The sequence below is a fragment of the Trichomycterus rosablanca genome, chromosome 15 (assembly GCF_030014385.1).
Source record: "Trichomycterus rosablanca isolate fTriRos1 chromosome 15, fTriRos1.hap1, whole genome shotgun sequence".
NCBI classification, from domain to species: domain Eukaryota; kingdom Metazoa; phylum Chordata; class Actinopteri; order Siluriformes; family Trichomycteridae; genus Trichomycterus; species Trichomycterus rosablanca.
Window position 1 is genome coordinate 17,027,630 of NC_086002.1, and position 72,089 is coordinate 17,099,718.

General features: G+C 39.4%; 1 protein-coding gene across 1 annotated transcript; it reads left to right on the top strand.

The window, feature by feature from the left end:
- Positions 1-19,601: 19,601 nt before the first annotated feature.
- Positions 19,602-40,473, top strand: brat1 (BRCA1-associated ATM activator 1). Its single transcript, XM_063010571.1, has 14 exons — positions 19,602-19,645; positions 22,736-22,910; positions 23,134-23,276; positions 23,469-23,616; positions 24,666-25,041; positions 28,886-29,005; positions 29,098-29,186; positions 32,109-32,218; positions 32,379-32,556; positions 32,930-33,003; positions 33,102-33,186; positions 37,420-37,518; positions 37,639-37,781; positions 39,135-40,473. Exons 2-14 carry the CDS (start codon positions 22,784-22,786, stop codon positions 39,879-39,881), a joined length of 2,439 nt encoding a protein of 812 aa, XP_062866641.1. The 5' UTR covers positions 19,602-19,645; positions 22,736-22,783; the 3' UTR covers positions 39,882-40,473.
- The last annotated feature ends 31,616 nt before the right edge of the window (positions 40,474-72,089 follow it).

Here is a 72,089-nt window from a genome sequence, read left to right on the forward strand (position 1 = left end):
CCCACCGTTCTGAGTCTGAGGTATTTAAGTATTCATAAGCAGTGTTGCAACTGAAACACAAACATATCCTCTAGTTTATAACTGCTAATCTATTTGGTTGTGTTTGTTTTACAGTCAATGTAGATTAGAAGATATTTTGTATGTGTGGTAGAAGGGTCAGAGATCCAGCAGTGGTTGTTCACCATTGCTGAGACCTGCCATTTAAATAATCTTGTAAGAGCAGATCATTCACATCCAGCTTCATTTTAATAAGATGAGAATTTGTGTGCAGTTGTAGATTTTGAGTTTATATTTAAATGTTGTTTTGCAGGGTTTCCCTTACTTTACCACCAGTGATGTTTGTTTCACTGGCATACAGGTGAGAGCTAGTTTATTGTGGCTTTAAACATTCTGATGAGTGCAAATGTGTCCAAATCTGTCTGATCCATTTTTTCCTTTTAGACTATCTCTGCAACGGTGACTGAATTTGTATCCTGCTGCCGCTTGGAGACCTTCATTAATGTTCTGCTGGAGGACAGTGTGGTAAATTCATTACACTGCCCAGATGTGATTACAGTACAGTGCTGCATTTTGTCTCTGGTTTGTTTATCGTCTTGATATTTGTTTTATTCTCAGAAAACCTTCCACAAGGTGATCAAGGACTACAGGCGGCTTTGGGCTGATGGACAAGAGGACGCTGCTCACTGGGTGAAGGAGTCCACCTGTTATACACCGGACCTGGAGTCCGAGACTGACTCTGAGTCAGAATTTGAGGTAATTCGACATGAACAGTGTTTACGATTATACTCGAGCATCGTTCACTTCAGTTCCAGGCTGTACAGCATTAGTCATCCATTCATCCATTTCTTGTGGTCACTACAGGGCAGTGAGGAGGGTCTTTCTCCTGAAGAGAGTGAGGTGCCCTTTGTCATTTTAGTAGTATTTTAAACATGGCTGACTAAGTTTCACAGAAAGATTCATTATGACTTTGTTCTTTAGCTGCCACCTCAAAGACTGCGGCATCACAGACATCGCCCAGAAGCTGCCTGCACTCCGTGAGGTCTTCACTGTGAGTACACCTTAAACCTCTCCCGTCTTTCTGATCACCAGATGTTACCACACTTACAGATTTCATTCTGTTCTGACATTGTGCTTCATCTCCTGTTCAGACCCTGTTGACCAGCATCCATCTTCAGAACGTATTATTTGTAAGCGGCAAAGAGCTGGTGATACACCTAGCAGCTCTAAACAAGCAGGTGACTGATTTCACCAGGTTACCTGAAGCAGTTACCTAACGGAACAAAGCAGTGTGTAGTAAGAATGTGATTCTTTTTGGTCAGGATGTGCTCGAGGTGCAGCTTTCATATGAGGCTCTGATTCGCTTCGTAAAAGAAGCAGCCAATAAGAGCTCAGTTGAGTTAGAGATGTTCGAGGTTCAGCTAAACTTTGAATTGTCCTTGTTAAAGCTACTGCATGTAACACTTGCTGGTATGTGTTCCACAACTGAACATTTCTCTTTTCAGCTGCACCTAAACTTACTTGATGTGCTGTATGAACTCCTCCTCTTCGGGTGGTTCATTTATGACTCTGCACCTGAGCTTGTAAGTGACCTATCAGCAGCTGTCATCTTGTCCTATGATAATTCTCCATTCCAGCAGCCATGAAGTAAAAGTTTCTTATTCTTCTTTCCCAAAGATGAATGGAGGATTTCTAGATCAACTTTTTAACCCCATCATGAGTTGGGACATCAAGATTTGGGAACCTGAAGCTCAGCGTTGCTTCACGGTTCTTCAAGTAAGTGTTCAACATTTAATTTCACCCCATATTACACATCGTGAAGGAGAGTTTTTATTCTCAGTGATATCATGTTGGAAATGTGTGTGTTTTTCGTTAACAGGATCAGCTGACTGAATTCCTTCAAGTGGTTTTCTCACAGCCACTAGCGCTTTATGAAGATCCTGAAGGCTTGGCTCATGTGGTGCTGGACCTCCTCAAGCTGCACGTCCAGCAGATGCTGAAGACCTTGAGGAAATTCTGAGCAACCTCTTCCTTTCTCCCTTCTTACACAGTACTTCACATATATATAATGTTTAGATTTAACAGGTTATTTTATTAGGAACACTTTCTTGTTTTTAGCTTCTTGTTGCTCAGGTTTCTCAAAGGTAAGTATGTAATTAATACATTTTTATAATGAACTAACATTCTTTCTTTTTACAGGTTTATCAGGTTTATCAGATCAGAGTATTTTACAGCTCAGTCATCATTACTACTAATAATACTTTTAATATTTTTAGTGTGATTAATATCATATTGTTTATGAATGATAGTATTTTGACTATATGAATGAATTATTAATAGATGTTTTGGGTTTAAAGCATTTTAGTATGTACAATTGTTTCTTAATTGTAATTTGTTTATTGTGTTTTTAATTCTTAGTTAAATAAATTGCTTTTAATCAATGTTTCTTGTGTCTCATTTTTATTGACAAAATTTACTGTTAAATGTTAATGTTAAAGCAACAAGTCCAAAAGTGTGTGTGTGTGTGTGTGTGTGTGTGCATCAGGATCTAATCTCAATATCAGACTCACTTAGACTTTATGGACAGCTATGGACAATTTTACCCATATTCTTGGCAATTCTTGTAATTTTTTTTAGTGGTTCTTGGATTGCACCAGACCATGTGATCAAAACCAGAAAAGTCCATCAAAATTACAAACAACAAACTGGAAAGGCTGGAATCCCCAAGGCTAAAACGCCCAATGTAGAAGGTATCTGTAACGGCACCCACAGCCATCCTGTCCCTGCACATGTCTGCAGACATCCCAAGTCTCCCGCATATACATAGCGGCTCCCTGATGCCCGCAAGTCAGATAAAATCTCCCAGAATCTAGAACGAGCGGCCAAGAGCGACACACACACACACATGCGCATGCAGGCGACACAGACTTTATTCCCCGATCAAGTATTAAATCCGTTATCTGATAGCGCACTGTGTAGGGAACATAAACCAATTGTCTAATATACTGTCTAGTGCACTAAGTAGGGAACATAATTACTTATGTAATACACTATCTAGTGCACTATGTAAGGAACACAAATCATCATCTAGGTATACTTTCTAGTGCACTATGTAGGGAACATGAATCCGTTATCTGATATACAATTTAGTGCACTGTGTAGGTAACATAAACCAATTGTCTAATTCACTATCTAGTGCACTACGTAGGGAACATAAATTCATATCTAAAATACTATCTTGTGGACTTGTTATTTGCTAAACAATTTAGTGCATCCTTTAACTAATACACTACCTAAAGCTTTATGTAAGAAACATAAGTCTATTATCTAGTACACTATCTAGTGCACTAAGTAAGGAACATAAAGTATTTTTTAATATACAATCTAGTGCACTATGTAGGGAACATAAATCTATTATCTTGCACACCATCTAGTGCACTATGTAGTACACATTAATGTTTTTGTGACGTGAACAGTTAGCTAAGTAGCTCAGTTAGCAGCTGTGTTTTCCCAGTCAGACCACTAGGTGCCTCTCCAATGACAGTTTTTCTTTACTTCTCCATCATAAGGAGGTGGGTTCACAAAAATAGCAAACCATGTCCCTGACATTACCTAAGGGGTTCACACACGTTTCAGGCCAGTCTGTGATTAAATCAGTGGATAGTTCTGGACAATTTAAGTGTAGACACGGCAGGTTCCCATCATATGCAGCATGAGTGGCATTGTTGGCATGGCAGTCTCAATCTTGCAGGCTTCTGCATCCTGCACCTTCATCAGAACTGGAAGGTAAGCACAGTCATGAGGGCTTTCACAGGACATCAGCACCAACCTCCCTCACCAAACCTGTCAACAAACCTGAGTGATCCCACGAGAAAGGCAACCCAACATTCCTGATTATGGCAAATCTCACTGACCGTGAACTCCCAAGCTCTGTGGCTTTGTCTATAGTTGGAGTGTACAGTTCTGGTGCTAGGGGTCAAAACCACAAGTAGTCAGATGTGCCAACTTATGGAGAAACAGTCTCAAAATCATCTTAAACAGCTCAAGAGCTCCAGTACAATTAGATTATAGAAACAGTATGGTTCATTTAGAACCTCTGGATGTCAGGCTGGCTATTCAGGGGTTTTTGGTCTGTTGGTTAAAATTACATTATAAGCTTTACAAAGCTGTAATTCATGGTGTGGCTGCCATTACGAAACCGTTACTAGTAAAGGTCATTGCATACAGTATTTTGTGTATTTAGTGAGAAAAATAAGTATTTGATACACTGCCAATTTTGCAAGTTTTCCAACCTACAAAGAATGGAGAGGCCTGTAATTTTTATCAGCTGTGAGAGACATAATCTAAAAAAAAATCCAGAAAATCACATTTTTGTTCTGTTTTATCAAAACAGAACATTTTCCTGCACAAATGTTCAACTGTTGATTATATTTTTAAACATTCCTTCAGTTTATTTCGGCCAGGATTCTGTAACTGTTTACCATAAATGACATTAAAGTGCATTTGTGCTTTTAGAAACTGTATACAAAACTACTCTATTATGATTAAAATTAATTTTTGTCTTGTCTTGAGGTGAAGATGCATTTTGCAGTGCCAAATTCTCTTTTTGTCCAAAGTGCTACAAAATGTCTCTGCAATGATCAAAAGTGCTACATCCAATACAGATACGAGTGCAATTCAGAAATTTCACAGAAAAGAAGTTAAATGTGCATATTCAGTTTCACACTGAAAGGGGAAGTGGTAGCTCAGCAGTTAAGGTAGTGGATCAGTATCATAAGGTTGTGTTAGGATAAATCTTTTGTTCAAAAGGTCCTGAAGAAAGCAGTCGAAGGAAGTCCAGAAAGTACTCTTTAAAACACTTTATTAAGTGTAAAAATAATCTGTGAATATATATCAGAGCTAAGCCGGCCGGCGCTCCTATTCTCCTGCAGTCTAGACACACCACGTAAGAGAGAGAGAGAGAGAATCTTTCTCTGCGCCAGTTTTTAAACTCAGCTAGGCTCCTCCTCCTTTACTGCTGGTGGAGCCAATGAAATGTGCTAAAGTGGCCCAGGCTCCGCCCTCTGCCAAGAGATTATGGCAGCCGGTCATTTTGAATAGACCATGTGGTCTGGATGTAATACTTCCCATATTAAATGTACGTTTTTATGTTCCGAAAAACCTAACCAACCCCCCTTGAAAGCATCTTAATGCTTTCACAATAACTTTTAACTATAGGTTAGGTGTTTCTAGATCCCAGGAGATAAGGATAGCCGTCAGCAACCCCCCAATTTAACCCCTTCTGACTACATGGCCACTGGGCTGAATTTTATACAATAAAACGTTTCTAAAAATAAAAAGGCTACCAGTTAAACTAAAGGAACCGTACCTATCGCAACAGCTCCTAACCCTGAAACAAACAAACAAACAAAAAATAATAAAAACAGGAAATCAAAATAAAGTAATTTAAAAAATAGGAAATCAAATACGAGAAAAATAAAATAAAAACAATGGGTGCGTGGCTTCTACAGGAAGTCCGTTCAGGTTGTCCTCCACCAGACAGAGCTGCAGATATTCAGAAGGGGCCCATAGCTCCTGTGTCTCTGCATGACTCCTAATGTCTTATGGATTCTCCCCTGTCGGTCTTACCTGTTTCCACAGCAGCACAAACATTTCCTAAAAATAGCAGAGTACCAAACATATATACCTTGTAAACAATCCTGAACTAACCCCTTGCGTTTTGTAGCTAAACTATGTGTGTTGCACTTAACTAGTGTTTTCAAAGATGGTCTATGTGTCTGCGAACTATATGTTTATGTTTTTTTTTTTTTCCTCCTAGTCTAACTAAATTCTCCCCCCTCGTCTTGTTCCGCTCCGTTGATTCCGCTGGACTCTTCTTCCACATAGTCGGTTTTGTCGGGCTTTTCTGCTGTGGGTTGTTCCCTGTAGGCAGGTCCAGTTAGTGCCACTTCTGTCCCTTGGAGTGGGTCTTCCAGTCCCCTCAGTGTCTGCCTCTGCCAGTCCTTCCAAGTCTCCTTCCTTCATCACGGTGTGTGATTAGTAGTGCTGGTCCTCTCTCCTCATCTTGTCTGGTCGGTTTTACCTTTAATTAAGCAGAGTTAGTAGCACTTATACTGCTCGAAGTGGGTCTTCCGGTCCACATTCAAGGGTATCCTCCTCATCATCATCTACCTGATATCTCGACAAATCAGCCAACACCATCTGGATAACTGGTGGATCCTGCCCCCCTCTGCTTCCTCTACTCACTATATCTATTACAAATCTTTCTATTAATACCCTGATGCACGGGATACCACAACAACAACATATCACTAAAATTACCAATCCTACGCATGCTGACATCACCAAATTTGCAATAACTCCCTTCCATGGCCCAAACATCCCTTCTAGCCACTTAACCCATTCATACACACATACAATCATACAACAAACAAACATATAAGCTACTTACCCAGCCCTCACCGCAGCCACCCCACTCCCAACATCGGGATACACAGCCACGGTGAGCTTAGACACCACTGCCGCAAGGCTTTCTGGGTAAAGCCCGTGCCAGACCCAGTGGCGACGCTACACTGTCCCCTCCCTAATGGTCAACCGTCCCGGTGACCCACTCACCAGCGTCCACTGGGTGGCTCTGTGTCTGGACCGCACCCCATTACACTGCCGAGTCGCTCTTCCACCCACTGCTGGACCGGGCACCCTGCCCCTACAGCCACCTGGGCTAGCGCACTCCGACAGACTGGGCATATTGGCTCACCAAACCATCAGAGCCACCCAAACACCACGATCCCACTTCTGACACCAATGTGGCGCCGGCGAGTAAGGAAGGTTAGCGTCAGGGCCGCAAGTGAGCTGCCTTTGGCAGTTCATTCAGTGTTTTAGCGACAGACACCCATTCATACACACATCCCTTCTGAAAAATGTCCCCTGTTTATCGGTTCTGGTTTGTTGCTCCTGAAACAGGTGTAATTGTCTTTATAAGCTTTGATGTTGGTTGGGGTTGGTTCCTGAGTTAGTGGGTGAGACATGGATAAATTCTCTATGTGTTAAATTAGACATTTTAGACCGCTTTAAACAACCTTTCGAGCAAAATCTGTAACACGTATTAAGACAAAGATAAACTGGTTTTAACGAGACACACCCTAGAACAGAAGATTCCTGCCTAGTCGAAGAATACGAGTATTCTTTTAACATTCACTGGCACAACTCACTCGGTTGTCCAAACACAACTCAGACAAAAGAACGTAAACCTCAGTACAACAACAGTGTCTACTGGAAACAAACAATTACTTCACCACGACCGACAATGGCCCTATGGAAACAAACATATACTTCAGGGCAATCGACAGTGATCCCCTGGAAACAAACAATTACTTCACCGCGACCGACAATGGCCCTATGGAAACAAACATATACTTCAGGGCAATCGACAGTGATCCCCTGGAAACAAACAATTACTTCACCGCGACCGACAATGGCCCTATGGAAACAAACATATACTTCACCGCAACCGACAATGGCCCTATGGAAACAAACAATTACTTCACCGCGACCGACAATGGCCCTATGGAAACAAACATATACTTCACCGCGACCGACAATGGCCCTATGGAAACAAACATATACTTCACCGCGACCGACAATGGCCCTATGGAAACAAACATATACTTCAGGGCAATCGACAGTGATCCCCTGGAAACAAACAATTACATCACAGCGACCGACAATGGTCCTATGGAAACAAACATATAGTTCATTACTTGTCTCTCATACTGCATTAACCCTTCCTGCTATATAAAATTCCCCTTCAAACAGTTCAAACTGATCAGAGCAGAAGGTGCATACACATTACATCTAACATTTTCTACACTTATTCTACTTCATCATCGTCGCATGCTAGAGAGCCTTCAAATTTTCTAAATCACATTTTTTCCAATACAAATCCCCAATCCACTATTTATTATTTACTCTGTCATACTTAAAATAACAACAGCTCTGCTATATCAACTTCCATCAGTCCTACAAACCCCTGACTTATATTATTTATTCATTCAGATTTTTACCCCAACTTTTGGTCACTGGTACTAACACACCTCCTGCTTCTAACAATACAGACTCCATTTCCCACAATCCAACAGACTCTCACATGACCATCTCCTGCTCCTAGTCAGCCAATCCCTCATGCTCATCATCACCAGCGCTTTGATCCACCTTGGCTTTCTTGAATCACATTAAACTCTACTTAAACAGTTCCATTTAGTTAACTCACTGCAAAGTACTACCAACCTTACTGTAAAATACATCCAAAACCTCTATAAGATGTTACCGAACCCCTCACTTTTTATTATGGAACTCAGATCTTCAGGTGGATGTCTATTAAAACACACTACTGTCCCACACGGTCTTGAGATTTCACTGCATAACGTCTCCATCCAGTCTCACATCAGCTTTCCCTTCCTCTTGTCTGATGATGTCATTACTTTGGCATTCTGTACCTCAGCACCCCATATGCCTCTTGAACACTGCTTTACTCAAACATCAGAATGCAACAACAGCCATGACACACCTCTGCAAGATCTGGTATTCATAATTTTTACATCATCTTTGGTACTGCATAAGTGTCCACCATCCTCAGCCAATACACAGTAGATTAAATATCAGACTTCTCTTTACTCATGCAGGGCCTGCAGTTTATGGCCTCAACCCCCCGCTGGGTTGCTGTGTGTCTGTGAAACCTATGACCTGGGTCTCCAGTCACCCCCCTTCATGTACTTCTCTCCTAACAAGTTATTTTCTTCTCACTATTCCCTCAATCTTTAAATTGCACTCATCTATGATCATGCATAGTATTGCCACAAGGTTTACTGCACCACATTGAACCAATCTAACTTCTTCAATAAACTATATAATATAAAATGAGTGAGTTGACCTGATCAATTAGCTAGAAAAGATTCATCGGATACAACACAAGCATCAAATATTAACAATTGTCAATTAACAATTTCCAAAAATATTACCAATTAAATTGAATCTTACCGGAGTCCGTGTAAGCAATTATATTTAATCTCCTGAGACCCGAGCTTTGATTTTTTCAATGCATTTTTCCTATTCCTTTTGTTTTTAACCTTATTAGTTGGGCGACACGGTGGCTCAGTGGGTAGTACCGTCGCACACTGTCACAGCAAGAAGGTCCCCCCTCCGCGGAGCCCGCATGTGGGTTTTCCCCGGGTGCTCCGGTTTCCTCCGACAGTCCAAAGACATGCCAGCGAGGCGAACCAGAGACACCGAACTGTCCATGTCTGTGCCCGATATAACCTGAATCCCGTGCAATGAGCAACCACCGCTCCTGTCATAAATGTAACCAAAGTGCAAAACATAACGTCAAAATCCCAATAAAGAAGCAAACAAACTTTATTAGTGTTCTAGTACTTTTGCTACCACTAGCTGGCAGACAAAAGTGTCCACTAATGGGGACAATCGATCGAAGTTTAGCAGGTCAAGGAATAAGGCATAACAAAACCAAAATTTAATGTCCTCATATGTGAGGTAAGACTGAAGATTACCTTCACCAGGCGTCCCTAAATCTGCATGCATATACGTACCTGAATCTGCATGCATATCCGTAGGTCTGCCAGTCCAGCTGCCCCAGCACAATGTATCACAGGATTTAATACACAAAGCGGCATTTTAAACATAAATTCTTATTCCTGCCATAATACTCCCCCCTTTTTTCAAATTTTACAATCAAATCTTGAAAATAAAATATTAAATAAACCTACTAAATGTGTTTATCCTGTTGGAAAGCACAGAATTTTAAAGTTAGTTCAATCAAAGTCTGGTGTTAGCTGGACCTGTAAACAAAAGTACACTGTAGTGTTTATACAATCATTAACTTGATACGTGAGATGTGTTCCTTTCAGTTATAGAACATAATTTGGCACTAACCGAGTTAGATAAGTATAACCCTCAAGATCACTTAGTATAACTACGGATATTTCTGTAGCAGACAAAGACAAAGAAAATTCTGCACAAATCCAGAAGGGATCAGAGTCCCTGTCTTGTACAGAAATAGTGGTACCTTCAGGCATTATTTCCAATTTAATTCAAGAGGCAAACAAATGATCACACCTCATAAGATTTATAGGGCTATGAAATCTCACTCTTTACAACTACACAATATTTTAGAAACAGTAACATGTTAGCTTTTACCTTTTACTTGTATTCAGCATTTGTATACAGAGAAAAAACACGACCTCACTCTCAAATGAACATAAGCTTTGACAATATATGATCTAATATATTACCATATGTTTTAATCAGAGGTGGAAAGAGTACCAAAAAAAAAAAACTGTATTCAAGTAAAAGTACTATTACCTTAATGAATCTTTGCTCAATTACGAGTAAAGTTACTACTTTGAAAATCCACTCAAGCAAAAAGTAGAAAGTAACTCATTTAAAATGTACTCACCGAGTAAACAGCAGGGGGTCTCCTCTGTGTAATGTAAACAGGAGTGGATACAAACCTCACAACAGTAGTATTTAATTCAAATGCAACAGTAGAAACGTTGTCCTGAACTCAAATGCAATAGAAGAAACATGTTGATACAACAATTAAAACAGTTAGGGATATGTAATGTGTCATTTCAAATGACATAAAACTTTTTCAAAGACACCCACTAGCTATGTGTCGTAAAATGATTCGAATCCATGAATCGGCTCTTCTAACCGAAACAAAGGAACCGACTCTTCCGGCAGTCGCCATGTAAACACGCGGCTCTTCAAAAGGAACCGAGACAAAAGACTCGACTCCCTGTCGCAACTCACTGAATTCGGGATTTCTTTAGCGTTTTTTATTTTTATTTTTATTTTGCTCGGTAACAGATGCTATTCAAAATGTAACAATTACTAATACAAAACATACTTAAGCAAAAGCAAAATTACAGTCTGTGAAATGTGCTTTAAAAACTACTGTGTTACAGTAACCAGTGCGATCAGAGCGGTAACACTAAGCACTGGATTCGTGTATGTATGTGTATTGATCGAATTTGTTTAAAATCATATCACCGCTATTGAAACATTCCCCACTTGCGACATATTGATGTCGAATTATTGCCCAGCATTACCCCACACATTAAAACAAAAAACAATATAACAATCTCTCAACAATACATGCAAAGCTCCTAACACGATTAACAAGCGTTGGGTTAGTCAAAAATTTTTTAATCTTATTCACTATAACAACTCTGATTAAGGAGATTTTCCTTAACTATTTGTGTGAAAATGTCCTATGTCACACATGGATGAATTCCACTCTTTCCTGGTTTAAGAACCTTAAAGTTCAAGAGCGCTATCTACCTTAAAACACACTTAATAAGGTACCATACATACTTCATCTTAACTCAGTTATCTTAAGATTATAAAAATAAAGTTGATTATAAAATTAACTGCAGTACTTACCCAATCCAGGCGTACAAAGATAGCCGATGGACAAGATACAAGCTGCTCACATGGAGCCAAAAAGGCGGATACACAGAAAACCACGCTCAGCCCTCCCAGAGCCAAAATGGTGGACAGACAGAAAACCACGCTCAGCTCTCCCAGAGCCAAAATGGTGGACAGACAGAAAACCACGCTGCGTTCTTCAAGAAACAAAATGGCGGATAGACGGGAGACCACGTTGCATTCCCAAGACAAAATGGCGGACAGACAGAAAGCCAAAATGGCGGACAGACAGAAAAACACGCTGCGTTCTCAAGGAACAAAATGGCGGATAGACGGAAGACCACGTTGCATTCCCAAGACAAAATGGCGGACAGACAAAAGGTTACATATAAATACGCACAGAAACACTGACAAACAAACTCCCGATGTACTGTTTTTTTCGAACCTGATTTAGAATTTAAAGTAGTCTAATTAACCGAACTCCGCTCCCGAAACAGTCAAGTCCGAATTTAGAATAATCTTAATGATCAAATCTAGTTTCCAGCACCAAAAGATTCTTTCAAGATTAAACGGTGCTCCGCTACCGTAACAGACAAGCCCGTATATAGGACAATCTCATAGATCGAATCCCGTTTCCAGCACCGGCAGATTCTTTCAAGATTTCCCACACGAATTTACGAATTCCGCTCCCATAACAGACAAATTCGTTATAATTTAGAACTATCAAATTAATTAAACCCCGCTCCCGTAACAGTCAGGCTAATTAAAATGTAGAACAATTCGAATTAGACGAGTCTCGCTCCCATAGCCGACAGACTCCCCTTTCCCTCCAATAGTGTTCCATACACAATGGCGCCCTTAACATTTATTTTAACCGGTTTGGTTCAAATTCAGATATCAGGAAACACACATTTTTTTAGCTCCAACATATATTCACAGTTTTAAACTATCTAATGATACTTTAGTAATTTAATCAGACACTTACGGAATCTGTGATTCACTTTCACACTCAGTACACTAAATAATAAATGCATCTAATATATATACAGAGAACGTCTGTTTACTTTAAGTAGGCGCGCCCTGTACTGAGTACAAAAGATATTTTCAGAATTCCTGGTCTTACCTCAGTCAGCTGAATTAATTCTGATGCAATCCTCAGACTTCTTGAACCATCCTCTGGCTACCATTTGTTAGGATAAATCTTTTGTTCAAAAGGTCCTGAAGAAAGCAGTCGAAGGAAGTCCAGAAAGTACTCTTTAAAACACTTTATTAAGTGTAAAAATAATCTGTGAATATATATCAGAGCTAAGCCGGCCGGCGCTCCTATTCTCCTGCAGTCTAGACACACCACGTAAGAGAGAGAGAGAGAGAATCTTTCTCTGCGCCAGTTTTTAAACTCAGCTAGGCTCCTCCTCCTTTACTGCTGGTGGAGCCAATGAAATGTGCTAAAGTGGCCCAGGCTCCGCCCTCTGCCAAGAGATTATGGCAGCCGGTCATTTTGAATAGACCATGTGGTCTGGATGTAATACTTCCCATATTAAATGTACGTTTTTATGTTCCGAAAAACCTAACAGTTGCCAGCTTAAGCCTAACTACCACCAAGTTGCCACTGTTGGGCCCCGAGCATTGCTACACCAGGTTACGTACTGTGACACAAGCACGTAAGTGCGAGCCCTCCCGGAAGTCATAGAGATTGCATTAGACTGCCTGAAATTTGAAAAAAAGAGCTTTAACATGAGAGTCAATGAGAGCGATCTGTTAAAAAAAAAAGCGCTTGTACTTCCTGAGACAGCTTAAGAAACTTAGACTGCCCCAAGCTCTGCTGGTTCAATTCTACACTGCGATAATCGAGTCCGTCATCACAGCTTCTATCACCGTCTGGTTTGGCTCGGCGTCTCTGCACACCAAACGTAAGCTACAGCGTACAGTGAGATGTGCAGAGAAAATCATCGGCTGTCGTCTTCCCACCCTAGAAGATCTACACTCCTCTAGGATGAAAAAGAGGGCAAGGAAGCTTATGGCAGACTCTTCTCACCCCGGTCACTCATTTTTTCAGAGGTTCTTATCTCAGCGGAGACAGAGAGTGAGAGCATTAAAGACTCGTACAAACCGCCACCTCCACAGCTTCTTTCCCCAGGCAATCAGCTTACTCAACAAGGACTACTCCCACATCCCTCCGTTTTAATAAATGCTCGTGGGTTTCACACAAGCTTCCCGCATTTTAATAGTTAATGCACATATGCACCTTATGTGTAAATAATCTCTATTGCACAATTTTTTATCACTACTATATTGTTTATTTTATTCTATGTATATATATACCATTGTTTATTGTTTATTATACGTTTAGATATAGTGTACCTTTTACTATTTAACTTGTATGTATGTTGACACCTGCACCTAAAGAAATTCCTTGTACATCTGCTACTTGGCGAATAAAAAGATTCTGATTCTGATTCTGATTCTGAAAAGGGGCGGTACTGTACGGAACACAACTCCATGCTGATTGGACAACGATATTCAGAGGCAAGACAGACTGTCCAGAACAGTCACAGCGAGTTTAACACTGGTTGAATGTGATAGAAAAATTTCTTCCCTTTCACCCTTTGGTGGTGCGTCGCCCGATCACCCTAATGAACGAGCCGCCCCTGCTTCTACATATACAGTGTATCACAAAAGTGAGTACACCCCTCACATTTCTGCAAATATTTCATTATATCTTTTCATGGGACAACACTATAGAAATAAAACTTGGATATAACTTAGAGTAGTCAGTGTACAACTTGTATAGCAGTGTAGATTTACTGTCTTCTGAAAATAACTCAGCCATTAATAACACACAGCCATTAATGTCTAAATTGCTGGCAACATAAGTGAGTACACCCCACAGTGAACATGTCCAAATTGTGCCCAAATGTGTCGTTGTCCCTCCCTGGTGTCATGTGTCAAGGTCCCAGGTGTAAATGGGGAGCAGGGCTGTTAAATTTGGTGTTTTGGGTACAATTCTCTCATAGTGGCCACTGGATATTCAACATGGCACCTCATGGCAAATAACTCTCTGAGGATGTGAGAAATAGAATTGTTGCCCTCCACAAAAATGGCCTGGGCTATAAGAAGATTGCTAACACCCTTAAACTGAGCTACAGCATGGTGGCCAAGGTCATACAGCGGTTTTCCAGGACAGGTTCCACTCGGAACAGGCTTCGCCAGGGTCGACCAAAGAAGTTGAGTCCACGTGTTCGGCGTCATATCCAGAGGTTGGCTTTAAAAAATAGACACATGAGTGCTGCCAGCATTGCTGCAGAGGTTGAAGACGTGGGAGGTCAGCCTGTCAGTGCTCAGACCATACGCCGCACACTGCATCAACTCGGTCTGCATGGTCGTCATCCCAGAAGGAAGCTGACGCACAAGAAAGCCAGCAAACAGTTTGCTGAAGACAAGCAGTCCAAGAACATGGATTACTGGAATGCCCTGTGGTCTGACGAGACCAAGATAAACTTGTTTGGCTCAGATGGTGTCCAGCATGTGTGGCGGCGCCCTGGTGAGAAGTACCAAGACAACTGTATCTTGCCTACAGTCAAGCATGGTGGTGGTAGCATCATGGTCTTGGGCTGCATGAGTGTTGCTGGCACTGGGGAGCTGCAGTTCATTGAGGGAAACATGAATTCCAACATGTACTGTGACATTCTGAAACAGAGCATGATCCCCTCCCTTCGAAAACTGACAACTGCCTTGCTGAGGAAGCTGAAGGTAAAGGTGATGGACTAAACCCAATTGAGCACCTGTGGCGCATCCTCAAGTGGAAGGTGGAGGAGTTCAAGGTGTCTAACATCCACCAGCTCCGTGATGTCATCATGGAGGAGTGGAAGAGGATTCCAGTAGCAACCTGTGCAGCTCTGGTGAATTCCATGCCCAGGAGGGTTAAGGCAGTGCTGGATAATAATGGTGGTCACACAAATATTGACACTTTGGGCACAATTTGGACATGTTCACTGTGGGGTGTACTCACTTATGTTGCCAGCAATTTAGACATTAATGGCTGTGTGTTGAGTTATTTTCAGAAGACAGTAAATCTACACTGCTATACAAGTTGTACACTGACTACTCTAACTTATATCCAAGTTTTATTTCTATAGTGTTGTCCCATGAAAAGATATAATAAAATATTTGCAGAAATGTGAGGGGTGTACTCACTTTTGTGATACACTGTATATAAATGCACAAATAAGCCGCTAGATACCTACAAACCCACATTTTTTAGGAATATTTGAACAACGTTTTCAGCTATTCTTTTTTTTTTTTGTTCAGTGATTTTAAAGTTATATCTGTGCATTAAGAGCTATGCCTATGTGTATGGGACTTCACACTTTTTGCAAAGCTAATCATGATACTCTGTCATTAACATCATTCAGAATGTAGGTTTTTGAATCATTACAGCTGCAAACATATACGCTTTAAAATACTTAGCTTCGTGAAAATGTATTGTGCAAAATATGAAAACTTTCCCTGTAAATCCCTTAAATCATGTGTAATGCATATATTTATTCACCAAAACAAAGCCAAGACAGACGTTTTTCAACTTCTTCAGAAATCTGACACATATTAATTTTCTTGAATAATTAAAAGATACATTTGTGATAGATATTTTACTGATTAGTGACTTGAATGTTCTCTCTGTTCATTTACAGCTACAACAATGCTTTTATTTTGGAAAAAAAAAAAAAAGGTGATGACACTCTAGTTGTCATGATTCAAAAAGTCCTTTTTAACCGGCTACTTACAGCTGCAAACACGCACCTTTAAATCCACTGCTGTTTTGAAAATTATTTCTTGTAAATGTATTGTGCAAAACATGAAACCAGTCCTTTAAGTAAATCCCATGGTATGCATATTTACCAAAACAAAGTCAATATAAGGAAAATGTATTTTAATATGTTTGCAGTTTGCCTTATGTCATTATTAGATTTTTATTGCCTAATAGATTCAGTGCCTTTTCATGGTGATTCAATAGACCATGCTACTTCTTAGAGACCCAGTGTTTGTGAAAAGGGCAAAGTGCAGTATATTTTAAATGCTATCTGTGTTTTAACAAATGACTCAGACATCAATCAAGAGTGTAATATAGCATATGAGTTCAAATTTAATTAACTCAAAATCAAAAACTGTAAAATGAATCGTAAATTCCTTATATCTGTTCATTTACAGCTACAACAATTCTTTTGCAACCCTACAATTTTTGTAAAGATAAACATCATGATACCTCCCCAGCTAACAATTTTTGGTTCCCAGAACGTTCCGGGAACGTTAGTTTTTGGTTCCCAGAACGTTCTGGGAACGGATCATTTTGGTTGCCCTTTGGTTCCCCAGGAAAGTTTTCTTTACGGAAATAGAACGTTCCCGTTTGGTCGTGCATTATAGTTGTGGGAACGTTCCCCTAACGTTCCCGTAACCTTAAAATTATTGAAACCTTAAGGGAACCTTGTACTAACCTTTAAATTATTGAAAACTTTAGACAACCTTGCAATAACACTCCGGTAACACCGGCAGCCCGTGTCGGCTCTGACTCTTTTTGAATGACTGCCCAGAATCGGGCCAAATACACTGGCCCAAATCCGGATGCCAGATCTCCGCTTACTCTCCCATAACTGGGCCGGAATAGCCCCCAAAACACTACGATATCATTTATTTACCGTTTTCTTCTCCTTTCACATCCTCATAGATGAAATAGTAGATTTATGCTACAGATTAACTACAGATTGTGCAGTAGAAAGTATTTTATTAAGATAATTGCAGCAAGTGGTATAATAATAATAATCAGAATATTATAAATAAGACCAATTACAAAAGTGAACCAAAATGACAGCTATATGAATACTATATATAGAAAACAACATATAATTGCATATAAGAATAATAATTATAAAAGTAAACTATATATATATTTACAATATAAAGAAGTACTGTTTGTTAGGATTTATTAGGATTTTAACCTCATGTTTTACACTTTGGTTACATTCATGACAGGAACGGTAGTTACTCATAACACAAGATTCATCAGTTCACAAGATTAATATCAAACACAGTCATGAACAATTTAGTGTCTTCAATTCACCTCACTTGCATGTCTTTGGACTGTGGGAGGAAACCGGAGCACCCGGATGAAACCTACGCGGACATGGGGAGAACATGCAAACAACACAGAAATGACCCAGACCGCCCCACCTGGGGATCGAACCCAGAACCTTCTTGCTGGATCTTGTGACCTTGGCTGATGATCTACACCGGCTGTTAGATGCTGCAGAGTAGTGTTCATAGATTTTACTCATGTATGAGAGGTGAATAAGCAAATGTGGCTCAGTGATGGTAGTGGACACTTGAATATCTACAAAAAATACAAGGGACAATCTTTGGGTTATAAAATTATATACGATCAGCCATAACATTAAAACCACCTCCTTGTATGTATACTCTTTTTTTTATCAGCTCCACTAACCATATAGTTTAATAACCATTTACTGACTTTCTCTATGGGATTAATAAAGTTATCTATCTATAGGTGCACTTTGTAGCTCTACAGTTCCACTGTCGTCCATCAGTTACTCTGCATACTTTGTTAGCCCCCTTTTACCTTATTCTTCAACAGTCAGGACCTCCACATGACCACCACAGAGTAGGTATTATTTAGGTGGTGGATCATTCTCAGCACTGCAGTGACACTGACGTGGTGGTGGTGTGTTACTGTGTGTTGTGCTTATATGACTGGATCAGACACAGCATCGCTGCTGGAGTTTTCAAATACCGTGTCCACTCACTGTCCACTCTTAAATTATACACACCTGCTTTGTTGGTCCACCTTGTGGATGTAGTCAGAGATTGTAGGTCGTCTGTTGCTTATTATTGTATTACTATTATTGTTGTTGTTGTTCTTGTTGCTTATTGTAGCTTTTAAGTTAACGTTATCCACAGTATTCAATGAACTTTAATTATTTAGCAGCTGTTGTCTAATGCTAGAAACTGTTAGCCTTTTAGCTAACGTTACCTGAAGTGTTTCAGTTCAGACTACCAGTTAACCTGAAACTCACTAGATAACATTACCTAACAGTTTCCATTTCCAAATTGCTCTCTATCTTAATCCAAAACTCATTAATAGACTTTCTGCTTACATTTTACTAAGTAAAAAGTTGTTAAGATTAAACGTTTACTTACCTCACACGAACGAACGAGTCCTCGTTTTCAACGGCTCGCGTCGCACTGTTGCTATGGTGACGCTCGTTCTGCCGCCGCTGAATCAGAGACTGGACGCTGGGCCACATCCGGACAACCAGCGTCGGCGCGCACGCGTTTCTACGAGCACCAGCCAAACCCAGCTGTGGTAACAACTGGGCCGGATCTGGCTACATTCATTCTGGTCGATTCTGACACTCGGCCGACTGTGCCGATAGAAAAGTGGGAACTGGGCCAGATGATTGTGCTAGCTGGGTTAACTTAGAAACCTTCCGGGAACGTTACTGGAACGATACTTTATACACATAAGAAATAAAACCTTATACAAGCTTTAACTAACGTTCTCTGTTAGTTCTCATAAAACCATAAGAGAACGTTAGGTTTCATAGTTTTATAGTTGGTACTAAGTAAAGGTTGATCTACATGGACCGTCTCAAGCAAAAGGCTGCTTTTTTGGTAAGTTCCTACTAAAAAACTTTAAAGATCATAAGAAAACCTTCCGGGAACGTTACTGGAACGTTACTTTAAACACATAAGAAAGAAAACCTTAAGGCAACTTTTAGATAACGTTCTCTGTTAGTTTTCATAAAACCATGAGAGAACGTTAGGTTTCATAGTTCCCGGAACGTTCCGGGAACAGCGCTGATTTTTTAACGAAAATAGAACGTTCCCATAACGTTATGGGATGGTTCCCTAAAAATAACCATAGGGGAACCAAAATCTAACGTTACGGGAACGTTCTGTGTTAGCTGGGTCTTCCTTGCCATCAGAAAGGCTTACGCTGAGGTAAGCGACATAATGCCTCTCGGTGGACGAAGCGCAAAACTCTTTATCATGTATTCTCCCCCAGTCCAGCCAGCGGCGGTAAAGCCCCAAATCGCTGGTTTGCCGAGCGCTATTAAATATAAAAGAGAAAGAAGAAAACAACAAGATGGTGAATAAGAAGTAACAGCGCAAAAACTGAGAGTGGGAAGCGAGCAAGGTAAAGTATAAATTTAGCCCATCTGTACGAGTAACGAAATTAATGTTATGGGAAGGAGAAGACGCTTTGTTGCACCAGCCGGTTCAATTCACACCATACGAAAGTGAAACGCTTTTGAATAAGATGCGACTTTGCCGCGCTTATTGTGTATTTATGCCTAGGGAAAAAGTGAGTATAAAATATATGAAGCATTCGTTTCGGTGTCTAATTATGAGATACTTCCTCCCGGGTGTATCTACGTGATCGCTCACACCATCAACAATAATAGAAGCATATAAGTAGCATAAATCTAAAGGCAGGTTTTAGTGAAGGCACCCATGTTTTCCCATCTTGTAACTGAAACAGCGTAATTAACGTAAAATATCAGTTTCCAATTTTATAGTATTTACAACATCGTCTCATTTGAGCTTTATAGTCGAAAAACTTGGATACATCCACTAAAGCCTGTCTTTAGATTAATGCTAGTTTATCATTGTTGATAGTGTGACCAACAAAGTTGATATGGCACTATATGTAGGAATGAAAGACCGTCCTAAGTTTCCTAGTAGGAATTCCCAGCATAACTGATGACAGTCGTTATAACAAGTATTGAAAGTAAGTGTTATATTACCAGGTTTTTACATGCATAAAGTATAGTAGCTTCCTGCCTTATCATATTTGCTAATATAAATTAAATATAATTTGTGTTAATGTATCATAGTATTTCTACACTGTTACAGTGTTGTATTATATACCTCAAGCTCATATTTGAGTAATAGTAACAATACCTTTTCTTAAAAAGACACTTGATAATTTAAGTAACCCATGCAAGTTTTTGGCAGATAGAAGGAAACCTAATTGACCACATGGTCACTCTTCCTAGAAAGTGACCAGAGTAAAGAGGCAGTAAAGTTGAGAATCGAACCCCGTTCCAATGTGGAATCCGCACTGCCAGCTGTGCCACCATGCCAAGCATTATAATCAATATTATTATTATCATTATTATTATTTTATATTACTGTTATTATTAATGTAAAAACAGTGGTAAACCTACTAATGAAAATGTCAAGTATACATGATCTGTTTGCCATACAGTAATGTGGTCTTAAACTTAAGTGTCCGTCTAACACCACACATTTGCACAGGATGATTCATCAAAGACTCAGCTTTTCCAAGCAATTATTGGTTGTGGCTCAACACTTTGCACCAAACTCAAAGAAAGAATTGTCAGTCAGGGGTGCGTTTCCCGATAACGATTGATCTTACGAACAACTTTAAGAATGATGTAACTTTAAGAACGCCAATTTTGCGAGTGTTTCCCATAAACCCTTTTAAGTCTCTGGAATTATGAACAAGGTTTAAGTAGTTCTTTGTTGACTCCGCCTCTGAAAAGGCACTACCAGTCGAAAAACTGAATAAAAATTTCTCATTATTATATCAGAAAAAGCAAATAATTCATTAAGAAAACATTTATTTAAACTAATATCCAATAGATCTTTAAATTACTGGTATAAAACATTACATTTGCAATTGCTATCTATTGCATATCAGGCCTATAAATTGGCACACAATTAACCTTTCATGCATTAATCCAGAAACATGGCAACTCTACAGCACAAACGGGGGCACAATTCAGGAAAGAGAGGGCTAAGACAAAAGGTCAGTTTATCTGCAACAGGCCTTATTGTGGAAGAGTAAGCAACACCGAGAATACTGGGTCCAACAGCGACTGAAGGGATATCTGGGGGAGTAGATGTATGTTTAAGTTTCCATCTACATCCCCTGTGCAATTGTCACCTTGCAGCAGTCTTGGGTCATCTCCTGGGCCATTCTCTGAACAGTCCAGTCAAATGGCTCCACTTGATCAACAGGACATCATGGCCATGGAGTTATAGCTAACCAATGCCATCTATTTCTTTGCCAGTTATACTGCCCTCTGAACAAGCATTTAATTTATTTTAGATGTGTACATCAACAAATGATCTCACGTTCTTCAAAACAATAAAATTATTTTTTCAAGTGAATAAAATGATTTAAACGTTGAAATACAACACTGCATATTTTTGTAGTCAAAATTGAAAGACCTGCATTATTTATATATTTATATCCTATATACTAAAGATGGGACGATCGATCGGCTACGAATCGGTATCGGCCGATTTTTAATCAAAATATGCTATCGGCGATCAGCGATATTTCCTAAAAGTAGCCGATCCGATCGTGTGATATATAAAGACCATGTTAAGTTAACAGCTCAGTGTATTGATCCAGACTTTGAGCTACGAAGCACCAACCATCACATCACCATTCATCAACAATCGTACAGAAACCATCGTGAAAGCTCATACGATGTAATTTTGCTGATTGTAATATTTACTTTAAAAAGATAATTCAACTCAGTTCAACTCAGATTAACTCACATCTGAGTCGATTCTATCAGCATGTTATATAAACTCCTGGTTCACTTTGGTAAATCGTAAGCGGTTCTTACTTGTGATGTAGATGAGAACAGAAGACGTTACAGAGCCAATCCGAGGCAAAAGTTTATTCATTACCAAATTCGTTAGTTCAGGATCATCTGCTGAACTTTTAGAAAACTTTTAGCTCCTTAGACGGAACGAGCCTGACTCGGTTACAGATCTGTGGTAATAGCAGTTTAATTAAGCTTTTTAATGTAAGAGAGTCACACAAAATGTTCTGTAGTAGCTGGTGTTTATTTAAAACCACGACATTTAATTAATAACAGTAAACACGGAGAGATAACTGAGAAGAGAAACTTACGCTTCACATAAAAACGAATCAACTCATGAATCAATGAATCACTTATAGCAATACTGTGAACAAAGCGTGTCTTCTAAAGGCACACACGCACACGCGCTGCTCCGGTTTATCTTTACTGTGAGGCTCTTTTTAAGTTTATTTACTGCTAATCCCCCCCCCAGCTGATCGGAATCGGCTATCGGCCGATGTCCCTGAAAGGAGATCGGAATCGGTGCCAAAAACCCCGATCGGTCCATCTCTACTATATACTACAGTATATACTGTATATAGTTTAGCTTTCTAGATTTTTTTTTTGTAATTGATATTTGATATATTTTTTTATATTTACAGTTACTACAGCAGTCAGATAACCCACTTGTTGATGTTCTACATGGTGCCATGGACAGTGACTGCCTAAGCTTGCTTCCATCTGTCTGTGAAGTTCTGACAAATCCTAATTTTGTGCTACATGATGATGTCTCTCTTGATAAACTTCTTGATTGGTTTAAAGAAATGTTGAGCCAGAGTAAGTAAATAGTCCTACATAGTTTTCTTGGTTCATCATGGCTTGTTGTAGAAGCCCTTAAGTGCTTACTTATGGGAAGGATTGCTGTTTTCTTGCTTTTTTTAACCACCACTGTATCACATTCATGTTGACTATGGTAAAGTATACATTTAATAAAATTAAATCATTATTTATACATACTCTGCTATTATTTTGTGTTTTAATGCACTTTTGTTCTTCTCAGATGATGGGCAGCATCAGCCATGTCTCTTGCACTTCCTACACAGTGTGACAAAATCTCAAGCAATAGATCCTACTGTCTTTTCATTCTCACTCAAACTTGCTGGGCTTTTGGCAGGTAAAGAGCACAGTTATACTTTGCTAAAGGTAAGATTTTTATTTATTATTAAAAAGTAAACCTTTACTTAAAATTGCAAACATCTCTACAGATTAATTTAAGCTAATACATAATGCATGTTCGACTCAACCCTTTAAAATCATTACCTGATCGTGTATATTAAATATGTAAAAAGTTTTATAGTAAAAATGTAGTTGTAGTGACTCTTTGTGTTGAAACAGGAGAAAGGATTATTGACGTGTATATTTAAGCCTGATACTTGGTGTAAACTCGAGCTTTGGAAAAATGCTTCAGTGCGCCATGGGTGGTTACAGGGACTGTTTAATTTGCTGCAGCACCAACAAGCTGTGGACTTCTTCTTTAAGAATGGTAAATGTGGAAATTTTTTCATTTACATTTATTGTACGTACTTGCCCTTTTTTGTTCAAAATTGTGAACAAAACCGAAAATGAATGCTGACGACATGAAATTTTACATAAATATGTTCTAACAGGTTCCTCCTTCCTAAAATTAGATCATGGTCTGTCTAACCGTTTTTATTTTATATCTGCTACGCTCTGTATATACACTAAATTGACAAAAGTATTGAACCATCTACACAACACCTACAGGACCTTTTATGACATCTTCTAAATCTATAGCCATTAATATGGCTATACATCTTTATGTACCTTGCTTTGTGCACTGGGGCACAGTCATGCTAGAACAGAAAAGGGCCTTTACCAAACTGTTTCCACCAAGTTAGAAGTATACAATTTTCCAAACTTTTTTATAGGCATTAAGATTTCCCTTCACTGGAACTAACAGGCAGAGGTAACGTTTCCTGGTATTTGCAAAACCCAGACTCATCCATCAGACTGCCAGATAGAGAATTGTAATTCAGCATTCCAAAGAACATGTTTCTACTGCTTCAGACTCCAGTGGCAATGTGCTTTACACCACTCCATCTGAAGCTTGGCATTGTGCTTGGTGAATTGATGTGGTTCCTAAATGCTTCCACAATGATTGACAGTTCCTGCAGGTTCACTGTTCTGTTTCAACTTTTACCATGTTTTGTAATTTTTTAATATGTATGTTAATAATTTTTTGAGCTTGGATTGTGGTTGTGTTATACATCTGAACAAGTTTATATGTTTACATGACAATCAAGTGCTCAGGTGGCACAGTGGTAAATCACGTTAGCCTACTACTGCTGAGATCTGTGGTTTAAACAGCCCACAATCGGAGGTGCACTTCTCAGTGCATTTTTACTATATTAATAAGAAGGGTTGCATCAGGAAGGGCATCTGGCATAAAACTGTGCCAACTGTGTATGTGGACTAAAATGACCTGCTCTGGTAACCCCTAAATACGAGAGCAGCTGAAAGAAACAAACAAACTTTTCCTCTCTTTTCTCTCCTTTTATGTGTTTTCTGCAGGGCTCATCAGGTTGGTTCTTCATCTGCAACATGACAAAAGCCTTTTTATTGCCTCTTTGACCTGTCAGGTTGTGGCACAAATTTTAAACTTCACAGTTCCCCCAGTTTTGAGCAACAGTGTTGAGAGTTCTGTCAGTAGTGAATTTGGCTTAGTTACAACTGAATTTGTTAACCATCTTACTCCATCATTAAGCTCAGAGGAACCAACTGTTGTCCTCCAAGCCTTAAAGTCTCTAGCCCTAGTTCTCAGTAAGTGTAAAGAACCTCCAAAGAGAATGCTTTGGAAACATGTTGTGGAACCTTTGGAGGTACTGGCAAATGGAAAGGATGACTCATTAACACAGTCCATTATGGCAGTTCTTCAAGCTGCTGCAGGGTAAGTTTATTTGATACAATATAACATTTCAAACAAAATACAGTTTTAGGCATTATGGGTTTATGTATGTCTAAGCATTTTCACTACACACTTTATTTAAAGAGGTATTTTACATGGTGTACTTAATAGTCAGAGGTGCCCATAATGTTGACCACAGCTGTATGTGCTACTCACTTGTTTTAACTGGATATAGCCTTTCTGTTTTGAATAGCTACTGCCTAGTAGTCTTGGTCATAGAATTAAAAGTGTTGTAAATGCTCTATGAGGTGGGTGAAGTGTGATTTTTGAGGGTGCTTTAAATCTCTTTTTAACCCCAGGAGAGTTCATACTCTTAAATCTTTTTATAACTGAAAATTATAGAAAACATTTTCCAAAGTTTTCCAGCTTCATTGTACTTTGTAAATAAAAATACATTTTAAATGGAATGTGTGCAGCACATTCAAAGTTGGCATGGGCAAAATCATAGTGAAAAGTTTATAGAAGTTATACTGTTTCAAAACATTCCACAATAACCAGGTAAATTGGAATAAGGGGTAAGCAGATGAGGAATTAGCAGATGAGGGATAAAAGGATAAATAAATTGGGTTGACTGAGTATAAATGGAGGATTCACCAATTACTTAGTCAGTGCAAGCAATTATTGACAGTTTTCTCAAGTTTTGTTTAATCAGTTTAAAAGGGAAAATTTTTCAATGGAAGATTGCAAATAATTTTAGGTCTTTCACCAGGCCGGGAAGCACTGTTAAATGTGTGAGAAACTTAAGAGAGTCTTAAAGCTGTGGCACATTGGCTTGGAAGTACTTCAGTCTGCTGCTGCATCAAGAAATGCAAACTGACGCCACTCAGGTGGCGCAGCGGTAAAAAGACACGCTGCAACCAGAGCTGGATTTCTGAGTACATCGTTTCGAATCCAGCTCTGCCTCCCTGGTTTGAGGCTGGGCGGCTGTATGAGCAACGATTGGCTGGTTGCTCAGTTGGGGGGGTGGGACAAAGAACCGGATGTGGGTCTCTCTCTGTCAGAATGCGATTACGACCTCTGCCGGCTGATTAGAGGCGCCTGCACAAGAGATGAGGAAGAGTGCCCTTAGGGTGTGTCTCTCCGCATGCAACGCTGGGTGGAGCCAAACTCATCAATGTGGGGGTGGCAAAAATGCATCCGGCTGCTGCTCATGTTTCGGAGGGGATATGGGTTAGCTTCGATCTCCTCTGTCAGGGCAGGGTTCGGCATAGACAGTGAGGAAGCACGATGCAAATTGAACAATTGGATGTGCTAAAGGGGGAGAAAAAGGGGGAAAAAATTATTTTAAGAAAAAAAAAAAAAAGAAATGCAAACTGAAACTTTTATGTAGCCAAATATTACATTTATACAGAGAAACACTGCAAAGTGAGACCTGATCATCTCAGATGAACCAAAAGACAGTGGAAACATTTCAGCCTGTTTTTGACTGTTATAAGCACAAGGTGTAAAAGCCAACATTTCACATGGCATAGATACAGTGTATCACAAAAGTGAGTACACCCCTCACATTTCTGCAGATATTTAAGTATATCTTTTCATGGGACAACACTGACAAAATGACACTGACACAATGAAAAGTAGTCTGTGTGCAGCTTATATAACAGTGTACATTTATTCTTCCCTCAAAATAACTCAATATACAGCCATTAATGTCTAAACCACCGGCAACAAAAGTGAGTACACCCCTAAGAGACTACACCCCTAAATGTCCAAATTGAGCACCGCTTGTCATTTTCCCTCCAAAATGTCATGCGACTCGTTAGTGTTACTAGGTCTCAGGTGTGCATAGGGAGCAGGTGTGTTCAATTTAGTAGTACAGCTCTCACACTCTCTCATACTGGTCACTGAAAGTTCCAACATGGCACCTCATGGCAAAGAACTCTCTGAAATTCTTAAAAGACGAATTGTTGCGCTACATGAAGATGGCCAAGGCTACAAGAAGATTGCCAACACCCTGAAACTGAGCTGCAGCACAGTGGCCAAGATCATCCAGCGTTTTAAAAGAGCAGGGTCCACTCAGAACAGACCTCGCGTTGGTCGTCCAAAGAAGCTGAGTGCACATGCTCAGCGTCACATCCCACTGCTGTCTTTGAAAGATAGGCGCAGGAGTGCTGTCAGCATTGCTGCAGAGATTGAAAAGGTGGGGGGTCAGCCTGTCAGTGCTCAGACCATACGCTGCACACTACATCAAATTGGCTTGCATGGCTGTCACCCCAGAAGGAAGCCTCTTCTGAAGTCTCTACACAAGAAAGCCCGCAAACAGTTTGCTGAAGACATGTCAACAAAGGACATGGATTACTGGAACCATGTCCTATGGTCTGATGAGACTAAGATTAATTTGTTTGGTTCAGATGGTCTCAAGCATGTGTGGCGGCAATCAGGTGAGGAGTACAAAGATAAGTGTGTCATGCTTACAGTCAAGCATGGTGGTGGGAATGCCATGGTCTGGGGCTGCATGAGTGCAGCAGGTGTTGGGGAGTTACATTTCATTGAGGGACACATGAACTCCAATATGTACTGTGAAATACTGAAGCAGAGCATGATCCCCTCCCTCCGGAAACTGGGTCGCAGGGCAGTGTTCCAGCATGATAATGACCCCAAACACACCTCTAAGACGACCACTGCTTTATTGAAGAGGCTGAGGGTAAAGGTGATGGACTGGCCAAGCATGTCTCCAGACCTAAACCCAATAGAACATCTTTGGGGCATCCTCAAGCGGAAGGTGGAGGAGCGCAAAGTCTCGAATATCCGCCAGCTCCGTGATGTCGTCATGGAGGAGTGGAAAAGCATTCTAGTGGCAACCTGTGAAGCTCTGGTAAACTCCATGCCCAGGAGAGTTAAGGCAGTTCTGGGAAATAATGGTGGCCCCACAAAATATTGACACTTCAGGAACTTTCACTAAGGGGTGTACTCACTTTTGTTGCTGGTGGTTTAGACATTAATGGCTGTATATTGAGTTATTTTGAGGGAAGAATAAATTTACACTGTTATATAAGCAGCACACAGACTACTTTTCATTGTGTCAAAGTGTCATTTTGTCAGTGTTGTCCCATGAAAAGATATACTTAAATATCTGCAGAAATGTGAGGGGTGTACTCACTTTTGTGATACACTGTAGATAGATAACTTTATTAATCCCATAGGGAAAGTCAGTTATTACAGCAGCTCTAGGTACATTAAAGCAAAAAGTATTAAAGTACAAAGAATTAAAGTACACAAGTAATGTTGTACACTCTATGTAATTGAATAAATAGAATAATAATAAAAAAAAACGTAGTATGTCATATAAAAAAACTTATGGGGGTGCATCAGTGCCCACGGCATGGGCAACTTGTGTGAAGGTGCCATTGACACTGAGGTGTATATTAGGATTTTACAAAGACACATGCTGCCATCAAGGTGATGTCTTTTTCCAGGAATTGATGTCTCTTCCCTGCATGTTTTTTTCCTGCATGATGATGCAAGGCCTTATTTTGTGTGCAAAAATGCAACAATTAGTGTCCTCAGTTCCCAAAGCATTAAAAAGTTTATTTCATAGGAAAGGTGATTGACACAGTGCATTCTGTCCAACTTTTTGGAGTGTGTTGCAGGCATTAAATGACAAATGTGTTCATATTTACAAAATACATGTAGTTAAATGAATTTTTTTTTTAGTTTGTTTGTTTGTTAGATGAAGATTCAAGAGAATTAACGATCTTTTCATTACATTTTACAAAATGTCCCAACTTTTCTAAAACATGGTGTTTGTACACCATAAAATTTTTACCATTAAAATGAAATACAATTAAGTTATTAATGTAAATAATTTATCTTCTTTGTTTTACAGGAGTCCAATTTTAATGCAACAAGAATATAGGGTGGAGACTATAATGGACATCTTGTTATATGCAAGAAATGTGAAAAAATCTGTGCATTGTGCCAGACTAATCTTGCTAATGGAGAACTGGTATTTTAAAAAGCAATAATATGTCATATTTATCACTCACATAAAAGCACATGATAAATGCCACAAATGTAAATGTAATCCTTTTTTTTTAGCCCTGAAGTTTTAAAAACGAAAGCAATTGATGTCATCATCCTTCCTCTCATGTGTGCCACTGAATCCCCTATGCAGCTTCATGTTACAGGTCTTCTTATATTCTAATAAATGTCTTAGGAGTTATCGGTAATAAGTGTAAAACCCCAAATCAGAAAAAGTTAGGGCTGTATGGAAAATGCAAATTAAAAAAATGCAGAATTTCTTACTTTGACTACAATATCACTGCAGATAGTATAACCCCAAGACATGTAATGTCAAAGACGAAAAGGACCACACAGACTGTTGTCAGCAAAAAGTCCAAAAGCCAGGGTCTATCATGGTATGGAGTTGTGTCAGTACCCTTGGCAAAGATTATTTACACTTCTGTGATGGTAGCATTAATTCAGAAAAGTACATTGAGATTTTAGAGCAACATATGCTTCCTTTAAGATGCTGCACAAATTACAAAGGCATGGCTGTGTAAGAAGAGGGTACGGTTACTAGACTTGCCTATACCTGCAGTTCAGACCTGTCCTCAATAGAGACAGTTTGGAGAATTTCAAAATGAAAAATTTTACAATGACAACCATGTACTGTTGCACACCTTAAGACAAGTATGCAGTAAGTATTTGACAAAATAACTCAAGACACACCATTACTGTGTGCCAATCCTCAGTGCCAATGTCTTTTAAATGTTGTGAGAAGGAATGAGAACATTACAAAGTGGTAAATGCTTTACCGTCCAAACCATTTTTGTAATGTGTTGCAGTTCTGAAATGCTAGAATGAATGTATATTAACCAAGAAACTAAAGTTGACCAGACAAAACATGAAATAGTGTGGATTCACACTGTCTGCGATTAAATAGAAGTGTAGGAAACACTGCATTTTTCTAATTTGTATTTTTTTTTCTTTTTTTTTTTTCTTTTTTTTTTTTTTTACAACTTTTTCTGTTTTGAGGTTTTAACTTGGTATGCCTCACACTTACAAACATACATACACTGCCTCGCCAAAAAAAAAGGTCACACAATCTAATAGTTTCCACAAGCTTTTGCAATGTCACAACATTTATTTCTGTCCAGAGTTGCATTAATTTTTCCCCAAGATCTTGTATTGATGATGGAAGATTTGGACCACTGCGCAAAGTCTTCTCCAGCACATCCCAAAGATTCTTAATGGGGTTCAGGTCTGGACTCTGTGGTGGCCAATCCATGTGTGAAAATGATGTCTCATGCTCCCTGAACCACTCTTTCACAATTTGAGCCCGATGAATCCTGACATTGTCATCTTGGAATATGCCCGTGCCATCAGGGAAGAAAAAATCCATTGATGGAATAACCTGGTCGTTCAGTATATTCAGGTAGTCAGCTGACCTCATTCTTTGGGCACATAACATTGCTGAACCTAGATCTGACCAACTGCAGCAACCCCAGATCAACATGCCCCCACAGGCTTGTACGGTAGGCACTAGGCATGATGGGTGCATCACTTCAGCCGCCTCTCTTACCCTGATGCGCCCATCACTCTGGAATGGTAAATCTGGACTTATCAGACCACATGACCTCCTTCCATTGCTCCAGAGTTCAATCTTTATGCTCCCTAGCAAATTGAAGCCGTTTTTGCCGGTTAGCCTCACTGACAAGTGGTTTTCTTAAGGCTACACAGCTGTTTAGTCCCAATCCCTTGAGTTTCCTTCGCATTGTGTGTGTGGAAATGCTCTTACTTTCACTATTAAACATTTCCCTGAGTTCTACTGTAGTTTTTCTACCATTTGATTTCACCAAACATTTAAATGATCGCCGATCACGATCATTCAAGATTTTTTTCCGACACATTCCTTCCTCGAAGATGATGTTTCCCCATGGTCCTTCCACTTTTTAATAATGCGTTGGACAGTTCTTAACTTGATTTTAGTAGTTTCAGCAATCTCTTTTGATGTTTTCTCTGCTTGATGCATGCCAATAATTTGACCCTTCTGAAACAGATTAACATCTTTGCCACGACCACAGGATGTGTCTTTCGACATGGTTGTTTAACAAATGAGAAGCTACTCACTGCATCAGTTAGGGTTAAATAACTTGTTGCCAGCTGAAACAATCACCCATGCAGTAATTATCCAATTACCTATTTGCTTAGTTAAATTTAGGTGGTGGCTTTTTTTGGCCAGGCAGTGTACTTACATTGTGTTAGCTTTATGTAATATTAGTAGATAACACTGTCCAGAGTAAAGAGAAAACTAATATATGTAAATAAATTCTAATCCCTTGAGTAAAAGCACAACATATTTTAGAAACCAAATATACCATACTTTATACCATAATAAGTATTATGGTATAAAGTGTTCTTTTTTTCAATACTTTGTAAAAGGCCTCTTTGGCAACAGTTACAGTTGCAAGTCATCTTGGGTAAGTAGCTACAAAGGTTGCCTTTTGTAAAGAATCTCCCTGCCAATTATGCCCCCTAGATGGCGCCCAGTCGACTGGTGGAACCAAGGAGTTCAGAATCTAGGCGCTCGTGTGCTAGTGGAATATCCCGCTGTGCCACCTGGGCGCCTTGCCAAGCTTATTTAATAAAAAATTTATTAAAGACTCTGTGGTAAGTCTTTAAATCCTTGACTTGCCGCAATTTGGTAGCAGAGATCTACTGACAGTTTCTTGAACTGATAGTGTCTGTTTTTTCTTACAATGTAGTTCAAATTGTGGGCCCTTATAGCAGAGATTGGCACTTAAGTTAGTGACTCAAATATAATTTGCATAAATTACTTCGACCTGGACTTCAATTCAACAAGTACAATAAAAAAATAATAAGAGTCTTTTTATAATCATCCAGGCAGCAGTTTCTGATGTGGCTGGTGGGACCCAGTTACATTTATTAGTATGTCACATAAATATAACCATAGTGTGACTGGCCTTTTAAAAGTAAACTTAAAAGTTCCACCCAGAACTCAAGGATACCCAAAATGTACTTTTATTAACGTACTTTTTAGCTTTTGTTTCGTTTTCCTAACAATTATTTTTTTCTTTTTAATACAGAGAAACTACTTGAGCATAAAGCACACTTGGCGAACCAGCTTGTCCAGAAAGCAACTTGTGTCTTTTTGCTCATTCAAAGTCTGACCGGCATAGAAGAACTGATACGCATGGTAGGATGATGATGATGATGATAGAAGAAATTTCTGTCATGACAAAGCGGTCTAATATAGGAGCACTGCACATTAAAGACTATACCATTTTTTAAGCATGTAAGATAGAACATCAAGGAAATTATATGTTTACCATTCTAAAACATGTTTTCTTTTTAAGAAATCATTAGGCAACACTTACATTCAACTGATTTCTGCTTCTGTGATATTGCTTCTGAAAATATGCATTCATCACCCCTTCGCTTTACATCCAACCACATCCTTTCCTCATCTTACTGGATGTTGCAATGTTCAAAAGTGCAGTCTGGATGTATTAGCCAGTCTTCCTGGTTATGAAGGTAATAAAATTAAAATTTATAACGTACTCTATTTTATTGCTTCTTACTGAACTAGGTACACTTTAAGTACATGCATGCAGTTTGATAAGTAATGGTTGTCAAGTTAAGTTAGTATTAATGTGATCAGCATACCTAAAACCAAATGAACAGTAATGAGCTCTAATTAATGATGGAAATGTAGTACCATCAATTTGAAAAACTGAAAAAATTTTTGAATAACATGCATGCATGTCTGACATTGGAAGCAGTTAAGACAATGTCTTACTTGCTGTCTTTAGTTTCTAAAGTAAAATTTTGATGCAGAGATTGAGTAATAAATACATAAGGAGAACAACTAAAATGCTTTGGAAATGTGATTTTTTTTCTTCTTTAGAGAGCATCAACTTTTTCCAGGAGGCTTTCGCTGTTCTTTTGCAATATCTGCAATGTCCTGATTTACATGCTACGGTATGTGGGCACTTAGTTAAACAATGCATGCTGCTTTGTAAGTCCCTAAATAAGAGTTTATTGTTTAACTTGTCTTTGACTTTAAACTTATATTCTAGGTTTTAAAGAAAGCACATCAGGCCGCTCTTAAATGGCTCAGCATTTGTTTGCCTTCACCTGCTTTGTGGAAGACAATCAAACATGGTAAGTACCTCTGTGTAAAACTTGTCTGCTTACATGTATTATCACAACCTAATTAAGAAAAGCATATTGGTGGAAGTCCTCTGGTCTTATGTTCTTCTGTAAGGGGAGGGAAGGTACAGTTGATTTAAGTCTACAAACCTCTGTTAACATGCCAGGTTTTTGTGATGCAAAAAAACAAGATGAATCATTTCAGATTTTGTTGGGGAAAAACAAAAAATGAGGTTGCATAAGTGTGCATACCCTCTTATAATTGGGGATGCGACTGTGTTCTGCATTAACTAGTCACAGTCAAACTCAAGTCTTTTTCTTACAAAGAAAAATATCCAAGCTCTGCTACATTTTGCAAAGACCTTGTCTGCCAAAAGCATGTGGAAAAATGTGTTCTAGTTGGATGAGACCAATGTTGAACATTTTGGCTATAATTCCAAAAGGTATGTTTGGTGCAAAAACAACCTTGCGCATCACCAAAAGTTCACTATACTCACAGTGAAGGATGGTGGTGTCAACATTATGCTAAAAAGCTGAAGATGAAGTGGAATTTTACCTTTTAGCATGGCAATGACCCGAAGTATACTTACTTCTCCAGATGATGATCAAAGGTTAACAATGGTCTAGCCAGAGCCCAGACCTAAATACAGTTAAAAAATCTGACAGATTTAACACACTTTTGCAAGAAACAGTGGGCAAAGATTGTCAAGTCAAGATGTGACATGCTCATGACTCCTACCCAAAAAATCAGAAAAAAGTACTTCAACAAAGTACTAGTTTAAGGGTGTGCATATTTATGTAGACACACTCTTTTTGTATTTTATTTTTTACTCGCTAAATGATTTCAGTTTGTTTTTCAATTTAATTGTACAAGTTGCATTAAATGTGAAAAAGTTCTGAATATTGAATGACTTCCTACAGCATCATAACTTGGCTATTTCCTTTAAGAAAAAGCGGAATGGTTGCCTCAGTGATAGAGCAGTTTAACTGTGTTCTGTATTTACTTGGGTTGTCTGTCTTATTTCAGATCATTAAACAAAATTGTGTGTGTGACATCTGCGTAAATAGAAATCAGAAGGCTCTGTAAAGAAAACATTTTTTAAGGTGCGAGTTAAATCCAGCAACTATTTTGAATTATATGGCCTCATGCCCTGTTTTTAGAAACCTAAAGAGGAGATCCTGGGAACTTTTGGCTCTGATGGTGGTCACGAACATGGTCATACTCTATAATTACAAAAAAAGCAATGATGTATTTGCCTATGCCTGTTCATTGTTCTTTTTTTTATATTGTAAACCAATCCAGAGGACCAGCAAATTAACAATTTTTTTTATTTCATAAATCATTCTTATTCATTAATCATTAAATTGCCAATTAACCTTTATTAATCACCTTTATTTTGCAGTTTAGTGGGTTTCTCTTGCTAACTGTGAGCTCATATAAACAACATTATCACAATAAGTTATCAATACAACAGAATATATTAAATAGCTAACATCTAAATATGGCAAAACGCAAGGAATAGTAACTAATTATCCAAATCACAGTGGCCACCATTTCATAAACAATTGAAAATGGTTGAATAGCCACAAAGGACATATAACATAATCACTGGCTGTTATTAGCAGAGAAGTTTGGTGTTGTCAGTGCTAGCAGACCTTGCTAAAACATGCAGTGTAATGACAGAGTAATTAGCCACAGGTGACACTTCTTATAAACATGTCAACATTGTCTTTGTCAGGCAAACAGAGTTTTCGATTTTGTAGCCTTTGTGCATTTCTGTACTTGATAAGGGGCAGATTAGGTTAATCTTTTTTTTGTTGTTCACCTCATTTTCTATTAAGTACTGTTATCTTTATTATTTTTTTTCAGAAAGTAGATTAGCATACATATTTAGAAAAAGAGATATGTCCTGGTTTTTAAGTGTTCCATGGTATGGTGGGTACACATTGATGGGCATATAGATTAGTGAACTATAGACACTTACTGTAGTGTGCTGCAGTTGCTTGTGCTTGTGTACTAAGAATATCAGTGTAAAAAAGGTTTAGGAATAATCTAAAAAATATATGAATGCAGTGGGAAGTGTTTCAATTAAAATCAGTTTAATATCAATGGAAAAAACTTTGGCAACAGTGCTGCAAAAAAGTGGTACTGCAATCCCAGAGACCTTTACAGGTTTCCAGGATATAGGAAAAATTAGTTCTGCAACATTTTTACTACACGTGACTCATTGAAGAAGGCTAACGAAGTTGCATCGGCAGAAAAGGCTTTAATTTTCACAGCAGTATGGGAATTGAACTTCTGATGATTGGCAAAGGGTTGCCTTCTTCAATGAGTCACGTTTTTTGCTTTATCGAACGGATAGATGTTGGCGTGTCAGGCGAGAAACATCAAAGAACAAACACCCTGAAACCACTGCTGAAAGAACAAGCTGGTGGTGGCAACGTTATGGTCTGGGGAATGTTTTTGTGGCATTCTCTGGGTCCGTGCATCCATGTGAAAGGCACTCTCAACCGATTTGGAAATAAATCTATTCTTGCAGATCACATACACCCATTCATGCTGATTGTCTTTCCTTGGGCAGATGGGACCTTCCAGCAAGACAACGCGACACGTCACATGGCGTCATATTGGTTGAAACAGCATGACCAAGACTTCCAAGTACTACCCTGGCCCTCTAATTCCCCAGACTTGAACTCCATTAAGCATCTGTGGGACCACCCCCCCCCCACACACCCCTCTAGCAGCTGTGGGATGCACTGCAATCAGCACAAATGACAATCACTAAAAATGTAGTGATGTTTCCCACTGTCTGGTGTGACACATTTTACCTCATCAACAGTAATAAAATTGTCTGCAATTATATCCAAAGGGGCCCACCTCTTGGTTTGTACCAGCAGACTGCAGTGCGAATATTACTGTCTTCGAAATCTCACGTTGAAGCCCTTATCACCTTTGAAATGAAATTCTGTTATATCTATCTTTAAAATGGAGAAGTCACATTTGGCTTATTTTATTTTTAGAAAATGGTGTAACTGTACCAGTAACATCACAGTATCAGTGTCAAGCAGCACCTTGTTGACACATTGATTGTCAAGTCGAGTTAGAGAGCATTCTCAGTGTTTAAAAGAAAAAAAAATGGACCAGTGATTACTTTGTCACTTTGCATGTACAGGAAAATTAAGCATATCCAAAAGCATATTTGACAGCAAAGAGTATTAAAAAAAGGAAAGAACATTCCCAAAATCAGCTGACCACTTCAGCAAGTTTAAATTCTGTATTATAATTAGGGCTGGCTCGATACCACTTTTTTTATGTCCGATACCGATACTGCAAATTGAGTATCTGCCGATACCAATCCGATACCATCATTTCTCCTCTCAAACAACTAAGCAGTAATAATACGCCTCAATGCACCATGGTTAAACTAGCTATCTAAATAACAATGCTCAGACTGTGAAACAAATATTCTAAAGGAATAAATACATAACCTACAACATCACAGTTATGCAAAACTGCTGTTTTTATTTTACATTTTACACAAAACATTTTTACATGACTACTAATAATCGAGCTGTTGTTCACGTGACACATCTCGCTTTACGGTGTGTCATCCAAAGTGTCTACAACTGGAAGATGTGGATGTCAGTCAAACGCGATGGACCAATTAGAATTGACGCAGAGTTTGGTTGAGATTTTCTGGTAAAGTTGTCACGTTTTAAGTTTATTAAAAACCAAAGCGCGCTTATTAAAAAACCCTGCTGGATTTTGAAGAGGACATCTGTGGCTAAATGGGAAATGGTGTAGTTTGTTTTATTTCACTAATGGATTAAATTTTGTTGAGGATGTGAGAGATCTCCAAGATTTAAACAGTGTTTTAATTGTGGCAGTAGTAGATTTTTTTAAATGCTGAAAATTTAAGTAGATCAGTGTTTTATTTTCTGAATGGCCTTATTTACATTGTGTTGTTGTTTACATTTAGCAACAGTAAGGATCGGATCGGATTACGCGTTTTTTTCCTTCCGATGTCCGATCCAGTGATTTGGGCCAATATCGGACCGCACCCCTAACTATGTATAATGTTTCTGAAAGAAATTCATCATGCTGTTTGAACTGTAAAACATTCGGTGCAAGTTGTGTTTCCTGTATTGATCCATGAATTCTACACAGATGCTATAAAATGTTTTAAATTAGTTTCTTTTTAATTTTTTCATCTTTTCATTAGTTTCTTTTTTGTGCTTTGCCAGACCTTTTCCCTTTATTAAAGAAACATGTTTGCGACGTACGATGGGAAGTAAGAGACTCTACTCTAGAGTTTATTACACAGCTCACTGCTACACTTAAAGGTACAATTCCTAAGATGGTTTTAGCATTCTTAGTTTAATAATGTAACATTGGATTAATTAAATAAAAAAAAACTATCAGATCTTTAAAGTATTTTGTGATTTTTTTTCTCTTTCTCCAAGGCAATAGACACTATGTAGAAGTCTTTCATAGTACTGACATGGCTTCAGTGCTGTTTACCTCGTTGTCAGACACCGAGGGTTACGTCCAAGCAAGTGCAGTGGCTGCTCTTGGAGAAGCAGCAACAGTCTGTAACAACCTGCAGGTGACATAATTATTATTAAGAAAGTGATAGTTTGGTTAAATTGTCTTTTAAAATAATGTGTACTTATCAACAATACACTGATACAATTATGTGCTTTATAAAGGAAGTAACAGTATCTTCTGAATCAATTCTTTATACAAAAATCTTGAACAGCAAATAAAATGCATCAAAGAAAGCTTTAATTTAACTTTTATTAAAGCTTTAATTAAAGCTAAAATTAAACTTTTAAATATACATTGACCTGTATTTTAACTGAAGGCAAGGTGTGATGCAATGTGATGCAATTATGCCTGGGAGCAAATTTGGCACTCATACTTAGCCAAAAATGTGTTAGACAACCCCAAAGTAATGCCTTTAAAATGAGACCATATTTGACCAGGTGGATGGATCGATGGATGGAAGATGGATGATGTATAATTAAAAGATTCAGTGAATCTGGTGACAAGGCATGCTCTTTCAAGCATTGTTGGACATTTTTAGCCGTGTGACATGTTGCATTGTCTAGCTGGAAGATCCCATCCTCAAAAACATTCCCCAGCCCATAACGCTGCCACCACCAGCTTGTGTTCTTCCAGCAATGGTTGCAGATCGTTTGTTATCTGATGTTTCTTGCCTGACATGTCAATGTCTGTCCATTCGATGAAGCAGAAAACTTGATTCATCAGATCTAACTTTGTTAGCAGAGGTGCAGTGACCACCTGTATGTTTTGTAGCCCCATACACAGTAGGGTTCGCTGAACTGTTGTTGTCGACACATGTCTGGTAGGCCCCTGGTTCATTTTGGTGGTGAGCTGCTCCACTGTAGCATGCTGGTCCGCCCTTGTGCACTTTCATAGCCTCTCACATCAGTGCGAATAAGCGACATGGAAACTGCGGAGCACTACTTGCCAATGGTGCCATTTGTCCACTTATGATACACTGCCACTCTTGGCCCAAAAGCCAATAATCATCTATTTTGGCAACTCTAATAAACTACCCCTTTTACCCATGGCAGCAACGAGGGATGTGTGCGCAGACAGCCTATCGCACACCTTATATACCCACCAAGCCAGCTCACGAAATGTGACTTCCTTCATGAGCTACGAGCTGCCGTTGTCGAAAGTAGGAAGTGGTCATAATAATGTGACTTGACAGTCTAAATGAAATATACAGTGTTAAGCAGAAGGTTGGGACAATTCAATTCCTCTACAGCCAAGTTATGTATAGCATTTTTCTGTAAATTTTATTGCACAATTTGTTTATTTGCTAAATTTTAATATTGTAAAAATATAAATATATAAAAAATATGTAGCTTGTTTAATTTTTTCTTTCACTATGTTAAATACAGTAAACTTTGTCTTTTTCTTTTTTAAGGAGAAAGTGGTGACATGTTTGTTGACTATTCTCTCAGAAGAAACAGAGAGTTTTCCACGACGTGCAGCAATGAAGGTCTTTGTATTATTTGTAAAAAGCTCCAACAATTTTACTGCCTCTGACAAATTCTTGAGCTCAGTGTTGTTACTTGGTGGAAATGACTTTGACTGGGAGGTGAAAGTGTACACACTGGAGTTAGCAGATGTGTTGTTTGAAAGATTGTTAAATCACTGTCCATATATGCAGAAAATCTATGGAATCTCAGAAGGAACCTGTGCAATGCAAGAGCTTAAGAAGCTAAAGGATTTAGGACTGTTTGATTTTCTGTTGAAATCTTTATTTGATTGTGACAGACCTGTTGCCCAGAAAGCCTGTGCCATCTTACTTAAGATAAGAACCTTGATAAAGGAAAAATCTGCTGACCACCATGCTCTAACTCTTGAAGTGTACAGGCACAGTTGGAGTAAGGAATTTCTTTATAGGTGCAAAAAACAGCAGAACACAGAACCCAATTGTGTGGACTATGAAGACAAATTCTTTTACAAGCAAACTGACACTGAAGTCAACAATCTTTGTTTGCCAAAAGAGATGGATGTGTTTAAGATATTGGAATTATTAGACCTTGAGGAGTGGCAACATACTTTACTACTAAGTAGTGATCATGTGATCAATTCAGCTCAGTCTCTAATGGAAGACATTTTATTTGTGGCAAAACGGAGTGAAGAAAATGTTGTTGACTGCTATTAAAAACAAACTTTAAATAGTGGTAACACATCATAAGCTGACTATGGCAATACTTTGATTATAATTATACTGTCATTAAAACATTTTTGTGTATTCTAGAGCATGGAAAGAGCAAGCATATTTGTAATGAGTTACATTAAATGTTATGAACATGCCAAATCTTGTATTATGGCAAATTAATTACAATGATATAAAGCTACTGTATTTAAAGCTTTAATATAGTTTGGATGTACTTTGTGTTTAGGATTGATTCTAAGATATTGTTGGTTTTTAAGGCCTTGAATAGGATGGCATCATCATACATTGCAGAACTTTTGCAAGTTTGGATTCCCCCTAGGTCTAGTAACCTAATGCTTTTGGAAACACCAAGGTCTAAGCTAAAGAGCAGAGGTGATTGAGCCTTTGCAATAGCTGATTTATTTTTATAAAACAACTTCCCTTCCCAGATTAGGACTGCACAGTTGCTTGGTGTTTTTAGGACTATCTTGATTACATCTTTTTAATTTGCCGTTTAATTCTAGTTGAGCGGTGTAGCGATTGCAATTAATAGTGTTAATATGTAGAATATTGTTGAATGTCCTAATAAAATATACAATCTGGTTAACTAAAGTGTTTTGCATAACTAAAGTGCCCTCAAGAGTGGCAAAAATGAGACCTACTGGCTGGCCTTCAAATGGGAAAAACTGATCAAGTTTGTTCTCTCTAGTGTGCCCCCTTCTCGCAGTAAATTATGATGTAAATAAGTAAATTAGAGTCTTAATTGGTGCCCTTCCAATAGAAATAGGGTTCTGTTATAAAGTGTGTTCTATGTCTTTAATACTTGACAGTGTCCCAAAGCGTGCTTATTTCAGTAGAGATGATGGCATGCAGTGCTGTATTGGCTTGAGGTGAAACAACTGGTAAGACAACATGATGAAGTGCCCAATTTGGTGCTCCTCTAATGGAGAGATCCTCCAGTGGATAAAATGTGATGGAGTGCTGTAAATGCTGTCCCAACATGTGTAAGAATGTGGGGAAGCTTTCTAAGGGATGCTGCTTCAGTTGAGAAAATGTAATGTGGTGCCCTCACAATGGGATGAAGTTGATGTTCCCTATAAACTCAAAGTGCCCTCTTAGATGCCCTTTCACATAAAAAAATGAATAACTGTACTTGCAATGGAGTTAGAAACAATCCCACTAAACAAAATAAGATACAACGTGCCATCTCAAGTCATGAAAAAGAGTTGCCCTATTTGTTGAAAATATGTGCATATTTTATGATGTGGAGGAAGAAAATCTTGTCACTGAACTCTGAAGGATATTTTTTATCATATGCTCTCCCATCTAGCAATGTCAATGCAGTGCTAAGATGACTTAAAGACAACAATTTGGAATCAGTTTTATCTAATCTGACTATGCTTCTCAAAACATATGCTACAATCCCAGCTTCAACAGCATCAGTAGAGTGACCATTCTTAGATACTGTAAGAAAACATTGCCTTAAATCAACTTTACAGCATCCAGGACTAATACACCAAAAACCCCTGTTGAGCAAACCAAGGGCCAAGGAAAAACTCCCTTAAAATTACAGGAAGAAACCTAAAGAAGAACCAGACTCAACATCCATTATCAGAGAACATTAATTAATCATTAACTACCATAATTAATGCAGTTTCAGTACTGTAATTGGGTCTTAATCCTGAGTAAAATATTTCATGAACTGTTTTTGTGCAGATAAGAACATAATTCTTAGATACAGAAAACAAAACCGAGTATTAACATTACAACCCCAAAACAGAAAAAGTTGGGACAGAAAGGAAAATGCAAATAAAATAAAAATGCAGAGTTTCTTACATTTACTTTTACTTTTATTTCATTGCAGACCGTATGAACCTGATATTTTATGTTTTGTCTGGTCAACTTTATTTCATTTATTTATAAACATCCAATGTAAGGGCAGCATCAACACTGAATTAAGTGAAGTCAGAAGAGCTTGCTTTTAGTAAGAAGGAAGGCATTTTAAAAAGGTATACATAAGTATAACAACAATTCATATATCCACAGTGCAATGCAGCTTCATATATACCAAAACACTTTTGTATTTAAATAAAATTTAATAATTTTTTAAGAACATTGTGATGCACTCACTGTCTTTGTTTTCTGTTCTTTTTTACTCACAAGCTGGTATTCTACAAGAAAATCTCCTTTATCACAATTGTGAAAACTCCTTGACCTACATCAACAAAACAAAAATATATTACAGTACTCAAATGTTTTTAATATTGCCCCCCAACCACCTCTGCATGTTACTCACTTTTATCAAATTTTCCCACGTCAAGCAAACGCTACTATGTGGAGTTTAAACTCAAAGTGTTTTAAACTGCCCTGATATGTAATTGCCTCTCCTGTTCACACTTACAGAACCTGTCTGTGCTACTGAGCTTTTTGAAGCAGTCCGCCTGTTTTCCTGTCCGCCTCAAAAGAGTTTTTGTTGACATGACACATTTCCTCAGTTTTCTCAGGAAGTAGAATCTCTGTTGGGACTTTTTGAGGATGTGGTGCGTGTTGTAGGACCAGGTGAGATGCTCGCTGATGTGAACACTCAGGAATTCGAAGGTTTTCACCCTCTCCAACTCTGTTCCACCTATGTACAATAGTGTATGCTATTCTCCTCTACTCCTGGGGTCCACACTTATCTCCTTGCTCTAGTTTATGTTTAGAGAAAGGTTATTATTCTGACACCAGTCCACAAGATCTGCTACTTCCCTCCTGTACGTTGTCTCATCACAGTGCATAGTCATCCCCTCTTCCACAGTGATTAGACCAATGACAGTAGTGTCACCAGCAAACTTAACGATACTCGTGTCGTTATAGGAGGCCACACAGTCATGGAAAGAGCAAGTACAGAAGAGGACTCAGCACACAGCCTTGAGGTGTTCCAGTATTTATGATTTTTTGTGTTGGATGTGTGGTCTGTCCATTAAAAAGTTCAGTACCCATAAAAGCGTAGGTTGCCAGTCCAAGAGTTTCGATAAACAGCATTCATACATATGTATCTTTTGTCTTCTAGGTGTAAGTGGGCTGTGTGAATGGCTGTGCAGATTGCATCATTAGTGGATCTGTTCTGACGATATGCAAACTGCAGAGGGTCTAACGTATCCTGAATAGTTTTCAGGGTGCGAGTTATACAGTTCAAACATAGCAATCGAGAATTGAATTTAACACACCCTTAGCCTAATACTTGGTTAATGCACTTTTGGCAGCAATTACAGCTTGAAGGCGTCTTTGGAAAGAAGCTACGAGCTTGGCACACTTGTTTCTGGACATTTTTGCCTATTCCTCTTGGCATGTCCTTGCAAGCTCCGTCAGGTTGGATGGGGAACGTCTGTAGACAGCCATTTTCAGCTCCTTCCACAGATGTTTTCAAGGATCTCGTGTACTTCTGCAGGGATGGCATTAGCCAGGTGATGAGCAATGCCTGGTTTCCTCCAGAGGTGACACTTGGTATTCAGGCCAAAAAGTTCCATTTTGGTTTCATCAAACCAGAGAATCTTGTTTCTCATGGTTTGAGAGTTGGTGTCTTTTGCCAAACTCCAAGCGGGCTGTCATGTGCCTTTTACTAAGGAGTGGCTTCCGTCTGGCCACACTACCATATAGGCATTATTTGTGGAGCGCTGCCTGGGATGGTTGATCTTCTGATAGGTTCTCCCATCTCTGCAAGGATACACTGGAGCTCAGAATGACCCTCGGGTTCCTGCTCCCCTCCCTGGCCAAAGCCCATCTTCCCTGATCGCTCTGTTTGGCCGGGCGGCCAGGTCTAGGAAGATTTGGTGGTTCCAAACTTCTTCCATTTATGAATGATGGTGGCCACTGTGGTCTTTGGGCACTGTAAAGCTGCAGCAATTTTTCTGTACCCTTCTCCAGATCTATGCCTTGATACAGTTCTGTTTCTGAGGTCTGCAGATAATTCCTTTGACCCCATGGCTTGGAGTTTGCTCTGATATGCACTGTCCACTGTGGGAGCTTATATAGGCAGGTGTTGGCAATCCACAATGTCCAATCAATTGAATTTACCACAAGTGGACTCCAGTTAAATTGTAGAACATCTCAAGCAGTATCTGAAAAAATGAACCTCAGCTCACTTTTGGGTGTCGTATCAAAGGGTGTGCACACATGTAATTGTGTACATATAATTTACATTTTGATTTTTAATAAATTAGCACAAATGTCTAAAAACCTGCTTTCACTTTGTCATTGTGGGCTATTTTGTGTAGAATTTTGTGACAAAAAATGAACTCACTCTATTATAGAGGTAATAGAGGTGTTTTAGCATTTGGTAGTGGAATTCATCAGGACTGGTAACAGTGTTGTGGGCTTTTTGTAAAGACAGCTGAAGCTCTTCCAGGGTAAAATCATTGTTGTATGGTTAGGGCGTTCAGATTGAAAGTTGATTTTTCAGAACTCAGGGGTGTTGCTATCAACTGAGACTCTTTCAAAGGCCTCTGCTAGTCCCTCTGAAATCTCTCTGTCTTTTCGACCCACATTCTGGGTACTGGGTGCTGAAGTCGTGACCGGTTCCCTTTGCCTTTCATTCTGCGTAAAAAGCTCCCAAGTTTGGCAGGGGTGCTTGTTGTGATGTTGTTAATAATTTTACATTTACATTTACATTTGTTGATGGTCTGGTGAGCTTTGGCTCTGGTGATCCTAGATCCAAGTTTTTGGTAGTTGGGAGCTTATTGAAAGTTCTTTCTGCATGCTTGTGTTCAGCAATTGCCTGTTTACAATCGTTAATATACCAGGGGTTACGTTTCTTGCCTGGTCTTAGGGAAGTTCTTGGAATAGTTTCCTCTGTTTTGGCTTCAGTTGTTTTTGTAAACCATTTGACTGGATTGGAAGTTTCCTCTGGCATTGTACCTAGCTGTTCTTGACACAGATTCTGGAAGGTAATCCAGTCGGCTTTGTTCAGCCTCCATCGCCTGGTTAGTTGTCTGAAGGTTTTCTGGTGTTATTAGGATGGGAAAGTGATCAGTGCCACACAGATCTTTCCATACTTCCCACTTGAACTCTAGGAGGAGTTCTGGCATGCACAGAGCTAGGCCGATGGTGGAGTAAGTTCCATGACCTGGGTGAAGGTAAAAGCTGGTGTATTCATCAAGCAAAGGCTGTTTTTGTTTGTCTATTTTTTCCCTTGTATTTGTGGTTTGACTCCCCCATATTGGGTTGAGACCATTAAAGTCTCCAAGTAACATGTATAGGGAAAAAGAGGAGTTCTGTTAGTTGGTCCAGGTTCCTTGAGGTGAGGGAATTGTCCGGTGGGATAAACACTCAGACTGCTGTAGCTTGAAGTTTGATATCAGGGACAATTTGGCTGTGTGGGATATTATGCATTATGAAGATAGCTATCCCACCCGCCTGTATTTGGACTGTGGTTTTGGTAGGCAAAAAAGCCTTTCAGTGATATGTGTGACAGGCTTTGATTCCCATCCTCCTTCATTACAATGTCTTTAGGAGTATCAACCTTTTGTTGATGTTCTTTACTGTTTTGTCATCGTTTCTGCTAGTTCCTTCTTGGCTTTTGCTTACATTTGGGGTTGTCTCTGCCACTGTTGGAGGGCTCTGCACAGAAACACTACTGTTCTTAGAAGGTATTAGGTGTGGAGGGGAAAAACCTCAAATGAACCTCCATTATTGAGCCATGTAAGGTCACAGCTGCAAAGGACTTCAACCAGCTTTTTGCTTCTTCTGTGGCTTATTTGCTTTGTAAATTTGATTTTATTCGGATTTCCTTTTCTCTTATCCATACTGGGCAAGTTTTGTCAGAGGAGGTGTGAGGACCCCCACAGTTCTTGAGGACCCTCTGCAATCCTGAACAGGGCATGTGTCCCTCTTCACCAAAATGGGGTGTTCTTGCACATTGCTGATCTGTGTCCGTGCTTTTGATGCTGAATGAAGAATTCAACATCTACCTGCTGATAGCCGATGACAAGTTTTGTTGGATGAGAAGCTTTACTGAAGGTAATAATGTAGGTATTGGTTTTGATTGATTTGTTCTGTCTCTTAATAGAATTGTGTTTGGTTTGGGTTACATCCTGGGGTGCTAGTTCTTCAGTTATTTCCTCCCAAGTCATGTCCTCCAGTTCTCTGCACCGAATTACTCCTCTGCAGCTATTAAGGGTCGGATGAGGGAACGTCTTAGTACTGATTCCAGCAAAGGTCTCGATGCTTAGATTGTCAGCCTGTACTTTTTCAAAGTACTCTACTGAGATCTGTCCCGATCTTAACTATTGGGCATCTTTAACCATTTATGCTATACCAATGATACCCTTTCAGATTGAAAAGGGGGAGAGTTTAGTCAGTGGCATTTCAACTTGCATGAATTCCATAAGGATAGATTTAGTCTACCCCCAAAGGCTCCCCACCCACCTCGGAGCCCAACAAAGGGGGTGTACAGAGCCGCTGAACTCGCAGTGGTTGTGCACCAGGGTTACAAAGGTGATATACTCAAACCACCAGATGTTATTGGTGCTTGATTGACCCTGAGCCGTCTTTTAGGGATCTCATGATATGAAATACAACCTAAGGCACGTCCTGACCAGCCGATTGATTGGAGCGGGCCTTCCCAACCTCATGTCTATACAAACACAGTTAATCATAGCATTCTCTTGTCCACTCCTTAAAATAGCTGGTTCAGCATAGCAGTAGATGGCCTCCTACCTAGAAGGGCATTCCTACCAGGTGTCATAGAGAGGATCTCTTGGAATCCTCCCATGGCTTCTCTTACCACTCATATGCAGATGATACTTAGCTCATGTCATTTCCTCTTTCAGACACACAAGTCTCAGCTCGCATCTCAGCATGTCTGCGAGATATCTAGTTCTATCTATCAAGTTCATTTTGGCTGTGTCCCAAACCACATACTACATACAATAATAGTGTACTACATAGTATTCAAATTGCTGCATGACCAATGATGCTATTAATAATAATAATAATAATTTTATTTAGTTCAGTAAGGACTTAAAAGAAGAGATAAAAGAGCAATCTCACAGGGATTAAGGCAGAGAGTTCCAGAGCTTAGGAGCAACTGCACTGAAAAATCTGCCACCCATTAAAGACAGTTTAGTCAGAGGTTTAGAGAGAAACCTACTACTGGAGGACCTTAAGGAGTGAGAGGAAATGTAAGTGTGTAAGAGCTCTCGAAGATAAGCTGGGGCCAGATCATGAAGAGCTTTAAAAGAAAAAAGCAGAATTTTGAATTTAATGTGTGATGTGATCGGAAGCCAGTGCAGTTCATTTAGAATGGGGGTGATGTGGGCCAATTTGTTTGTTTCAGGTTTTGAATGTATTGCAGCTTGTTAACAGCTTGTTTAGTTGGAAGCCTATGTATAGAGATTTACAATAATCAATGTGTGAAAAAATTAAGGCATTGACCAGGGTTTAAGCATCGGTAATGGAAAGTATAGGTCGCAGCCATGCAATGTTGCGGAAATGGAAGAATGCAGATTTGGTTAAGGATGTGGGATTTGATGTGAATGAAAGCTTTCTCGGGACGTTGTTAATGTCAGTAACAAAATTTGGCATTTTCCTGATTAGATTCTTGGACCCAACTATTTTATTTATTTTTATTTATTAGGATTTTAACGTCAAGACTCATCAGTTCACAAGTTTAATGTCAAACACAGTCATGGATGATTTTGTATCTCCAATTCATCTCACTTGCATGTCTTTGGGTCTTTTGTAAACCTGAGCTCCCTGAGGAAACCCACACAGAAAGGACCTGGACCGCTCCACCTGGGGATCAAACCCAGGACCGTCTTGCTGTAAAGTGACAGTACTACCCACTGAGCCACCATGCCGCCCATTTTGTCTGTATTTAGTGATTTGTGATCACCAATTGTAATGAACTGCTGCCTGTCTGTGAGATATGAGTGGAACCGGGTAAAATGCTAAATAGATAATCAAAAAAAAGTTTATTGATTGTTTGGAAAAGTGTTTTGGGCCTTGAGCTGCTAATATTAATAATAGCTAAAAATTAGGCAAAGTGAGCAGCATTATAGGTCATAAGGTGAACAAATTTTTCGTTTAATCCCGTTCCCATATATGGGGCACTAGATGATTTTTACTTCATTTAAAACATTCATTGGTTTAGAACGAGAAAATTAAAGTTCTCCATTTATTATCCAGCAGTTTGTTTTTAATTAGTGTTTAGTCAGCAATAGTTCTTTCCTCACGTAGTCATATTTTGATCATGAGCGATAAGGATTTGCAGAGTTATCGTCACTTGCTTTCCGCTGGACCAATCAGGTGGCCGCCCTTTGGAGCCGGAATCCAAAATGTCAACATCGAGCAGTGAACACGAGGATTGTACGGCCAGAAAACCTTCCAAATCGCCTAAAAATGGTTACAAACAATGTTATATGCATCTCACGTCCATAAAGAAAGAAGACGCAAAGGACTTTACGAGCACACGGTGAGATACACGGAGAGCTTGGATTGAAGGGTGAGATCCAGAGGACAGAAGAAACATATAAACATTGTATAGATGTGGACTTTAAGGATGTTCCAGAACATGCTGAATTTTTACCCCACTTGCTACAGGCGTTTCATAGACCATAAGTGCTTGGATGCGGCCGAGAAACGTGCTACACTGTGTCCTGAAGCTCAAGATAAGGATGGAGGTGAGTCTGTGCCATCCTGTAGTACCTCAACAAGTGATTGCCCAATGAAGAAACTTAGGTCTAGGTCGGGCTTGCCAGTAGCTTGTGCTGGATTTATTGGAGAACAAAGGTGGAGACTGCGTATGGTCCAGCAAATAGAGCTATTCTCTTTGATGGCATGGCTGTTAGTCAAGCCATTTGCTCCATACCAAGTACCTTTGGAGAGCTCGCTGACACCATACTACACGGTCAAGCTTATTGCTCTGAAGCACAGGTGTACACGAATAGATTTTGTGATTGACCAGTATCCAGAAAGGAGTATTAAAAATCTAGAACGGTCACGTAGAGCTGGTGGTGGTACACAGCTGGTGCAAATTTATAGAAAGGATCAGAAGACACCAACACAGTGGAAAAAGTTTCTGTCAGATGGCACTGGCAGAATTCCTCAAGCAATTATAAGAAGATTCTGTGATTTGTTCTCTTAAACCCTAATTTAACTGACAGAAGTACAAAGAAAACTTGTATTTTGTGAATGTAAACAGATTTCAAATTTGGTGCCTGGAACACAATCAAAGTTGGGACAGAGGCGTGTTTACCACTTTTTTATTTATTTATTAAATATACCTTTAAATCATTTAGAAACTTTGCAGGTTTAAAGGTGGAATTGCTGCCTGTTGTTGCTCAGTTTGTAGTCACCATGGTCTGATTCTGCTCTTCATGTTGCACAATGCATTTTCACTAGTAGACAGACCTAAACTGCAGTCAGGCCAGTCAAGCACATGCAATGTGTGTCTGTGAAGCCACAGTGTTGTTGCGAATGCAGAATTATGCCTGATATTGTCCTGCTGAAATTCATGTTTGCCATGCAAAGCCATATGAGAACTCTCAAGACATTTATCACTTGCTTCCAGCCTTGCCTAATACTAATTATTTATTGAATAATTTATTTGGATTTTAACATGTTATATTTACAACAGCACAGATTGTTTGGTTACACATGGGGATAACTCATTCCACACTGAAATGACCAAGGAACTTCTCAATGTGAGACAGTAGTACCAAGCCACCGTGCTATTCTGCCTTATTACTAATATTTCTCTGGATTCCACAAATCATTTCACAGTATAAAGTATGGTTAATGGCAACACACCTAATTATTTGCAGTCAAACATTATGAAATGCTTTAAATGATGTAAATTAAATAATTTTATAAAATTTTCACTCAAACTTTGCCCCATCCCAACTGGTGTTCAGTCATCACATTTAAAATTTGTTTATATTTACAAAATACAAATCAAGTTGGTCAATCAGATTGTGAAAATTAATGCTTTTATCTTCGTCAGTTAAATGAAAAAAAAAAAAAAAGATTGCAAATTGCCCATGCTTTTGTAAATGGATTTAATAATATCCATCATAATAATAATAACTATTATTATTATTAATATTATTATTTTTGTTGCTGTTGTTATTATAATTATTGCTAGAAGGACCTTGTTCAGAGCCCCACAAGTGCTAACTTGGCCATGGTGGGGCTTGAACCAGTGACATCTAGACTGAACTGCTGAACTACCACTGCATATTTTAGTATGTCCTGTATTCTGTACAATAACTAATGTTACAAAGTATTTGTATTTAGCTACTTTGAGCAGATCTTGAATTTGATGGAACATTCATCTGTATGTATAACTTTCTGTTGCTCTGCAGGATCATCTGTGGTGTTTCTAAGGACATCAGATGTCATCAAACATTTTTCTGTCTTTTGTATTTTTTCACAAGGACCTTGAGCATGTGTAAGTAGAGAAGGGTGAACTTCCCACAATGGTTTTGAAAAATTTCTGCAGTCCTTCATTCTGGTACTCCAGCTACACTGTCATCTGAAATTCTTACAAATGTTGGCTGCGGTAATAAGATCTTCAAGTATCCTGATGTTTCTGAGAACGTCCTCATTCTTGTTCTTGTTTAACAGAACAGTACAAAATGGTTGAAAAAAATGGTACATGCATCATCCATACAGAGAGTGTTCTGTAGTCTACCCAGAGCATATGTACAGGATGTCTTTTAATCCTTTGTCACTTGTTTGTTTACCAATGTCTTGTGCCAGAGCTTTAATTGCATATGCTGAGCAAAGATGTAACACTATAAAATTTTTAACGTGAGCCCAAGTCTTTCAAGATATGCAGTGATATTTTCTTTGTTAAATGCCAAAAGCACTCCTTGCATCAATGGCCAACTATTGATGGCCAACTATAGTCACTACAGTCTCCACTTGTCTCCACTACAGTCTCCAGCAGGACTGTTTCCGGTGGTACGTACGCTGAGACGCACACTGAGACTGTAGCCTAGTTGTTTGTTTGTTTGTAGCCATTTGCTAAATAACTTTTTAAATACGTATGTTTTAAACGTTAATCTTTCGCGCGTAGTTGATATAGAGTGTTATTTTGTCTATCGTAAAAAAAGCGCTTGTGTTTACTAACGTAAATCCGTGCTTGTGAAAACTTCTGTTACCGGCATCCGAACGAAGCCGGTTTTAGTTTGTTTGTTTTGTTAATTCAGCGCATAAACATCTTATTCATAAGGAATTAAAACCGCTTTCTGTCCGCACGTTTGTGTTTGGATGTTTTTGTATTTTAGCGCTTAAACATATTTGCTTTGTAAAGAGTTAAAGCCGTTTTCTGTTCTTAGGAACCGCGTTCTGTTTATTTGTTTTGTACACCAGCACATAAACACTGTTTTCCTTTAGAATTACAGCCGGTTTTGTCGGAAACAAAGCTCGTTTGTGTTTGTTTGTTTTTGTAGTTCAGCACTTAAAAACCTTTGTTTTGTGGAGAGTTAAAACCGTTTTCTGTACCTAGGAAGCGTGTTCTGTTTATTTGTTTTGTACACCAGCGTATAAACACAGTTTTCCTTTAGAATTACAGCCGTTTTGTCTGAACGAAGCGCGTTTGTTTGTTTGGTTGTTGGTTTTTATATTCCAGCTCATCATCGCCTGTTTCGTCCGGAATTAAAGCCGTTTTTCTGTGACTACCAGCAGAAGCGCCGGTGAAACCAACATGAACATCAACTTCAACTCATCTTTTAAAGCTAAGTACATTTCTTTGTAATAATGGCCCCAGCAGGAGCTTTATATCCCTGTATCGAGTGCAACATGTTCAGTTATTCCTTCTCCATGTTTAGTGATAACTTTATATGTGATAAGTGTAGATTAGTTGTTAGTCTGACGGAGAAGATTTCAGTGTTAGAAGGGCGCATTCGGGCGTTAGAACAGACTACTAGTAGTGAGGGCTTAGATACAGCTATACCAGTCCCGAATGCCAGCAGTTCAGGTACAGAACCCCAGACTCCGGCATTAGAGCCCTCACAGCGGGGAGACTGGGTGACGTCTCTGCGACATAGTCGTAGGGCAAAGCACCGACCATCTCAGTTGCACGTGTCCAACAGGTTTTCCGCACTCAGTGACCCACCCGCTGAGAAGCCTGTTAATGTAAGTGCTCTGGTTATAGGAGATTCTCAGCTCTGTTGGTTATTATTGAGTATTAAAGTTCTGTAATAATCATACTAGAATATAAATGTTTTATCTGTTTTGTTAGAAGCCCTGTAAATGCTGAGTTTCCATTTAAAATGTGTATGTATGGGTTTTTCAAAGAGGAAACTGAAATACAATAACCTATTGAAAAATGAGTTGAAGAATAAGGATGTACATCCAGATGTTTCCTGTTCTAGCTATGCAGAGAGTGTGAGAGCCGACTGAACAGGAAAACACCACAAGTCTTGCACTTTTGCTGAGTGTGCAAGAAAAATACTCTTGCTCAGCTAAATCGTGGGAAAGCTTGGTTGACAAAGGCAAGAGAAGGAGAAGTTTTATAAATAGGAATCGCGCCCTACACTTCTGCATGCAGCTGCCTGTGTGTTTGGGAGAAGTGTCCTGAGCTCAGAAATTACTTTTACCAATCTGTGTTTGATTCTTAATAAATGGCTTCTCTTGACAAATTTGTATATGCCCTTCTTTCCTGGGTAAAAGAACACAATCAGCAATTGGTGACCCCGACGTGATCTGGGAAAACAGGAACCAAGAAGAGTTCTAGGACCGTGGAGTGGATGAAGTCACAGGCCGGTCGATTAAAAAAGGTAAGCAGAAAACCTATTAAAATTTAATTTCTGCATAGGATTAGATAGGACATGTTAGTTGTGACTGTGTGGATTCCTCCTATCCAGTAAGTGTCTTTAAATTATTGCGTATCATTTTAACTAGAAAATTGTCCTTTAGAAATTGGTAAAAGTAAGTGGCGGTAGAGGATTGACTCCTGCCTTGTTATTTGTGTGTAAGGGAGTTGAGGATTGACTCCTCCCGGTGGCGGTAGAGGATTGACTCCTTCCTTATTATTTGTGTGTAAGGGAGTTGAGGATTGTCTCCTCCCGGTGGCGGTAGAGGATTGACTCCTGCCTTGTTATTTGTGTGTAAGGGAGTTGAGGATTGACTCCTCCTGGTGGCAGTAGAGGATTGACTCCTGCCGGAAAAAAAAAAAAGAAAAAAAATTGTTTTATATTTAATTATAGTTATTTGGGAATTTGGGAATCGGCCGTGAGGGCATTCCCGGCGTTGAATGAAAAATTCTCTTAGATATTTCGTTTGTTTTGTAAAATATTTGTGAGTTTGGTTAGTCTCTCTGGTTTACTGATTTAACCAATTAAAATGTAGATTACTGTAATTATCATTTGCGTTGTTTTTCAAGTGGGAATTTGTTGTGAATGTATTTAGAATATATGTACATTTTTTGGTGTCTTTGTTGTCAGAAGGTATAGAAGGGTTAATAGAACTGGCCAGAAAATTAGGAAATACAAGGGTGGTATAGTATTTTTGAACCTAACAGAAGGATCTTTTTGTTCTGACTCCTGCCACATTTGTGGTAGAAGCTCGACCGTTTGGACAACAAATTAAGGTCTGACAGAGGAACTTGGGTTTGTTGTGTGGACGGGGTGGTATTGAATTGTGTTTGTATTGTTTTATCTGAATCTACTGGCAAATTAAAAACATGTCTGAGTGTACTGAAAAGGAAGTAGGTGCTGCTGGAAAACTGAAAGCATGTATTTTTAGTAGAATTGAAACTACCAGTATTGTTAGTCAAAAAGTTTAAAATTTAAAAAGGCTAAAAAACTATTCCTAGAGTGAAAGTTTGTGTCCAGCAGACTCAGATCCGGCCTCTACAAAAGAAGACAGAAAGCGTATACTTTCTGTGGAAAAATGGAATCTGTAACACCTTCTGCGGATTCTGAAGTTAACACTGACTGTCGGAATAAATAGGACTGCATTTCCCAGGAGTCAGTGGGTAATCAGGTGATGCAATCGGCCTATCGGACAGCGCCAAGGGACTCTGCGTCACCTGTGTATTGATTAGCACCTGAAGCTAATTTAGTAAAGGCTATATAAGTGTTGGGATAGCAGTGAAACTTTGCGAGGTATTGCTGTGTTTCTCCTGCATACTGTGCGTTTTGAATATTGATTGCAATTTAGTGAATGACCGTTTTTGCCTGTTTCTGACTTCGACTTTGGTTTTCCCTTTGGATTGTGATAGTTGATGATTTACGTGCCAAACTACTGGCTGTTTTTGACTCTGCCTTGGATCGTCCTTGTGTAATTTGAACTGATTAATAAAAGGTCTCTGATCATCTGCGAGCATCTGCCAGCCTTGTTCACGTTCATGATAGAATCAAAGCCTAACTTAAGCTTAGTGGTGAAGGGGAGGAGAACACAGATTTGGCCCATTTAAAAATGCCCTGGATAAAAGCCAATGTCCACTTGGCAAATGTCACTGACCTACTCCAGTACATGAAGGCCATCAGTATAAATGTGGATGCCTCCCCTGAGAAAAAACACAGATAGTGAATCTCCAGATGTCCCAGTAAATCCACTCACTGTAAAGGTAGAGGACATTGCTCCTCCTGAAAAAACGTAGGCAGGAACCTATGTTGGAGGTCACAATCCTGATCTCTTAGTCCCAATAATCTACAAAATCTACCCAATATTGGCTGAAGCAAACAAAACCACCCACTTATTATGAAGCAGCTCACTGATTTGACCAACTAATACCAGGTCTACCTGCTACCATCTCCCCTATCCCTAATGCACCTGTACCCAGGGTACAAGCCCCAGTCTTGACAATAAATGGTGGTGTAGTAGATATAACGGGGAGAATTAGACGTGACTGTTAAGGGAGACTTTATAAATGACCAATGACGTCAAATTGATGGACTGACCCTGTTAGTTACAGAACAGAATGAAACCATAGATCGTCTAAAACATATAGTTAAGACTGAACATGGACAAAAGTAAGTGGACAGCCATTTTAGCTCATTATGTTAAGCGTCATAGGGACACACAGCAACAGAAAAAAGAAGAACTAGATCAGCTCGCTAAGCGCCTGTTGAAATTAAAAGTAACAGAAAAAGAAAAGTCAGCCACTAATGCAGGAAAGACAAAAACAGATGGCCATGGTACAATAAACAGTCTTATTTTGATGTTTCTAAAACAGGAGGCATTGTTAATGCCGTCCTCTTTCAGAAAGGGGGGAGGGAAGGACACAGGAATGTCTTGACTTGTCATAGCTCAAAATTGGATGATATTGAGCGAGAACAAACTCATTGCACTCATTATAAACACCAACCATGGTGTGGTAGCCTTTCTTACATGAATAGCATTTACACTCTCCCCTACAAGATAGATGTGCTGTACCTGGCCCTTATGTCAATGCGCTCCAAAATGTGTGCCAAAACACATTTGTCACCCCATGAGCTAAAGACTTTAACTTTAAGAGCTTTAACTAATCATACTCGAGCTTTGTCTACACAGGTCCAGCGGAGTGAGCCCCCTCCGAAACCACCAGCAGACGACGGCGAGTGGCTGGGGTTCAAAACTGTCAAGCCTGGCGACTGGGTACGGGTGAAAGTCCACAAGAGGAAGTGGTCTGAGCCCAGGTGGTCGGGTCCGTGGGAAGTCACTGAGGTAACAACCCACGCCATAAAAGTAAAAAGGTAAAAAAAAAAGGGGCAGTTTGGCACCACCTAACACATTGTGTACCCGCCTCAGCACCTTCCTGCTCATTGCAGGAAGTTAGAAATGATTTGACAGACAGTGGGACTAAAATTGTAGAAATTGATTCCTAAAGAGAGTAAAAATGTACCCACTGTCACTTAGAGGGTAGAAGAATTGTTTCCTACCTGTATTATATGCTTTAAACCTCCTGAAGGTACAACCTCCTAACTCAAGTATACTTTCGTAAAAATGTCTTTTAACCCTCCAACTGATGTAATTGTCCAAGCCTGTAAGAGGCTGGGATTTACCAAATGAAAATAACAGTGTGTTTTTTGTCCATAATCTTGACCACAATTTTTTTTGGCTATAGTTGAGCATCACAGCAACTATACCACCCACCGATGGCGCAGGAGTACAGGTAATGGTCCTCCCAATATTAAGTGTATGGAGCGTGTAGATTGTGTCGCCCAATTCGACCCGTGCCAGGTCATTGGTGGCACGAGGGGTTTGGTCCAAAATCAGTTAGGATGGTCAGAGAAATATGTATGTAACAGATAATCGGTGTAGAGTGGGTGCACATTACTATAATGACAATGGATATTGGAAAGGCAAAGGTTGGGTTTTGGGCCTGTAATTGCCAGGTGTGGTCATCAGTTCTAGTAAATACTGGATCCTAGGATGGGGCTATCAAGGGAATGTAGGGCCCGTAGAAGGAAATTGCACCAGTGGATCTAGACTAAAATCCCGCCTGTCAATAAGAAAAGCTAATGCAAAACATCCCTGTGGTAAAGGGGATTGTAACCCCTTAGTTTTAACTCTGACCTCCCCGAGGGTAGGTGAAAAAAGATATCTAATATTAGGAATATATCAGTCAGGGTCAGACAATTTGGGTGTGTTACGATTGAATGTAGTACTCAAGCTCACCATACCTGTCAAGTCTCCCGTTTTGGCCGGGAAACTACCGTATTTTACCCCTCTTTCCCGCCGTCCTCCCGTATTAGTATTTTCCCGTAAATTTCCCGTATTATTTTATTGTGGTATCTTCAATCATCACATCCAAATATAATATATTTAAGTGTCTTTATTATTAACCAACAAATCTCAGATAAGCAATAAAGTCATGTGCAAACTCTCAGAATGGTAACTTTCTTCTGACCCTCCTTTAACCGCACCACAACAATAACAAAAGGTAACAGTGCCTCCCACAGGTTCAGCTCCCCATTACAGGTAAGTATTTTTATGTTTCCTTTACACAATACTACAATTATAATTAAAAAAACATTCCTGTGCCTCTCCAAACTGAAATGTCACTAACCTCGTGAGAACTGCCACCCAGGCTGCTGCAAGTGGCAGTTCTCACGAGGTTAGTGCGGACAGCGGGAACAAACCTGGAACAGGGAGAGATGGATGGATGCAGAGAGAGAGGGCATTCCTGCCAAAAAAGTATGGGGCAGAGTTCTGCATTCTGTAAGGTTTGTAACTGTGTTTTCATTTAGGCTGTATTATAAGAATTACATATGTAGGAATGTCCACAGCATTTCAGTGTCAACAAAGGTAGGCCTATCAGATTCTGATCATCTAATTGTAGTTTGTAAGTGGTTCACAGGTGGTTATTTTAGATTTCTTGTAAACCTGTCTTAAAATGTAAGGGATACTGAACCTCGGTTGGGCTGGTGGGACGGCTCGAAGCGCGCGGCGGAAAATTTCCCTTATTTTTAAATCCAAAACTTGACAGGTATGAAGCCCACTCCTAAGCCTGTTATTATTAAGTCAAGCGTGACCAGTATCACTATAACTATTATAGTCATCTCTGAGTTAATTAAAATAATAAATAATACTAGCCTGAAAGACACTTTTTTAGTAAAAACAGGTTTTGAGGATGAGAACCAGTGGCTTAATTGGATGTTGTATACTGCTAGGGCCACTAACAGATCTAGCTGTTACGCTTGCTCTTCTGTTGGGCCTGATCTGGGCACTGCTCCGTTCTAATTAAATTGATGAAATGATTTAGTTGGCCTGAAATGTGTTGTTCCCCTGTTCAGTGTCTCCCCAGGTGATGGAGGCACTGCCACCGTGCACTACCTGTTCCCTGAGTTGATGTAACGGGTCACACCCCTGGCATGCATGCCTTACAACGGTAACTACATCTGTTTTGCCAGAGCCTCAGGAACCATTGACGTGGGTCAACTGACATGGTGTGGAGACACTGTGGACGTAGACAAAAACACCGACAGGTTTAATTCTGAATGGTTCAGCAATCAGATGGTAGGAAGGACGGATGTCTGGAGAGTGTGTGCTCCTAAGATCATGAGAACCAGGCGCCCGGGGTGTGCAGTCGTATGTGCTTCCTATCGGTGGGGAGTCGGGAAAGGGGAACTCCAGTCATACAGCCACACTTAATGTGCCGTCTCAGGCCTTTTTGGCTTAGTTGACCTTTATGTTAATAAAGATACTATAGAAGTGCCCAGGGGGGTCTCAGATGAGTGGAAGGCGAGAAACCAAGTGGCACCTGACGGAACAATTACCAAGGTTTTAGAGGGATTAGCATCATTGAGCAATGAATTGGTTGAAAACAGTGCAATTAAAAACCTTTTTAATACCTGGATGACTAAAATGTTTGGATAATATAAGGCCTTGATGTTAAGTGTAAAGGACTTTAATTTGCTGTGCTCTGGCTCTGTTGTTGGTATGTGGTTGTTGTTGTGTGCTTTGCAGTAGGACTATGTTCACCAGGTTTAACGAGATTACCTTGACCAAGGGGGGTGATCCAAAGTCATAATACTACCAAGGGCAGAAGACCCCTTTGTTCGGGACTTATGGACATCTGGAACTGGAGGTTGAATCGGAAGTGGTTTAAAGTGAGGATGTCTTTTTTTGTATTTTATGTCTGTTATGTCTTTTATGTTTAATTGAAAAAAACAAAAAAACAAAAAAAACAAAGGAAAGCATAAAAAATACAAATGAACTGTGTTTAGTGTACTACTGATCCAGTTCTTACAGATGGTGAAAAAGCGGTATGAGCCAAGCAGTGAGCTCAGGCTGCGAGGACCTGACCATTCTACAGTTGTCTACTGTTCATCCTTTCCAAATTCCTTTTTATGCATTATAATTATCCACATATGCTATTTTAGCTTAGGTTGTTTTTATTCGGGCTTTTGTTTCATAGTCACTAGGTGGTTCTCAGCCCGGTCTCCGCATAACGTGGAGCTGACAGCACTTTTATTTAGCTTAATCTTTTAATTTTCATACTGTATCAGGAAATGTGTGATTCTGTTTATTTGTTTGATTTGTAATTGTCCTAAAGGACAATTGAGGTGGGATTGTTGGTTATTATTGAGTATTAAAGTTCTGTATTAATCATACTAGAATATAAATGTTTTATCTGTTTTGTTAAAAGCCCTGTAAATGCTGAGTTTCCATTTAAAATGTGTATGTATGTGTTTTTCAAAGAGGAAACTCAAATACAATAACCTTTTGAAAAATGAGTTAAAGAATAAGGATGTACATCCAGATGTTTCCTGTTCTAGCTGCGCAGAGAGTGTGAGAGCCGACTGAACAGGAAAACACCATAAGTCTTGCACTTTTGCTGAGTGTGCAAGGAAAATACTCAACAAATTGCCCATGCTTTTGTAAATGGATTTAATAATATCCATCATAATAATAATAACTATTATTATTATTAATATTATTATTTTTGTTGCTGTTGTTATTATAATTATTGCTAGAAGGACCTTGTTCAGAGCCCCACAAGTGCTAACTTGGCCATGGTGGGGCTTGAACCAGTGACATCTAGACTGAACTGCTGAACTACCACTGCATATTTTAGTATGTCCTGTATTCTGTACAATAACTAATGTTACAAAGTATTTGTATTTAGCTACTTTGAGCAGATCTTGAATTTGATGGAACATTCATCTGTATGTATAACTTTCTGTTGCTCTGCAGGATCATCTGTGGTGTTTCTAAGGACATCAGATGTCATCAAACATTTTTCTGTCTTTTGTATTTTTTCACAAGGACCTTGAGCATGTGTAAGTAGAGAAGGGTGAACTTCCCACAATGGTTTTGAAAAATTTCTGCAGTCCTTCATTCTGGTACTCCAGCTACACTGTCATCTGAAATTCTTACAAATGTTGGCTGCGGTAATAAGATCTTCAAGTATCCTGATGTTTCTGAGAACGTCCTCATTCTTGTTCTTGTTTAACAGAACAGTACAAAATGGTTGAAAAAAATGGTACATGCATCATCCATACAGAGAGTGTTCTGTAGTCTACCCAGAGCATATGTACAGGATGTCTTTTAATCCTTTGTCACTTGTTTGTTTACCAATGTCTTGTGCCAGAGCTTTAATTGCATATGCTGAGCAAAGATGTAACACTATAAAATTTTTAACGTGAGCCCAAGTCTTTCAAGATATGCAGTGATATTTTCTTTGTTAAATGCCAAAAGCACTCCTTGCATCAATGGCCAACTATTGATGGCCAACTATAGTCACTACAGTCTCCACTTGTCTCCACTACAGTCTCCAGCAGGACTGTTTCCGGTGGTACGCACGCTGAGACGCACACTGAGACTGTAGCCTAGTTGTTTGTTTGTTTGTAGCCATTTGCTAAATAACTTTTTAAATACGTATGTTTTAAACGTTAATCTTTCGCGCGTAGTTAATATAGAGTGTTATTTTGTCTATCGTAAAAAAAGCGCTTGTGTTTACTAACGTAAATCCGTGCTTGTGAAAACTTCTGCTACCGGCATCCGAACGAAGCCGGTTTTAGTTTGTTTGTTTTGTTAATTCAGCGCATAAACATCTTATTCATAAGGAATTAAAACCGCTTTCTGTCCGCACGTTTGTGTTTGGATGTTTTTGTATTTTAGCGCTTAAACATATTTGCTTTGTAAAGAGTTAAAGCCGTTTTCTGTTCTTAGGAACCGCGTTCTGTTTATTTGTTTTGTACACCAGCACATAAACACTGTTTTCCTTTAGAATTACAGCCGGTTTTGTCGGAAACAAAGCTCGTTTGTGTTTGTTTGTTTTTGTAGTTCAGCACTTAAAAACCTTTGTTTTGTGGAGAGTTAAAACCGTTTTCTGTACCTAGGAAGCGTGTTCTGTTTATTTGTTTTGTACACCAGCGTATAAACACAGTTTTCCTTTAGAATTACAGCCGTTTTGTCTGAACGAAGCGCGTTTGTTTGTTTGGTTGTTGGTTTTTATATTCCAGCTCATCATCGCCTGTTTCGTCCGGAATTAAAGCCGTTTTTCTGTGACTACCAGCAGAAGCGCCGGTGAAACCAACATGAACATCAACTTCAACTCATCTTTTAAAGCTAAGTACATTTCTTTGTAATAATGGCCCCAGCAGGAGCTTTATATCCCTGTATCGAGTGCAACATGTTCAGTTATTCCTTCTCCATGTTTAGTGATAACTTTATATGTGATAAGTGTAGATTAGTTGTTAGTCTGACGGAGAAGATTTCAGTGTTAGAAGGGCGCATTCGGGCGTTAGAACAGACTACTAGTAGTGAGGGCTTAGATACAGCTATACCAGTCCCGAATGCCAGCAGTTCAGGTACAGAACCCCAGACTCCGGCATTAGAGCCCTCACAGCGGGGAGACTGGGTGACGTCTCTGCGACATAGTCGTAGGGCAAAGCACCGACCATCTCAGTTGCACGTGTCCAACAGGTTTTCCGCACTCAGTGACCCACCCGCTGAGAAGCCTGTTAATGTAAGTGCTCTGGTTATAGGAGATTCTCAGCTCTGTTGGTTATTATTGAGTATTAAAGTTCTGTAATAATCATACTAGAATATAAATGTTTTATCTGTTTTGTTAGAAGCCCTGTAAATGCTGAGTTTCCATTTAAAATGTGTATGTATGGGTTTTTCAAAGAGGAAACTGAAATACAATAACCTATTGAAAAATGAGTTGAAGAATAAGGATGTACATCCAGATGTTTCCTGTTCTAGCTATGCAGAGAGTGTGAGAGCCGACTGAACAGGAAAACACCACAAGTCTTGCACTTTTGCTGAGTGTGCAAGAAAAATACTCTTGCTCAGCTAAATCGTGGGAAAGCTTGGTTGACAAAGGCAAGAGAAGGAGAAGTTTTATAAATAGGAATCGCGCCCTACCCTACAGCTCCGACACGTGCGTATTGCAACCCCCATAGAGACACCAACAACCATAGTCACCTGTATTCCAGGGGCCAGGGCGCCTGACATCAGAGCAAATCTGAAATTGCTGGCTAATGCTAATCGTAGATTTTCGAAGATTGTTATCCACGTCGGCACTAATGATGTTCGTTTACGGCAGTCTGAGGTTACTAAGAGTAATGTTAAAGAGGTGTGTGAGTTAGCTAGGTCGATGTCTGAGGCAGTAGTGTGCTCTGGCCCCTTACCGATTCGACCCAGTGGCGAAACCTACAGCAGGTTATTGTCGCTGAACCGCTGGATGTCTAAATGGTGCTCAGAAAACTGCATTGATTTTGTAGATAACTGGTCCACCTTTGAGGGAAGTCCTGGTCTTTTGAAGCGGGATGGTGTCCACCCCACATGGGAGGGTGCTGCTCGCATTTCTTGCAGCATAGGTGACAGGCTTTACCACTGCGTTAGTGTAGCGGCAGATAGAGGTAAATGACTATCCAGAGCCAAGACCAGGCAGCAGACAAACAGGCCTAACCGACTGTCTGCGAGTCGCCATCGGACGTCACCCGGAATCCTTAGGTCACAAACCATTGAGACTGTGTCTGTTTACCGTGGCAGGTGTAAGCCAAAACAACATCAAAAAGTATGTCATAATAACTTAATTAAAATTAATTTAAACGAGCATCATGAAAACCATAGTAGGGCTAAACTAAAGTTGGGACTTCTAAATATCAGGTTACTTGCATGCAAAACAGTAATTGTAAATGAAATAATTACAGATAATTGTCTTCGTGCACTTTGTTTAACTGAGACCTGGGCTAGACCTGATGAGTATCTAGGTTTAAATGAAGCATCTCCTGCGGGTTACAGTTATGAACATAAGCCACGTCTTAGCGGTCATGGTGGAGGAATAGCAACAATTTATGATAGACATACAGGGGTTGGACAAAATAACTGAAACACCTGGTTTTAGACCACAATAATTTATTAGTATGGTGTAGGGCCTCCTTTTGCGGCCAATACAGCGTCAGTTCGTCTTGGAAATGACATATACAAGTCCTGCACAGTGGTCAGAGGGATTTTAAGCCATTCTTCTTGCAGGATAGTGGCCAGGTCACTACGTGATGCTGGTGGAGGAAAACGTTTCCTGACTCGCTTCTCCAAAACACCCCAAAGTGGCTCAATAATATTTAGATCTGGTGACTGTGCAGGCCATGGGAGATGTTCAACTTCACTTTCATGTTCATCAAACCAATCTTTCACCAGTCTTGCTATGTGTATTGGTGCATTGTCATCCTGATACACGGCACCGCCATTGGATGCACATGGTCCTCCAGAATGGTTCGGTAGTCCTTGGCAGTGACGCGCCCATCTAGCACAAGTATTGGGCCAAGGGAATGTCATGATATGGCAGCCCAAACCATCACTGATCCACCCCCATGCTTCACTCTGGGCATGCAACAGTCTGGGTGGTACGCTTCTTTGGGGCTTCTCCACACCGTAACTCTCCCGGATGTGGGGAAAACAGTAAAGGTGGACTCATCAGAGAACAATACATGTTTCACATTGTCCACAGCCCAAGATTTGCGCTCCTTGCACCATTGAAACCGACGTTTGGCATTGGCACGAGTGACCAAAGGTTTGGCTATAGCAGCCCGGCCGTGTATATCGACCCTGTGGAGCTCCCGACGGACAGTTCTGGTGGAAACAGGAGAGTTGAGGTGCACATTTAATTCTGCCGTGATTTGGGCAGCCGTGGTTTTATGTTTTTTGGATACAATCCGGGTTAGCACCCGAACATCCCTTTCAGACAGCTTCCTCTTGCGTCCACAGTTAATCCTGTTGGATGTGGTCTGTCCTTCTTGGTGGTATGCTGACATTACCCTGGATACCGTGGCTCTTGATACATCACAAAGACTTGCTGTCTTGGTCACAGATGCGCCAGCAAGACGTGCACCAACAATTTGTCCTCTTTTGAACTCTGGTATGTCACCCATAATGTTGTGTGCATTGCAATATTTTGAGCAAAACTGTACTCTTACCCTGCTAATTGAACCTTCACACTCTGCTCTTACTGGTGCAATGTGCAATTAATGAAGATTGGCCACCAGACTGGTCCAATTTAGCCATGAAACCTCCCACACTAAAATGACAGGTGTTTCAGTTATTTTGTCCAACCCCTGTAGGTCTTACTGTAAAATCATCTCCCATAACAAACTCGTTTGAGGTTCTTATCTCTGACATAACCAATAAATGTTCATCTGATAAAACTAGTATGTTTAAGCTGGTTACTGTTTATCGACCCCCTGGTCCTTACTCAGAATTTCTTAACGAATTTGCCGATTTTCTTTCTAAATTAGTCTTATCAACTAAAAAAGCTTTAATTGTTGGTGACTTTAATATTCATTATGAGGATAAGTGTAATCCACTCAAAATTACGTTTGATTCTATTTTAGAATCCTTAGGCATCACCCAAAATGTAACAGGACCCACTCACCGGTATAAACATAGACAACCTGGAAATTGTACCACAGAATGACCTAATTTCTGATCACTCCCTACTAAAATATGAAGTGTCCCTATCCAATAATATACAGCAACCACATCGTTTTAAATGTAAGCGCACTACTACATCTGCAACTGCAGCAGCGTTCATAAACTGCCTACCAGAATTACCAAATATATCAGCATCAGAACCTAAAGAACTAGATCAGGCAACTCAACACCTAGAGACCGTACTGCACACAACCTTAGATAACGTAGCCCCACTCAAAACTAAACTGATTAGGGAGAAAAAAACGTTCTCCTTGGTACAATGACCACACATGCACACTTAAACAAGCAGCACGGAAATTAGAACGCAAGTCGCGTCACACTACACTGGAGGTGTATCAGATTGCTTGGAAAGATGCTCTAACTGAGTATAAACATGCACTTATAAAAGCTAAATCTTTATATTATTCGTCCCTAATAGAGAAAAATAAAAACAATCCCAGATTCCTTTTCGAGACAGTGTCCAAATTAACTAAAAACGTCAATGAAACTGAATCTAATATACCACCTGACTGTACCAGCGATGATTTTTAAAAATTCTTTAACGATAAGATAGAAAAAATACGACTTCAGAGTCAGTGTGTCACTTGCCAATGTTAAGTATGGACTCACTCTGAGCAGCATTGGTGAGAATAGTAATGATAATAGTAACGAGTTAATCCAACTAAATTCCTTTAATCCAATCTCCAAAAATGAACTAACTGTGTTGATTAAATCATCGAAGTCATCATCGTGTATACTCGATCCTGTTCCAACTCGTTTACTTAAAGATTTATTCCCAGCTATTGTAGAGCCCCTGCTTACATTAATCAATGCATCCCTTAGCCTTGGGTATGTACCTAAATTGTTTAAAAGTGCCGTTATTAAACCCCTGATAAAAAAATCTAATCTTGATCCACATGTTTTATCTAATTATAGGCCAATTTCAAACCTTCCTTTTGTCTCTAAGATATTAGAAAAAGTCGTTTCCAAACAATTATGTTCTTATTTGAATGAAAATTGTATTCATGAAAAATTTCAATCAGGATTCAGACCCAACCATAGTACCGAAACTGCATTAATTAGAGTAGTTAACGAGTTGTTAATGTCTTCTGATAATGGATGTGTCTCTTTTCTTGTTCTATTAGATCTTAGTGCAGCGTTTGATACGGTCGATCAGAACATTTTACTGGAGAGGCTAGAAAATACAGTAGGTGTTAAAGGACTCGCACTCTCTTGGTTTCAATCATATCTGACTGACCGCTTGCAATTTGTTTATGTAAATAATAAATGCTCGGAAACTACAAAAGTAAAGTGTGGTGTTCCACAGGGGTCGGTAGTGGGACCGCTATTGTTTACACTCTATATGCTTCCACTAGGTGAAATTATTCATAAACATGGCATAAAATTTCACTGCTATGCAGATGACACAGCTGTATATATCAGCCAAACCAAATGATACTGACACAATCAGTAAGATAGAAAATTGTGTAAACGACATAAAAAAACTGGATGTCAGGTAATTTTCTTTTACTTAATTCAGATAAAACTGAGGTTTTACTTGTTGGCTCTAAAGCTGCAAGAGACAAGTTGTCTAACCTGGTGCTAAACCTAAACACTTTCTCTGTTACTCCCAGCTCAGATGTAAAAAACTTGGGTGTCACAAAAGATTCAGATCTCTCCTTTGATACACATGTTAATAATATTACTAGAGTTGCTTTCTATCATTTGCGTAATATTTCTAAAATAAGAAATATACTATCTGTTAATGACGCCGAAAAACTGATCTATGCGTTTATAACTTCTCGGTTAGATTATTGTAATGCTCTTCTAACTGGATGCTCTGGTAGATCCATAAACAAACTCCAGTTAGTTCAAAATGCAGCAGCTCGAGTGTTAACTAGAACTACAAAATTTGATCATATTACTCCTGTTCTATCATCTCTACACTGGCTGCCAGTTAAATTCCGCATTGATTACAAAATACTTTTACTAACCTATAAAGCGCTACATGGTCTGGCTCCACAGTACGTCCACTTCGCTCACAAGATGCAGGGTTACTTATAGTTCCCAAAATTAAAAAGACCACAGCTGGTGGAAGAGCATTTTCTTACAAAGCTCCACAACCTTGGAATAATCTTCCTGCCTCTGTTCGGGATTCGGACACAGTCTCAATGTTTAAGTCTAGACTGAAAACATATTTATTTTCTCAGGCTTTTGATTAGTATAGACAAAGGCGCAGAGCTTGGGGGTTCTTGGTCATAGAAACTTGTGGTAATCAGGGATGTTGGGTTGCTGTCGTTCTGCCTCTCCTGTCCGATCACTCAGGTTTGGGTAGGAGAGGTGGGCGCTGATGTCCTGTGAAAGCCTTCATGACCTTGTTACCTGCTTGTTCTCCCTTTTAGTTATGCTGTAATATTTAGTGCTGCCGGAGTCTAAAACTCTCTGTAAAACTGTTTTACTCAACTAGCATTGTACATTATTAACTACATTCTTTGTTGTTTTACTCCAAAGGCATTCTGATGGAAACCTGTTTACCCGCCGAGGTTAAGGATTAAAAGTCGAGACTGCCGTGACAACGATGCTGCTCCTGCCGGATGTGACGGGTCTGGAGTAATTGCAGCAAGAATGACAAGAAATCACTACAGACTTTATTGAAGACTAGAGCGAATAACAACTCAGTTATTATTACCAGTTATAACTTTTAGATCATTCAATTCTGTGTTTGTATGCTTTGTGTAAATTGTGTATTTATTTAAAGTATCCTCCAGGCCACCCAAGAAGGATGGGCCCTGCTGAGTCTGGTTCCTCTCAAGGTTTCTTCCTGTAATTTTCAGGGAGTTTTTCCTTGCCACAGTCCCCCTCAGCTTGCTCAACAGGGGTTTTTGTATCTGTTGGTCCTGGATTTTGTAAAGTTGCTTTGAGACAATGTCTATTGTAAAAAGCGCTATATAAATAAAGTTGACTTGACTTGACTTGTTGGACTCTCAATTTGGTAAATGTAAACAGTTTCAAAAGGAAATGCATTAACCAGAAGGCAATTGGTGGAACAGAATGCTCATTGGTAAGCATTTCACAAACAGGTAGTGGTGGGAAGTTTCGTCCTTGACCTGGCAAAGTCATCAAATAACACAGTACACGTCGCTTTTGATCTGGGATTTTGGAAACAACACCTCCAAAAACAAGGTCACTGGTGAATTCTTCTGCCGATGTTGCACCAGTAATCCAATCCCTTTTCAGTATACAAGTGCACAGCAAAATGATCAACCTGAAAGTGTTGTACATATCTTGGTACAAGAATTTTCTGTTAAGGCTTCTTGTAAAGTTTCTTAATCTTTTGTAGTATACTTGGCTGATTCCTTGACTAAGCAAATTTTCCCCTTTGATTAGAGCCTGGTCTGAATCGTTGTTCTTTTTTCAGATGAGAGATTAGATGAGAGATACGACATACAGTTATTGTGACAGGATTTTTGCAGACCATTGGTTTTCTTTGTATTTGAATAATGTACTTGGCTTGGCAGGATGGAAATGTGCAAACAGCTTTGATATGGATGTATGTACACTGCTTTTTTTTTAACAGCTGGTATGTAGTAGTAGTAGTAGTAGTAGTAGTAGAACTTTATTGTCACTATAAATTGCAACAGGTACAATTACAGCGAAATTAGAAACAAGAAATAATGAGAAATGAAAAACAAGAAATAATAAACACATTGGGAGCCCCTTACAGCACACAAGCACATGTAAACATAAGAACATAACAGTCACACAACCAGCCACGGGTTAGGGATGTCGGGAACGATGAAAAGTAACCAACTACGACAAGCAGCCATCCGGCGATTCGCAGCCATAACCAGCGCGTGCTGCAGACCCGTCCTGCCGTATTGGTGGAATTAAGCTAAGAGTGGAGACGTTGGGTTGGGGGTTGGGAAAATGTTCTGTCAGTCCTTCATTCCTGTAAGCAAAAAGTCTGTACAAAGTTTGCGATAAGATGCCGTTTACAGCAGTTGCTACCCAGAATGAAAAACAGCCAGAGAGCAGGGGCTCTCTGGAAGGAAGGAAGTGTGGAAGGAAGGAAGTGTGGAACTACTGTTCAAAAGGATCGAAGAATAGCCAGAATGGCAAAGGTTCAGCCAATGATAAAAAAAATAGCAGTCCAACACCATTAACCTGATAAATCACTGTTTTTAGTAGAAGTGATATTTCTGCATAGCAAAAAATTTACTTGAAAGTGTAGTAGAGTAATGAAAACAAAACAAACCCAACAATTAGAACATGCATGCCACTCATTATGAGTAATCGAAGCATTGATTGAAAGGGGGTTGTTCAAAATAATAGCAGTGAGGAGTTCAATTGGTGAAGTCATTAATTATGCAGAAGAACGGGTGTCAATTTTGGCCCTTATTTAAGGTAGGAGGGTGGCAAATGTTGCACAGGTTGGTCATAGCACATTTCCTTCTCAAATACTGGGTAAAATGGGTTGTTCCAGGCATTGTTCTGATGAACAGTGTACTTTGATTAAAAAGTTGATTGTAGAGGGAAAAAACATACAGAAAAATGCAGCAAACTATAGGCTGCTCAGCTAAAATGATCTCAAATGCCAAAACCTGAAAGATGCGGAAGGAAGTGTGGAACTACTGTTCAAAAGGATCGAAGAATAGCCAGAATGGCAAAGGTTCAGCCAATGATCACCTCCAGAAAGATCAAGGAACATCTGAAGTTACCAGTGAGTACAGAAGATGATTAAGTGAAGACAATTTACCAGCAAGAACTCCTTGCAAAGTCCCGTTGTTAAGAAACAGACGTGTCCTGAATGGGTTAACATTTGCCAAGGAACACATTGACTGGTCCAAAGAGAAATGGCTCAACATTTTGTGGACTGGTGAAAGCAAAATTTTTCTTTTTGGGTCTAGTGGCTGTAGACAGTATGTCAGACGACCCCTGAGCACTGAATTCAAACTCAAGTTCACTGTGAAGACAGTAAAGCATGGTGGTACAAAATGATGATATGGGGATGTTTTTTATACCATGGTGTTATGCCTATTTATCTCATACGAGGGATCATGGATCAGTTTAAATATATCAGAACACTTGAGGAGATCATGTTGCCCTATGTCGAAAAAGAAATGTCCTTAAAATGGGTGTTTCAACATGACAATGACCCAAAACATCTTGATTACAGACAAACAAGATTGAGGTAATAGAGTGGCCAGCCCAATCCCCTGACTTCAATCCCATAGAGAACTTGTCTTCTGACATCTGAAACATGTTTTTTTGAGGCAAAACCCAAAAATGCAGAAGAACTGTGGAACGTAGTCTGATTATCCTGGACTGGAATACCTGTTCAGAGGTGCCAGAAGTTGGTCAACTCCATGCAACACAGATCTTAGAAACAATTGTTATAAAATTGTTATAAATTAGTTCAGTAATTTAAAGTAAAGTGAAACCTCAAACATTTTTTCATGTTATAGATCATTTTTTTTAGTTTTTTTAAGAAAAATGCTGGCACTGCTATTTTTTTGAACAACCTAATATTCATTTTTCTTAATTTTCTGTAAAGGATGAATGCAAACTGGCTAAATTTTAATAATGTTTTGATTTAGAATTGAAAGTGTAGTATTTTCAATGCATTTGCATTTATGGAAATAAAAGTTATTATAATGATTTTGTGCTTTATTAATTTTTTTGAAATCACTGCTATTTTTTTTAACACTACTGTAGGTACGAGATGACCCGTAGCAACAGATCCTCTGGAGGAATTTCCTTATGAGCAAGGCCGATGCAAGTAAAAATTTCTCAACACATGCTCTCAGATTGAGTCAGTCTCTGGTTCAAACCAGTTTGTTTCTCCAAGATGGAATCCATATTGCGATTTATAGTCACAGTCTGAGTTCCAACGGCTCTGCCCATCATATCAATCAAATTGGGCAGTTTCTGGGGACCTTTGACAACTGACCCAACTCTTTTAATTTCCCGATACAGCAGGGTAAAGCCTAATCCAGTCAGCAAAAACCCCAAAATCAAAGTTCTGAATAGGTAAACATCCTCTATGTCCTCTAACGAAAGAGGTGCCAGGCACACAACCCTCCACTTCTCCCACGAGTCTATCGCGTGTCCCGCCATCTGCGTTCCGCCGGGGCATGTGGGCAAGGACGGATTAAGGATAGTCTGGGCCCCTGGGCAAAGAGACATAATCAGACATAATTTTGCGCTTCTTTGTACGCTGGAGGTCATGCCTGTACTCTTGGGAGACAGCAGTGGTGACATTTAAAGCTGCCCCTTCAAACACCTCAAAGTTATCTCTCTGTGCTGCCACAAAGTCTCGTAAAGACAAGAGAATTGTGTAGCTGTACATATGTCAATATCATGCTTCTGCAGCTGCAGGCTTGTGGCTTGGAACCTCTGTAGTATTGTGTCCCAGAAGTATGCCATGAAGGCCATCTCCAACGTGTCCAATTTGTCACAGAGTGCAGAGGCTTCACTTCGAGTTACAAATTTCTCCTCCATATCTTTAGACATATCATTCAAATGCCTCTCTCAGTTGTGCATAATATTTCCAAAGAGCCTTAGTTGACTCAGCTCGTGCGCTCCATCGAGTACCTGACAGTGATTTCAGTGTGAGTTTGATATCAGTATCACGGAAAACCTTTCCCCACCTGTGTGTAGATGATGCACAAAATGTGTACATTGCCTGTACAAAGTCAAAAAAACGTCCAGCTTCTGGGCTACTGTCAACAGCATTGACACCAACTAAATTCAGTGAATGTGCTGCACAGGATACATAACAAATCAAAGGGTTTCTTTGTTTAAGATGAGCTTGGACTCCATTGTACTTTCCCGACATGTTACTTGCATTATCATATGACTGGCCCCTACAGTTGGATAAGTCTAGGCCCAGATTCTCCACCATAGCAACAACACACTCTGCCAAACTGTCCCCACTATGGTTTTCAATAGGCTCAAAAGCTAGAAAACGCTCAACTACATGTCCGTCATTATTAACAAACCTGAAAATAAAAGTAAGTTGGTCCACATGAGCAAGGTCTGGAGTGGAGTCAACTATAACAGAGAAGTATTTTGATTCTTTGATCTCATTAACAATTGCCTGCTTTGTTCTCTGTCCCATTAAATGGATAAATTCTTCACACACTGTTGATGATAAGTAGGACACAGAACCTTTTCCCTTACCTCCAAACCTTTGGAGGTGCTCAGCTAGGAATGGGTAAAATTTGGAGTTCTATGATGCCCAAAAAATTACCATTGTGGGCTGATCCTAATAGCTCATCATCTCCCCTGAAAGCAAGTCCCCTCTCCCCCAAAAACTGGATGACTGCAACAACTCTTTTCAAAACTTCCCGCCAGTATTGTCTTTCTGCATCAATTTGTTTGACAATATCAGAATCAATTGTTGCTGTGCCTCTGGAGCGATTATATAATGCTAGCATGCAAGCCCTATGCTCCACACTCCCCTCATGCTCACCAATCCGCTCTGAATGTTTCCAGTTAGAAAATCCATGAAAAAAAAGGCTGACCTATAACTATTTAGCTATAAATTGTTGTTATTGTAAATGTATTGTATGTATGTATGTACTAATATTATAAAGCTTACACTTCTACTATTATCAATAATGTAATATGCAAATAACAATGAGCTTTTAAAAAAGCTGTGAGTTGCTAGTTAGCAACGTTACACTAGCCTTGAAAAAGGCTGTGAACCTTTCAAAGTTTAATATATTATATATAGTAATATAATATTATATCATGTAATATAATATAATATATAAGCCTTTGAAAAGACTATGAAAAGAATGTAACAGAATATATGCAATATAGTATAGTATAATATAATATAAAAATATTTATATATTATAAAATAATATAATG

Bases quoted from the DNA above. Each gene is read 5' to 3' on its own strand.
- brat1 (XM_063010571.1), top strand. From the start codon at position 22,784: ATGGACAGTGACTGCCTAAGCTTGCTTCCATCTGTCTGTGAAGTTCTG. The intron at 29,187-32,108 runs GTCTTCTTATAT...TTTTTAATACAG, and splicing joins TATGCAGCTTCATGTTACAG to AGAAACTACTTGAGCATAAA. The intron at 33,187-37,419 runs GTAAGTACCTCT...GTGCTTTGCCAG, and splicing joins GTGGAAGACAATCAAACATG to ACCTTTTCCCTTTATTAAAG.